Source organism: Lithobates pipiens, unplaced genomic scaffold, assembly GCF_037356315.1.
Source record: "Lithobates pipiens isolate NorthernLeopardFrog02 unplaced genomic scaffold, aLitPip1_a1.2 Scaffold_16, whole genome shotgun sequence".
Classification (NCBI taxonomy): Eukaryota; Metazoa; Chordata; class Amphibia; order Anura; family Ranidae; genus Lithobates; species Lithobates pipiens.
This window is the reverse complement of record NW_027507748.1, coordinates 96546299-96616773: the sequence shown is the minus strand read 5'-3', so window position 1 is coordinate 96616773 and position 70475 is coordinate 96546299. Positions and strand designations below refer to the sequence as shown.

At 42.7% G+C, this 70475-nt stretch overlaps 1 protein-coding gene across 1 annotated transcript; it reads right to left on the bottom strand.

Annotated features, from left to right (window-relative positions):
• Positions 1 to 10704: 10704 nt before the first annotated feature.
• On the bottom strand, positions 10705 to 63163 carry LOC143981909 (uncharacterized protein C3orf38-like). Its single transcript, XM_077480123.1, has 8 exons — positions 62962 to 63163; positions 58414 to 58586; positions 55738 to 55929; positions 34908 to 34950; positions 33705 to 33772; positions 27870 to 27912; positions 23331 to 23398; positions 10705 to 20583 (listed from the first exon to the last, which is right to left on the bottom strand). Exons 1-8 carry the CDS (start codon positions 63083 to 63085, stop codon positions 20158 to 20160), a joined length of 1137 nt encoding a protein of 378 aa, XP_077336249.1. The 5' UTR covers positions 63086 to 63163; the 3' UTR covers positions 10705 to 20157.
• Between the last annotated feature and the right edge of the window lie 7312 nt (positions 63164 to 70475).

Genomic DNA, 70475 nt, shown 5'->3' with positions numbered 1-70475 from the left:
ATAAAGCATTTCCCAGTAAACTATTTGTTATAACTCTTACTCAGACACTTGCAGCTCACAACTTTAAATATGGCAGACTCCTGCTCTCTTAGTGCTGCTTCCCTGAAAGAGAAAACAGTGGACAGTGCAGCCTCAAGCCAGTCTGTTAGCAAAGGGAGGGAGGAGTAAGAGGAAAGAACAGTGGAGTTTCTTGCCATCTTAATCATCTTAGTCTACAAATGTGTGTTTCTATTGAAGCAGACAGGGAGAGATTTAATAAATCTGGTGCATTCAGAATGTGATGCAACTGTGCATCTCCATTGCCCCAGTGACGACATCTTCTAGGACGAAACGTACATCAGGTGGAGGACATAGCGATGAAATCAGTATGCCCGCCGGAGGGCAGGACAGTGCTCATCACAAAAATGTCTCTGGGGAAGAAGCTAGTACTCGAAACACGTTAGTCTATTGGACCTTCATTTGTCCTGTCACACTTTATGATGTACTGTGGACTGGATGATGCTGTTTTTTGTGATGAGCTTTGATGCAATTGTCACTTTGGGGTTTATTTACTAAAGCTGAGGTAAGAAGTTGATTGGTTTCTCTGCAGAATTGTGACTAATTTTGCCCTCTATAGCTGTAGTAAATTAACCCCTTTGTGAGTATAATACTTACCACTTTTTATATTAACCACTTCATGACAAATCATGTACATGTACGTCATTAGGTTGAAGTGGTTTTACCAGGGTGATGCCTGCAGCTAGCGGTCGGCTCTCTCATGATAACAACTGATGCAGCTAATAAGCGACCATCCTCCACGTCCCCCGGCTGCGTGAACAACCATCCGCCAAGTCTGCCAGCTGTGTGGAGTCCTGAACTAAGCCAGAATCGGCTCCGATCAGGTCCCCAATGTAAAAACCCGGAAGCGACATCACTTCCGGTTTACTTGGCTGCCAATGGTGCAGATTTAGAAAAAATTTCAGTATTTCAAAATGCAGATTTTGGCGTTTTGAATACTTTGAAGTGCCAAGGAGGGATTTGGGGTCCTTCCCTAAAGAGTACCTGTCACTGCCTATTACCGTCACAATGGATGTTTACATTCCTTGTTGTGATAGCAATAAAAGCGATCAGATTTTTTTTTTTTTAAAGGTTCAGTGCTAAATAAAATAAATGCGAGCTTGCGCACCAAAGAAAACGCATGAGTAAATCGTGCCCGAAAAATGTAAACAGTGTTCAAATCACACATGTGAGGTATTGCCATGAGCGTTAGAGTGAGAAAAATGATTCTAGCACTAGATCTGTAACTCTAATCAGGTAACCATTAAAAAATGTTAAACGTCACATATGTAGTTTATCGCCATTCCACAAGTGCGTGCAATTTTAAAGCGTAACATGTTAGGTATTTATTTACAGCATAACATCATCTTTCATATTATGAAAAAAAATTGGGCTAACTTTTGTTTTCTTATTTTACATTTAAAAAAGTGTATTTTTTCCCAAAAATTGTGTTTCAAAGACTGGTTCGCAAATACCATGTGACATAAAATATTGCAACACCCGCCATTTTATTCTCTAGGGTCTTTTCTAAAAATATATATATATCTAGGGTGTCTACTAAAAATATATATATATAAAATGTTTGGGTGTTCTAAGTAATTTTCTAGCAAAAAATACTGATTTTAACTTGTAAGCAACCCGTGTCAAAAATAGTCTTGGCCCAGAAGTGGTTAATAAAGCTGTTCTTAGAATAATGCACTAGGTTGGTGCGCCCTCTGTTTTTTTTTTTTTTTCTTGTGGTTTCAGTGGTGGTTCCAGACCCCTCCAGTCTTAAGAGGGCAGCAAGATTGGGCTTATCCATGAAAGCCAAGATGGAAATATAGTCTACTACTGTGGTCATCAACCCTGTCCTCAGGGCCCACTAACAGGCCAGGTTTGCAAGATAACTGAAATACATCACAGCTGATATCATTTGATGCTCAGTGGTTGCAGTATTCTAGTCTGCATCTCTCCAAGGTAATACATAAAACCTGGCCTGTTAGTGGGCCCTGAGGACAGGGTTCATGACCACTGGTCTACTAGATTTCTCTGGGCCCACTCTCAATCGCAGGAGATTTTGTATTTGTTTTCACTTGGCAGCTTTGAACCCTGTTCTCCAAAGCCGAGCTAAGGCAGAACCGGTTTTGCGTGTTCCACAGAATGGCTAAGCAATTTGCAGAAAATATTTCTCGTCACACTGAGTTTTTAAGAGCTTTCATAAGAAATTACGTTTAGGCATAGGGTTTTTTATATGATAAAAAAAGCATACAGGACAGTTCAGAGATCTGAGAACATTAAATAGCAGCAGAGAGTGAACGTTACAATGGAATTTGGTGTTACAAGACTGAAAAATGGTGTAAAAACATTTTTCAACTTCCCACTCACCACTGTGCTTGTCCTGATCTTCTGACACTCAGTGCTCATGGAGGCATCAAAAGTGAAGAACCAGTGTTAACACATATGGACCGACCATCTACCAGCTTCATAACATCAAGCTTTGGTTTTAGGATCTACAATATTCAGAATTTTCCCTAAAGTGTATCTAAACTTTTTATCCCCTGATGCCCAAATGGTGTGTGTGTGTGTATGTATATATGTATATATAAGTCCTAAAACATAACTTTTATTCATACACAGCTAAAAATAACATATGTTGGCAAATTATTTTTATTTTTTTAAATCGTGAACCTGGAGCAGGGGGTTAAAAATATATTAAGAGTATTCAAAATTTGTTTTCCGTGAAGAGAAGCATTCTTTCCTTAAGTCCAAAAACTGATCATACTACTGAGTTCTTCCCACACCAGACCATTTTTCAGTTTTACCCTGTGTCTCTTGATAGTATAAAGCATATCATAACGTGAGCAATCCAACCCCAAAACTCAACATGTTTCACCCATAGAAAGGGCTTTATCAGGAGTGACAAAAGTGTAATTTTAAATTTAAGAATGTGCTCAAACACAATTTTATATATTTTAATCACCAATAAAGGGCAAGCAGCAATCCAGTTTCCATCATGCTAAGAGAGTCCCCCCCCCCCCCCCCCCCCCAGTGGTCAGTTGGCAAGCTTCTATTGATTGTATCAATTGTACCATACATAACTTTAGCACACTTATGTAAACATCGTTGCAAATGTCAAAGCAGGAGCAATAATTCTAGCACCAGACCTACTGTGTAACTCTAAACTGGTAACCTGTAAAGACTTTTATGGTGCTGTTCTACAGGCATATGTGGTTTTAAAGTGTGACATGTTAGGTACAGTATCTATTTACTTGGCGTAAAATCATCTTTAATATTTTATCAAGAAATTAGGTATAATATTGTAATTGTGTTCACTAAAATTCAATAAAGTGTATTTTCTCCAAAAAACTTGCGTTTGAAAAACCACAGCACAAACACCATGTGACATAAAAATTTGCAACACTCACCATTTTATGCTCCAGAACCTCTGCTTAAAAATATACATAATGTTTGGGGGTTCTAAGTAATTTTCTTGCAAATAAATGGTGATTTTTACATGTATGTGAGAAGTGTCAGAGTTGGCCTGATATTGAAGTACCTAACAGGGTACAATCTGATTTCACTGCAGCAAGGATGTTAAGGATGCACTTCAGACACATGAAGCAGCCACAAGCTCAGCCCAACTCATTTTTATTGTAACAGTTCTTAGCACAAGTTCCAGGAATCAAAAAACTTCTCAGTTTGTCAATCAACAGTTCCATTTTGAGTGGCAATGTGCCTTTGTGTGCCCAGTAGCAGGGATGCTCTTGTAATTCCCAGAGGTGGTAAGCGGTTGGTGCACTGGCTTGTGGTGCCCTCCTAGCACCCAAGCAAACACATGATAAAGGCTACAAGCCAAAAGGCATAAGCCCTGTATTATGATGTACTACATCTGCATTAATAAACAAATTCATTTGTGGAAGATAGAGCTGCTGGCTTTCTTTCCCCTATACTTTTCTCTCCTGTCTCCTATATTCTCATCAGCCAGAATGAACTACCTCAGCTAGGAAGATTTTAAAGCAGAATCCTATTTAAGTGGTAACAAAGTGACCCCACCCTACAGCAAGGTGACAGGAGAAGCTGAAAAGCTGAGCCAAATAACTAATTTAAAACATTGAAGAACAGAGTAACAAATCCTTTGGTATTACAATGTAGCAGCCTCCTAGATAGGTGCTAGGTTAGATAAATTTAGTTCTGGGCTCACTATATGATTATTTAGGTCTGTTCTATGTTTCACAGGCTGCAGATTTGACTGCTTCTCCTCCAAACCAGAACTTTCTAGGTGGTTCTGGAAATAGGCGTGGAGCACGGCAAATGGGCAGCATTAATATTTATACTGTCTCAGCCAATCCCTGTAGGAGGAGACAGCACAAATGATTGCTGGGAATGTGTATAAATAGTCTGAGACCTGAAATAGAAGTGTCTTGTCCATGAGGAGATCATAGACTGGGGGGGGGGGGGGGGGCTGATTGTTCCCTGGGCGAGCCTGCCATTTGTCTAATGTAGGGTTGCCACCCGTACGGGATTGACCCGGACAGTACGGATCTGGCAACTTGTGCCCGGGTTTCTGTTCCCTGGAAACCCGGGTGCCTCTGTATCCAACTTTCTTCTCTCCCGCCCTGTGCCTGCTGCCCCCCTTCTTCCTGCATTATCTACTTTGAAGTCATTGGCAGCTATCATAGTTTCCAACTGTTCCGAATTTCCCGGGACATTCCCGGGATTAGGACATTTGTCCCGAATTAATTTTGTCCCAGGAAATGTCCCGGGGAAATTGAATTTCCCGTTTTTTTGCCGCCGGTCGCTAGAGGTCGGCGGCCGGCGGAGACAATGTCTCCGCCGGCCGCCATTTTTAAGAAGACCAGAAGTTGGTCTACAATATAGAGTACCTGTGGCACCGCCCGCCCCCGCTGCCAGTGTGTGTATATGTGTAATGTGCAGTGGGGGCGGCGCCACAGTTAAATGACTCTCCGCGCGGCAACTGCGGCATGTCGGGGGCCAGTGTCTGTCACTGTGGATGTCGGGGCAGGGGCCAGTCTGTGGATGTCGGGGGCCAGTCTGTGGATGTCGGGGGCCAGGTGGATGTCGGGGGCCAGTCTGTGGATGTGGGGGCCAGTCTGTGGATGTCGGGGGCCAGTCTGTGGATGTGGGGGCCAGTCTGTGGATGTGGGGGCCAGTCTGTGGATGTCAGGGGCCAGTCTGTGGATGTCGGGGCCAGTCTGTGGATGTCGGGGGGGCCAGTCTGTTGATGTCGGGGGGCCAGTCTGTGGATGTCAGGGGCCAGTCTGTGGCTGTCGGGGGGCCAGTCTGTGGCTGTCGGGGGCCAGTGGTATGTCAGGGGCCAGTCTGTGGATGTCGGGGGCCAGTCTGTGGAGTATGTGGGGGCAGGTCTGTGGAGTATGTGGGGGGGGCCGGTCTGTGGATGTCAGAGGGGCACCAGATTTAAGGAGGGGCTCCGCTGATGGACACAGATGTGAGAAAGGTACCTCTGATGGGGCACCTGATGTAAGGACAGACTCCGCTTGGGACACCTGATGGCATCTGGTGGCAGGCAACGTGGCTAGTGATGCGCTCATGGCTCCCACTGATTCTGCATTATGGTGAGTTGAATGATTTCATTTCATATTACAATGTAATAATAGAAATAATGTGCTTCAATCATCCTGACACCATAACAATCATGGCGCCGGGATGATTGAAGCTCCAACATCAGGTATTTGGAGTATCTTTATCTGCTGATTGTCAAACTCTGGAAAACTCATATTGCTATTGTGGTGTAGGATCGGGGGGCTGCTGTCCCTCCTTTCCCTCTCTCCATCCCCCTATTTTACCTCTCTCCATCCCGCATTCATCTCAGACTCTAACCACACCCCTTTGAGACACGCCCCATGTAAGCCACGCCCACTATTTTACGTAAACCACACCCATATCTTGCCACATTTTACCTTTTCTTATGCCACACCTATAAATGCATGCCCCGCCCCCTAATAATACCATGACTCCGCCTACTGCCAAAAAAGTGTCCCGATTTTTTTTTTTTACAATGTTGGCAACTATGAGCTATGACCAGTGTCCTAGCAACCAATGACGCTTGCCGATGCTCGGTCCACCTCCGCTCAGCCCCCTAATTCCGGCTCCCTCAGTCCCTCTCTGCATGCAGAGCACAGCAGCGGCCACCCTGACCCCCTTGCCCCCGTCAATGCAGCACTCTTGGAGGAGCCCAGCAGAAGGAGTAGCCAGTGCACAGGGAACAAACGCAATCCACAGCTTACAGAACGGGACAGCAGGAGAGAGGTACATACAGTCCATCACTGAGCACCACTGTCCCCCATCCCACTGTCCCTCTATCCATCCCATTGTCCCTCTTTCCATCCCACTGTCCCCCTATCCATCCCACTATCCCTCTATCCATCCCACTGTCCCCCTTGCCATCCCACTGTCCCCCTATCCATCCCACTGTCCCCCTATCCATCCCACTGTCCCTCTATCCATCCCACTGTCCCCATATCCATCCCACTGTCCCCCTGTCATCCCCCTGTCCACCCCACTGTCCCCCTGTCCACCCCACAATCCCCCTGTCCATCCCACTAGCCCCCTTTCCATCCCACTGGGGTGCACTTTTGGGTGCCTTAGATATGATGGACTGATTAGTAGTAGTGTTAAGACAGAATGGGCCACTTTGGTGTGGTTTTGACAATGTGGGTTATAGGTTGGATGGGCTACTTTGAAATGTCAGTGGAAGGGTGCAGTGGATCGTAAGGGTGGTTGTAGGTAGGTTGGGTTTAATTTAGGCCCCTTCCATGGTTAATGCAATGTGGCTACACCCTCTGTTCACCATGGCATACACAGCACACTATGTTACTACTCTTTAAGCCACCTAAAGGTATCCAAGGTCTTTTACAATCAGTCTATATAGTGATAACTAGAAAGAAAAATGCAGCGTGCCAGAAAAGTGTTCGGGTTTGGCTTGAAGAAAAGGTGGCAACCCTAGTCTAATGTTTGTTAAGGTCCTGGACTAGCTGGGGGGGACTCACTTTGCTGAAATTTGAAAAGCACAGAAAAGTAGGGTTTGGGACTTTACATATAACTCTATTAACCCCCCTAGCGGTAATCCCGAGTCTGGCTCGCGTTAGGATTTTACTGATAGGAGCGGTAACCCCGAGCCAGACTCAGATTGCTTTGCTGGATGTAGGGGAGGACACAGGGAGAGTTACTTACCTTATCCCCTGGATCCAGCGATGTCCTCCGCGCTGTGTGATCGAGTTGTCCTCCGCTCGATTCACAGTGCCGAATGCCGCTGAGCTCCGTTCCCTGCGGCGTTACGTCACGCGGGAGCGGAGAACGGCGGCAAATTAAAAAAAGTAAAAGTACACAAAACACACACAGCACTGTAATCTTACAGATTACAGTACTGTATTAAAAAATTACACACCCCTTTGTCCCTAGTGGTCTGTGCAATGCCCTGCATGCACTTTTATATTATAAATACATTTTTTTCTGCCTGGAATTTGGAGATTGTCCATAGCAACCAAAAAGTGTCCCTTTTTCAGTGTTTTAGGATTTGATTACATTATTGAATAATTTTTATTATTCTTTATTATATTATAAACTTTATCATACCCGGGATGTCTGCTAGACTCTGGTTTGAACATATTTAAGAGAGTTATTCCTAAGAATTACAGGACTACAATATAAAATGCCAAATTTCCATGCAAAATAATTGTACCGCTTTCAGCACCTAAATCCAGACTGAATCATACCGCCAGGGAGGTTAAATGCACCTGTTACTGTAATGTATTTTGTTGTTAACAATATGTGCTTTCTTTTAGATTGTAATAAATAAAAGACAAATCTTTTTAGATAAACCTTTGTATCCATTTTTCCATAGTGACTATATAGGTATATGTAAAGTCCCAAGCCCTACTTTTCTGTGCTTTTCAAATAAGTTACTGGGATGATACCCCCTGTCACCCTCATTAGTTGAATGAAATTCAATTCCACAATCCCATACTCTCTCAATATCTTACTTTGCAGAAAGTTGCTGAAGCTGACTAAGCTTCAGCCCCCACCCCAAAGCACCTTTTCCCCATGTTGATGAGGACAAGGGTCTATTACCAACAACCCTGACCATTGGTTGTCGGGGTCTGCGGGCGGGGGGCTCATCAGAAACCCTTTAATAAGGGGGCCCCCAGATCCCGGCCCCCCCACCCTATGTGAATGAGTATGGGGTACATTGTACCCCTACCCATTCACCTTGAAAAAAGTGTAAAAAAAATACATTTACACAGATTTTTAAAGTAATTTATTGGGCAGCTCCGGGGGTCTCTTCCTTCTTTTCTGCACTCTCCGGCCTCTTCTCTGCGCTCACCGGTATCTTCTGCCAGGCTCCTCCGCTATCTTCTGCTCTTTTGCCTGCTCTTTTGCTAGCCTGGTTTTCTCCGTTGCCTTCTTCTCTCTTCTCTTCTTCCGATGTTGACATAACGCTCTCTACCGCTGTAATACCAGGTACGCGGTGCACAATGACTTATATTGGCATGGGGCATGGCATGATGGGACGGTGACGTCATAAGGGGACAGGGTCACCGGATGACATCACCCGGTGACCACACCCCATGCCAATATAATGTCATTTCGCATTGCGTACCCAGCATTACAGTGGGAGAGAGCATAGTGTCAACTACGGAAGAAGAGAAGAGGGAAGAAGGCGAAAGAGAAGACCAGGCCACCGCTAGCAAAAGAGCAGAATATACCGGAGAGCGCAGAGAAAAGGCCGGAGAGTGTGGAGAAGAGACCCCTGAAGTCGCAAGAGACCCCCAGAGCTGCCCAATAAATAAAAATCTGTGTAGTGTGTTTTTTTTTACACTTTTTCAAGGTGAATGGGTAGGGGTACAATGTACCCCATACTCATTCACATAGGGTGACCTCTTCAATGTAAATATTTGTGTATTTAGAATTTAATTAGGATAAGCTGAAAATATGAGTGTAATATTTACTGGATAGAGAAATGTATATGATTGTTTGATATTAATTAATATGTCACCTTACCCCTTCTTATTTTTGGCAGGGGTTGCAACCTGCTAATATTGTGTATGCTGATAAGCATATTCATTAGCGGTAGGGCCCTACCAGATAGCCTGTAAATTGTTTATTGCCAATATCTCTCTCCAAACACACTTCTCCCCTCTCACATTTTCAACTCAGCTGGCAATAAGCAGGTCTGAAGGGGAAGTACTTGCCCTCTTCAATTAACCCCTTCTAATTATACCTTTGGGTCTTTTTCAAAAGACATTCCAGGCTGGCATGGAAGATCTGATCAATTGGAGGCCTGCACAGAATCCTTGCCAAGTGCAGCAAGGAGCAAAGGACAGTGTGAGTACCTCAGCACACCCAGGGGCATACAAGGGAAGAGACTGCCAGACGGAAAATACTTTCCAGGGACAGTGTTGTGCTACATCCCAATCCCCCGTCCTGGGGTGTTCTTCAGAGGCAGCCAGGTGGGCTAGTAGTATCTACAAGCATCAGAACTGTGTGATATTCTACTGAGGAGACACTATACTCCTGCATACAGTTTAGGAATTTGTGCTATTTCATTAAAGGGGAATGAGAGCTCCTAGTTCATAAGAACTTTGCCACTGATTCATAGAGACTGTGTTTATTACAGAAGGAGTACAGTAAATGATATTCTGGATTTTTTTTGTACATAGAGAAGGAGGTTTGTCCTCATCTGTTGTTCTTTAAGTCCAGTTGGACATCCCATAATCCCTATACCCTATCCAAGATGTTTTCCTCAATGTCTGGATGCAAGTTGGAAATGTGTGTTGCCTGGCTGTGCAGGAATAGGAGGGACCAATAACTCCAATGGGGGTAGCGCTACAGAAGCAAAGAATGAAATTGTGAGGTACATGGTGTCTTTTTAATATTATGTTTCCAATAATCTGGAATACAATGCAGTGTTTGGCTCTTTTGTTTTCATTTTGTGAAACTGAGCTGCACCTAAATGCATTGGAGCAGGTTGCAATGATGCCTCCCTTGGAGACTGTTCACACAAACCACAAATGTATATATGTGGTGTATGCTGGCCTGGTAATAGTCTATGCCAGGGATCCTCAAACTACGGCCCTCCAGCTGTTGCGAAACTACACATCCCATGAGGCATTGTAAAACTCTGACATTCACAGACATGGCTAGGTATGATGGGAATTGTAGTTCCCGAACAACTGGAGGGCCGTAGTTTGAAGACCCATGGTCTATGCCATCATGGGCCAAGGCCTACTATAGTCATCAAACAAAAAATTAAAAAAAACAAAACAAAATTGGTATAAATGACAACTGAACTTCAGGAATGAAAAAGAAAACTTGAGACAATTTACTAAAATATTCGAAAATGTTTGCACAATAAATTATGTGACTATTCAGTCAATTGTCCAATCCTATGCAGATGAAATACATAAAAATAGATTTTTATTTTCACGTGAAGTGAATTTTCATACAATTTATTGGATGAACATTCTCAACTCCTTGCCAAGTAAATCAGCCTCAGTATGACAGATTTCTGAGATAATAACAAGAATTCTGATATATGAAGGGTAATTTACTGATCTGAGACTGTTCACATATTAAAATGTGTTAAGATTCAAGAACACATATATAAAATAAGACTTTAAATATAGCATTAAGAAAATGCAGACACCAATATTAATTATATAAAAATTTTAATAATGGGCCAAATAATATTTACAGAGACATTATAAAAACAGGTTTTCAAGTATGTACAAAGAATTATGGTTCATACCAGACCACGGTAACATCTGGAGTATGCCATTAACAAAAAGTCATGTCTACAAACCCATGTCAACATATTTCATGGTGGAGTTCTGTTCCTCAGGACTGGGTTCCAATGCAATTATCAAAATATAGGCTACTCAATTGTCAAACCATCCATGTGGAGTGGACATATAAAACAGAAAATACTTGTGAATGCATAAGCTAAAGAAGAAACAACATGATACTCTCATTTCCATGGGATAGCAAGTCAATTTTTGATTTCTTCAGCAGATACAGGTCTCCTGCTCTCTGACACTTATATGTTTGTCAGGTAACATGTCTCTCACCCTGTGCTGTGGTTCCTCCCACTGGCTGCTACATCAGTACTATCAGTACACCAGTACTATGTCCTGTTCAGCTGGAGGAACCAAATTCAATGCGGGGGACACAGCATACAATACACTCCAAAGAGTTGGATAGAAGCTGTAATAGTATCTCTTGAAGAAAACAAAGATGGGGACTTGCCATCCCCCAGATATCTGTATGTTGATCTTCTTCAGGCTACCCAAATTTTATGTGACAGGGTCACATTAACATATTCCGACTCTGGCTCCAAAATCACATTGAACCTGCTGGCTGAACAAAAATACTGAACTGATCCCCATTCACACATTTGAGATGGATGAGGTAATCCTCCTGTGTCATCGTATTCTGACAGCTAGGAGTCCGCTGGACTCCTCCACTGTCAGAATTCATTGATCCATGTGTGGGTAGGTGAGGGTGACAGTGTGGTCATCACATCCTTCACGTTTCCCATTAAATAGTTGGGCATCAAGTACTGGGTCATATAAGAGGCAAACCTGGGGGTGGGTTCTTCTGGACACCTTGTACGGGGTCACTAGACATGGGGTACCTTTGCTATGTGCCGTTTTCATCAATGCCCTGTGACAAGGCCGAGGCTGCCATGGGGGAATACTAAACGTTAAGGCGGACCTTTACACTTAGAGATGAAAGTTACAATATACACTGGCAGTGTAACTGTTCTCCTCTTAACTTTCCTGTGACAATGTACACCTTCACCATCACTTGCATTTTGGATGTCCACATCCACCTGTCTGTCCAGCGTTTTTCACTACAATTCCCAAGTAGCAGAATGGGCGCTGCTGTGCTCTCTGTGAGGGCTTCACACTATTTCACTCCATACTGATGTCTTCCTACCCCAATGTGTTAAGACCAACTGGCTAACTGTGTGTGCCACTTACTTGCAATACACCTCTCTAATAACTTCAGAGCAGGCGAGGACAACATTTCAGTGCTTTTACTATGCAATGCAAAATATAAAATGCAAATATAAAATGCAAAAATGCAAAAATAGACATTTCACAATCCAACAGATAAAGGCATTATTCATTCCTAATTCCTTAAGTACAACTACAGGCTGAGCAAGTGCAAGTACTTCAGAGATAAATTCCAGTGCTGGTGTCTTCAAGGTGAACACAGCATCCTTCTGCTATTCCTTACAGGTCTAACAACCCACAGCTGCGCTGGAACTCTCAGGACTTACATGCGTCTCTCCTCACTCTCTCTTCATCCCGCCCTCACCCCCCATCCCCACACCCCCACGAGCTGAACCACTGATCCGATTTATATCACATAGGACAAGTGGGCTGGACTCAGGCAGGAATCTGCCACGAAGACCAGGAAACCACACATGGCATTAACTCTTACCCTCCCAGCCAGGACAGCCCCCAACTATCTGTTATCAGCCTGCCCACAAGAACTATTGGAAACAGACTTTTCCAGCAAGCGTGTTTGTGAACAGTCAATCAGTAGATAAACTGCTATCAAACAGGATCGGCCATAGATAGATCAAAATTCATCGGGTACCTGCTGAAGCAGAATTTTGACCCATTTATGGCTAGCTTAATTGAAATGACATCCAGTTTTTGAAAACAGTAAGACAATGAAACAGTTATATGTTAATTCTTGTCTTTATGTAAATATATCATGATGAGTAATTTTCTTATACTGTCAGAAAACCGTTTTTTTTTACTCTTTCTCTTCAATATTACAGATTTAATTCTCTTGACTTGCCTTCTTATTTGTTAAAATGAACAGTTGCATAGTCTCACTTTATTTTTTATATTCTAGATGGCCGCGCTGAGGACGTCAATGACGAAACACATACGATGGAGCCACGCACACTACGTCACTTCCGGGTTGCAGATCGTGTGGAACGCAGCTGGAGCGCACGCCGCTCCTCCATAGATCTAGCGACTACTCCGGACTATTTAACTAACTCCCTTTTTCTTTTTTTTCGCCTGCTGTGTGATATGTTGTTCCACACTGCATGAATTACAAGTGGTGAATAACTATACCAATGGAATTCAATGGAATCTGATAGGAGCTTCATATATTTGATTTTATAACTGCTTTGTACCAATTTTTTTCATTCTTTCCATTTTTTTACTTTTTATTTTTTATTCATTTTTGTAATTTTTGACCATGCTGTATGGAATTTTTTGATAATTGAATTTTGGTGGTTTAAACTACTACACTATGGGAGCTGCTTTTTGTTTCCTCTGAAGATCCATTATATCGCTACAAGCCATAAGTATAAAGGGAATTATCCCAGGTACAAGACACATGGACCAGATAAAGGAAGAGGACGAGGTGAACGGAGCCAAGTGGATATAGAGGGATTACACGTTTTTAACCCCTTTGGGGTACAGGGATCTGGTGAGTGGGGACCCGAGAGGGGGAGTACACAAGTCACCGGATTTCTTTGATCAAGCACTAAAGTCACCTTAATCTACTTTACTACCTCAGGCTTACTCTACAGTTTTCTGAGCTGATATACAAATTTTTTTGCATATTTATTTATATATGTACCTTTCATATGTATCTTTATATATATTTTTTCTTTAACGTATTTTTATATATTTTTTGTATTTTTTGCACTCTCGTGAGTTTTTATGCACATTTTTTTGCACAATTTTGCACTATTGCACTTTATATACATAAGAAATTGGTTTTGCACTATCTTTGAACTTTATTGGCATATGGACAATTTGCTGAAGGTGTCTGCTCTGTGTATATACATACATATTGTGGACTAAGCTGAGGATATAGGAGCATCTTTATTGTAAATGTGTGGTAACATCTGTCTTCCTTTTATTTCTTGATTTACTCTCTATGTTATATTCATTTATTATAATTATCTTGATATTTGTAACAGTTCATACCTAATTTATTGTGGCAGTATGCTTATATAGGATAGTGTGTGCAATCCTAGCCGTATCACTGTGTATAGACTATCTGGCACAAAACAGTTTAGGCCTGGTGCATACTGTACATTATTTGCTATCTACATTAGGCATATTGGCACAACATACCCATCTCCTGGTAACTCAATCAAAATAGGGGGGTACATGATGTATGCCTTTTGTCTTCTGTACCTTTGCTAACTCTATGAGGTATTAGATATTTTTTTTGGGTGCTGTTTGTTCCCCTCCTACCTAGTGGGTCTCTCCCCCCTGATGGTTGAGAGGGTCCTGGAGAACAGCTGTTTTTAGAGATCCTTCTATTATCGATATAATTTATAGAACTTGAGGTAGCACCTTGGACCCTATCCTTCTTTTTATATAAATAGTCTCACTTCATACCTCCACTTGGATATATTATTACTTTAACACAATCAGTATATGGTGGATAATCAGAAAGCATTCTTGTCTTGCAATGTTGTGGTCATGTGTTTGATTACTACTTGGTAATCCATCTGCATGGAGTTTTATGCTCTTAAACAATGGCCCTAGTGCACGTGTTTATGTGTCTATTGGAATGTTATAGATACATGATGTGACTGTATTTGGAGAAGAGGAGACAGAAGCACCGGCAGAGGACCCCAATAAAAAAGGATCGTTGCTAATCTGTGAAAAACCATTGCAAAGAGAAGGTAAGTATAACACATTTATTATTTTATATAAAAAAGGAACTTTTAGGGGTTGATTTATTAAAGGCAAAGAGACTGTGCACTTCACAAAGTGCAGTTGCTATGATTGGATAATGGAAGTCAGCAGAGCTTCTGCTCATTTACTAACCTCTGTAGCAACTACTCTTGCAGAGTGCAATTGCACTTTGCAAAGTGCACAGTGTATAGGCCTTTAGTAAATCTACCCCTTAGTATTACTTAATGGTGGAATGTTCGCTTATTCACAATATTTCAAATTCAGATCTCAGATTTTCTTCAGATGTTCATGGCGTATCAGTAAGATTCAACCTGAGCAAAATTATTTCTGGATTTTTGCATGAATGATCTATAAAATGTGTTTTGACTTTCAATAATAAAAAACATTTTATTATTCTAACCACATTCAACATGTTGCAGTAATACCCATTCCAGAGGACTTTATGTAAGCCTCCTTGATGTTTTGTAAAACACTGTATTGCCCTACCCTCTCCTATTAATACTGCTGATAGAGACTCTGTTGATAGAGAGCAGAAGTCCCAGCCCGACTATCAGAAGCCAATCATGAGGGCCCCTAGCTAAATATTTCATGTTAGACAATTTGTGGTCTGGATATGCAACAAACAAGAGAAAAAGCTTTAATTGAATGAATATGATTTTGTATTAACTTTGAATAGTTGCAACATAACAAAAGGGAAACAGAAATGGCGTTCGTTGTAGATTTCCACAGTGGAAGCCAAACATAAACAGAATTGCCTGTCTCTACCCAGGTTAAGACCAGCTGAATGTTCAAAACCAATGCTAGAACAATGTTCTTGAGACAGGTAAGACAAAGTTGTACTTTTTGGTCAACATATAGAATTATGGCTAGTGATAATGTATGCATGCAAATATCAAAACTTCATCTCATCTCACCAAATGAAAAATCATTGGGCGTCTAAAGTCTTTATTGTTCAAGCAGGGCAAAAGATACCCAACGTGTTTTCATCAAGGCTGGTTAAAATGTTAGAATAATAAAAGGATTCAAATGTAAAGCCCCGTACACACGGGCTGAATATTGGGCAGTATAAGCCAGTTCAAAAGAAATGGGACAACATTCGGCCCCCTGTTTACGGCTCCCCGGTTCGACAAAAGCCGGCCAAGCGTCTCTAAAAGAGGCATGACCGAAAAAGGTCTGCTGATTGGCATCCATTATACCAAGGTAGTAGGGGGGTCCCCCTGTCAAAACACAATAGCAGCTCAGCGGGAGACCACTGTACTAACATCGAATTAGCTCTTTAGTTTTTTTTTTGTTCAGCCCACTGGGTCAAATAGAAAAAAAAATATGTGTGTACTAGGCTAAGGCCTGATTCACACCTATGCATTTTTTGTGCTTTTTGCATTTTGCAGATTTGCACTTCAGTCCATTTACCATGGTTTCCTATGGAACACATTCTGTAGAGAAAATCTGCAAAATGCAAAAAGCACTAAAAATGCATAGGTGTGAATCCAGCCTTAAAGGGGGTTGTAAACCCTCACGGTTTTTCACCCTAATGCATTCTATGCAAAAAGGTGAAAAACCTTTTGTAATGCAGCTGCCCCCAAAGCCCCCCTTTTACTTACTTGAACACGATCTTTCCAGTGACGGGGGCAAGCACAGCAGCTCCAGCCGCTGTCTCGGGTCTTCATTGGATAGATTGATAGCAGCGGGAGCCAATGGCTCCCGCTGCTGTCAATCAAATACAGTGACACGGGGTCCGGGGGTGAGACCAAGTCCTTCTGCCTGTGTCAATGGACGCAGCAGCAGGACCCGGAAGTGCACTCGAGAAGAGGAGGAGCCAGGAGAGCTGCAGGGGGGCCCCAGAAGAGGAGGATCAGGGCCACACTGTGCAAAATCACTGCACACAGGAGGTAAGTATAGGCATGTTTGATATTTATTTATTTATTTTTTAAACAAAGCTTTACAATCACTTTAAGAGTTCTTAACAGACTGAGCTGGAAGTAGAAGATGTTATAAACAACAGTCAGTACTGCTGTTCACAACAGAAGTGGCAATATAAACTGTCAGATCTTGCAGAACAGCACATGTTGGACCTCCAGCTTCTAACTCCAGTAATCCTTTGAAAATGAAAGCTAAAAAAATTGAACAAATTGTTTATACAGGGCAAAGTGTCAGGCTCTTATTGGGGTACCCTCACTCACTGATAATTACCTTACCACACTTCTGCCAGGGCCCTAAGTATAATCCCTATGTAAGGTTGATTTCAGAGCTTAACTATGTTCCATGTTCCCCCATATGATCATGTACAGGCCTGACTGACCACTACGTACTGGGAAGAAGAGGGGATGGTAACAATATTCCACCCTAGAAGTACCAAGTTATCCGAAGGGCTAAGACAGATGAATGGAATGGCTGGGGAGCATGGCAAGGGTGAGTATCAGACGATGGCATAAAATGTCCTAAATAAGAGCCTGTTTCTCTTTAAACTATATAATGAAGCATATACTAATTTTTCGTATGTATACCCACACAATCATGATTTATCTTGCTTTTCTTTAACCACTTCAGCCCCGGAAAGGTTTACCACCCTTCATGACCAGGCCATTTTTTAGCGATACGGCACTGTATTACTTTAACTGACAATTGCGCGGTTGTGCGACGCTGTACACAAATGAAATTGATGGGGTTTTTTTTCCTACAAACAGAGCTTTCTTTTGGTGGTATTCACTTCTGCATTTTTTTTTGGCAATTTAAACAAAAAAAGACAGATCGTTTTGAAAACAAAACAATATTTTTTTCTTTATGCTAAAAAAGATATCCAATAAAAAAAATTAAAAAAAAAAAAATGAATTTAATTTCTTTATCATTTTAGGTCAATATGTATTCTGCTACATATTTTTGGTAAAAAAAAATCCTAATAAGCGTATATTGATTGGTTTGTGAAAAAGTTAGAGCATCTACAAACTAGGGGATATTTTTATGGAATTTTTATTTATTTATTTTTACTAGTAATAGCAGCGATCAGCAATTTATAGCGGGACTGCAACATTGTGGCTATATACAGCTGCTTCCAGTCTAGTCATTAAGGCCCGTTGATTCACCGGGGTGTACACGTCTATTGCGGTCTCTGTATGTGCTAACTACACATTGAAGGTAAAAACTATATCAAATGCTGACGGTCATCATCTAATCTATATATAGCTATGTTGGTAATGCACAGTCTCTGCCTCTGTTCTTACCACATCCTATTTCTATTATTCACTAGGCAGCAACCACTTTGGATCCTCTCCTAATTTTTGGACAGAGTGTGGCCAATGCTGCAGTTTCAATCGCTAGTATTGATCGTGGTGGCAGATTACCCTCTGCTTCAACCCCCGTTGTTTGTACCAACCATCATTGTTTATAGGTCTTCTGAATTACTGGTAAGCACCTTACTACAACTCTATTATGTGGTTTGTTTACTGCTTTATAAACTGTTTAAGATGTAACAAACAGATTATATATATAGATATCCGTTTATATCTATTGGATAAAACTAAACATTTTGCAAACTTGCAAAGGTCCTATTACTACCATTTTTGCATATCTTTCTTTTTTAGAATTATATCAATACCCCATCAGTGAGGACTATTTGCTTGAAGTATTCTAATCCTTATCCTCACAATCTATTATATAAATCTACATACTGTTTGAGTACAAAAGATATATTTTTTATATGCTACGCTGATTCATCATTCTTTTGTATTTTCGGTTTCAAATCTACCGCTGTGTTTAGCTGTGTCCCCCGTGGTAGGTTTATGCCCCTTTATCCCCGGTGGTCACCGGCAATGGGTCTTTGTTCCGGATGGATGTCATTTAAATGATTGTGTCTTTTTATTTACACCATGTTTTATATGTTGGATTATACAGTTTCTATGTATCTATATGTATATTTATTCTATTTTATGTTTTCTTTGTATTTACTAGATTTGTAGCGCCTGAAGAAGCTCTGTTAGGCGTGCAACATATCGAGCGAATAGTTCTCTTGTGACCCTCGTTTGGACTCAATCACTCCATGCACCTTACTTATGCTGAATAGTGTTACTGGTTACATTCTACTACAATCACTTGTTGTTTTTCTTTAACTATAATTGAAGTGTTTTTTGAGTCCCTAGGGCCAATCATTTTATGTCATCTTTTATGACGTGTGTTGCCTTTTCTTTTTATGTGTTGGACATAAGATTTTAACTTTATCCAATTAAATACATTTTCATATTTTTACTCTAATATATGTGCCTAAGTCCATTCTTATGATTTCATAGTTTTTTCCATTGTGGCGGATAAATCTGACATCTAACTGGCACTTTTTGGGGATCAGTGACACAAGACCCAGTGATCGGTGCTAAATAATATGCACTGTAACTGTGCTAATGAAACTGTCAGGGAAGGGGGTAAAATCAGGGGCAATCAAAGGGTTAAGAGTGCTTCCTAACTGTAGGGTGGATGCTGGGACTGGAGGAAGACAGAGATCTGTGTTTCTGCTTAGCTCCATCTCCATCTTCCTCCCTCACAAAACGGCAATCTGCCTTTTTTACATAGGCAGACCAGCATTCTGCCTCTTCTGTGAACGATCAGCGGGTCCCGGCAGCCATTTCAACCATTTGACTTGGTGATTGGCTCTCGCTGTGTCACAGCGGGAGTGGGTCGCTGGTGAGATGCGCACATGTGCCTCAGACCGCCTGTACAAAATCACGTATCTGTACGTGAATTCGCGCAGAAGGGCTACCCTGCAGCAGTATATCTCCCGCGGGGTGGTCCTTAAGTGGTTAATTAATTTAAAATATATATGACAATGTTCAATTTTGTGTATGCTGGTATGGCCTAGATCAGTGTTTCTCAACCTTTGTTCAGTCAAGGCACCCTTTAAATTGTAAAAACGATTCTAATAGTTTTACATAACACGGCAACATCTATACATGTAGGACACCCAATGTTAAAGGTGATCTATTCTTCCAAAGCAAATACACTTTTGCAAACTGGTACTGACTGGTATTCCAGTATTTTCTCTCTCCTTCAGTTTTTCTCCTTCAATTAGCTAAAGAGACCCCAAAGCGGATGGTGAGAGGCAAGGGATTGTCTCACAAGGATGCTCTGTAGGAAACTGACATCCTCCTTATCAACTGATGATATCATTGGTAGTTAGGAGGTTGGCATGGTTTACAATGAAAACCTGTGGCTTTGTGCAACCAAAAGGCAGGTTTCATCCACCCACTGGCTTGTATACAATTTTAGGGCAATTTGTAGGCATATTGCAAAGGCACCTCTGAAGAAACCTCAAGGCACCCTGGTTGAAAACGGCTGACCTAGATGAATAACAGTTAACATTTTATGAGCCATTACTGCAGAAATCCAGAATATTCCTCAGGGTTAGCGAACTTGTTTATATTGCAGCACAATGTTATTTACCGATTGTGAGATCAGCATTAGTAATTTTGAATTTTCCATTGTCTGGGTGTTTAGTTAATTTATATATGTGTTCAAACAGCCCTAGAAATGATTTCTCCCTGTGAACGGTTCCAGATACTTCCACAGTTAGTATGCCATGGTTGTTAAGATGGCTCCTTATTCCTCCAAGAGCATTATAGTTAAATGTTAGTCTTGCATGTCTTATGAAATCTGAAAAGATCCAGCTAGCCATATCAGCTCCTTCACCTTGTATGTTTTTACGTTCACCTATATTACAGATACAGTGGATAGTTACATTCTCATAGAAAACTGTAGCTGCCCAATCAGTTATATTTGTCATATGTTTAAGTTGAGGAAGCATTTTGTTATAAAACCAACGACAGAAGCGTTCTCCAATATCTTGCTGCTCCTGATTGACCTGCAAACAATGATAGCATTTAGTCCAATAAAACCTATGATCTCTGGGCACATCACACATTTGTGGTCTCTCTTTGTGTCTTGCAGCAGCCTTAAATCCACTTCAGCATTATATACTTTCATAAGTATAGAGCCTCCATGGTTTACACTTTACACCATTTAAATATTTACCATTATTTTTACCTAATAATTCAGAAAGAAGATTTAAGCCCAACTGAACCTTCAGTTTAAATCAGCTACTATAAATACATCCCAGGTAATGTTTTATAGTTTGTTCCTCTTAACCACTTTCAGACCGGACCATTTTGCTGGCTTAAGACCAGACCACTTTTTGCGATTCGGCACTGTGTCGCTTTAACTGACAATTGCGTGGTCGTGCGACGTGGCTCCCAAACAAAATTGACGTCCTTTTTTTCCCACAAATAGAGCTTTCTTTTGGTGGTATTTGATCACCTCTGTGTTTTTTTATTTTTTGCACGATAAACAAAAATAGAGCGACAATTTTGAAGAAAATGCATTCTTTTTTAATTTGTTATAATAAATATCCCCCAAAAATATATAAAAAAAAATTTTTTCCCTCAGTTTAGGCCAATACGTATTCTTCTACATATTTTTGGTAAAAAAAAAATCGCAATAAGTGATTATTGATTGGTTTGCGCAAAAGTTATAGCGTTTACAAAATAGGGGATAGTTTTATGGCATTTTTATTAATAATTTTTTTTTTTTTTACTAGTAATGGCGGTGATCAGCAATTTTTATTGTGACTGCGACATTTTGGCGGACACATCTGACATTTTTGACACATTTTTGGGACCATTGTCATTTATACAGCAATCACTGCTATACAAATGCTGTGTAAATGACACTGGCAGTGAAGGGGTTAACCAGTAGATGGCAGTGTAGGGGTTAAGTGTTCCTAGGGGTGTGTTACTAACTGTGGGGGGCTGGGCTTTGTTTTAGTGAACAATGATCTCTGCTCCAATCACATGGAGCAGAGATCAGTGTCACTTGTTGTTAGGCAGAATGGGGAGATGCTGTTTACAACGGCATCTCCTCGTTCAGCCGCCCCATGAGACGATCGCGGGTATGCCCGCAGTGATCGAGTCCGTGGGACCCGCGACCGGACTCACTGGGGGTCCCGACCGGCACGCAAGCGCGCCGCCAGTGGCTTGCTCGCGATGGCAGGGCGGCATTTAAAACTGGACGTACCTGTACGCCAATATGCCTGCCCGAGCCATTCTGCCGACGTACATCGGCGTGCGCCCGGCGGGAAGTGATTAAAGCAATACTAAAGGCAAAGGGCTTGATTTAATAAAGGCAAATTCACTGTGCACTACAAGTGCACTTGGAAGTGCAGTCGCTGTAGATCTGAAAAAAAGGGGAAGCTCTGTTGAGTTCTATCGTCCAATCATATGCAAGCAAAAATGCTGTGTTTTATTGTCCTTGCATGTCTCCCTCAGATCTACTTATAGTGCACAGTGGATTTGCCTTTAGTAAATAACCCTCAATGTCTGTTCTGCAATAAAGTACACTTACCTGCCTGTTCGCAACCCTTTGCGGAATGTACAGTGAGCTGCACATGAGTGATGTCATCCTGCACTAGCCAATCAAAACAGTAGAAGATTGGCATTTGAAAGAACTGGGGAAGAAGAATCCGGCACCAGACAGTTGGAAACAATTGTAAATAATTGTGTCTTTAGTCCTGGTTTAGGATCATTCAGAGTTCATTGACAGGTGCATCTGACCTGCAATCTACTGTGCAGTTGCAAACCAAAGAAAATATCCCACATGGGGTGGAGGTGAGAAGGCAAAATAGGGAAACAAAAGTGTAGGGACCCTGTCTGAAGGTAGTGTCCCTAATTATTTTTGTGTTGTCCTTAACCACCTGCGAGTTGCTCACAGTAATCATACTGCGAGTGGGCGGCAGGTACAGTCTTGTATAGATATGTTGGCTGTGCACAGGTGTTCCTGTGACTGATGTGTCCACCGGACACAGCAGAATAATTTTACCAGTACCCAACCACTATGAGAGGCTGGGGTATCATGTGATCGCTATGATTGCTCATAGCGATCACATGCTTACTAAGTAAACACAACAGTTATGAATGGTTCCCATTACTTAGTGTTGTGAAGCTGTAATTGGCTCACAGCTATCATATGGTACCCGGCTACCTGTAGCAATGTTAACAGTAACTAAACTGTCATGAATGTTAATCAATTCAGGACAGCTAAAACTATTGCTTATAACAGTGAACTTCAACTCCCTTCAACCAAAAACAGCTTCAAGCTGTTTTTTTTTTGTTTTTTTAATTTTTAAACCAGACTTTTTTTTGTTTTAAATTCTGCTGAAAGCAGGGAATCTGGCAGCATGGTTGTTAAGGACGTGGCAGCCGAATGGCCAACCACTTCTTATTAACATGTGCTATTCCAAATGAAGTGACACGAATGCCAAAGATACAAAATTAATTTGGAAAACAAATCAGTCCATTACCGAATGCATCCAAAAAATGATTCTTCACTTAACAAATGGATCCGAAAATGAAACAAAATTTAACCATGTGCACGTTTGGTCAAAATTGCCCAAGACAGCAATTGGTTAATGTAATTAAAAGTTAGTAACTTCAGGAATGTGTTATTTGAAATACAGCATTTCCAAAATTCCTTGAAAACTGTTGGAAAGAGAAAGTGTTTGTGCAGCATCCAATCAAATACAATGCCAGCAAAACTCTCTGAGCAGCTTTAACTCACTTGAATTTGCCTGCCTTCATTGATTCTTTGCAATGTACTTATTTCAACACTACTTTCCAAAGCACCACCTAGGAGCAAAATAAAGAAATTACCATATATAATTCTTCCTGACAGTAATGCAGATTACAAGGATGGCACAATCTTGTTTCACAAATAACCCCTACATCTTCAAAGACATTATAAAATCACTTAAAACAACAGAAAAAAAAATCCTAATGGCCCATTTACCCCTTTCATATGTCTTGGTATGCTGACACACCACAATGGAACAGAAATGTTACATGCGCCTTTTTGTTTCAATGCAATTCACCACAATGCATGGCACAGCATAACTGTGTGCTGCAAAGGTGCTTTGGGGTGCCAATGAAAATCAGCAGAACTGCAACACACACTTGTGTCCACAATTAGTTGCTGTGTAGGCTTTAACAGGCAATTATCATATTTACAGATATCTGAGGGTCATGTAAGCTGCTCTTTGATATGCAATGGGCATAGGTTGCTCTCTTTACTCTCTACTATTTTGTCTCCATGAGAAAGGTGATATGACATTGTGGGAAGTGTATTGTAAATGGACTGAATGTCCTTTATAAGATTGTACAATAATTTGTTACAGTGGTTAATAGTTTCTATTTTTCTGATAGCACAGACATTCTTCTGTGAAATGCGCTAAACTAAAAAGAGCAAACAAGGTATCATCTGCAACCTAAACTGGTGAATTATGCCTTTCCTACGATTGTTCTCAGGACAACTCTCACTACTTTAGCAATCGTATCTGATTTTACGAGGATTTACCAAATAAAAAAGGTCAGTTTTATTTAATTTAGTGGTATCAAGAAAATCCCAATTTTGTTATTTGTCATATACAATGGGGATGTGTATACCAACAGAAGAATTGGTTAACCAGTCCCCAAATAACGTAAGGGACGTAGATAAGTAGTAGTTAATAAAGCTAAAAATCTAGCTGTAGTTAGTCAAATTTAGAGTCCCTCTATAATTCTGAAGACATTTTGTCATTCATCCAAGCAGATTTTCAGTTCTAATGAATGCCAGGACCATACCCAGCATTTATGGCTACACAGGTAACTCAGTCACCTTAATCCAATCACCATGGGATGCCTCAAAGCAGGACTGGTTAGTTTAGTGATACAACCATCCTCAAAGCAGGGATGCAGTGCAAGTGTAAGAAGTACTGTAGTGTGAGCACATTATTCCAAAAATTGTGGATAGCAAGATATTGCTCATCTGTCACCATACACTGGGCCCTGTGCCTTTCTTGTCCTCCTGGTTCTTGTGGCATCACTGCAGAGCTTTATTTCTATTGTCAGGCCTTACTATCCTGTTCCCAATTAGAATAGTTTTTAACTCAGACATCTGTTTTACAGTGTCCTCAAATAAAAGGTGATAATCCCATTTTTCCCAGTCCCAAATTCCTAACTTTGGCTTGCTGGGGCAGTAGAAGCTTTGCTCTTCCTGGTGCCATCATCGGCTTCAAAGCTGACACCCTTTCCATTGCTTCTGCCTCTAACATTCTCTATTTGTGACATTTTTATTATTTGAGGGTGAGGACACAGGGTTCTCCTTAATTGCATTTAAAGATAAAAAAAAAGTGTGATGGTAGGATTATTATGACAGACTCGGTTGGTCTCTTCTGTCATAATTGCTTCCCTGCCTGTTAGCTTTTGTGCACACTGAGCTGTGTGTAGTTGCTCAGCATACTTTCATGGTTTTGCTGGGTGCCCAGATGACTTAATCATTTATTTATTTTTTTGTGGAAACTTCTGTGGCTTTAATACTTTATGCTGTGGAGTCAGGACTGTATAATAATCAGGACAGTACAAAAGCAAAAAATGGCAATACATGTATGTATATCCACTTAAGCCCTGGACCAATTTGCAGCCAAAGGACCAGGCCCCTCTTTGCGATTCGGCACTGTGTCTCTTTAACTGACAATTGCGTGGTTGTGCGACGTGGCTCTCAAACAAAATTGGCATCCTTTTTTCCCACAAATAGAGATTTCTTTTGGTGGTATTTGATCACCTCTGCGATTTTTATTTTTTGCGCTATAAACAAAAATAGAGCGACAATTTTGAAAAAAATGCAATATTTTTTACTTTTTGATATAATAAATATCCCCAAAAAATATATAAAAACATTTTTTTTTCCTCAGTTTAGGCCGATACGTATTATTCTACATATTTTTGGTAAAAGAAAAATGTCAATTAGAGATTATTAATTGGTTTGCGCAAAAGTTATAGCGTTTACAAAATAGGGAATAGTTTTATAGCATTTTTATTAATATTTTTTTTTTACTAGTAATGGCGGCGATCAGCGATTTTTATTGTGGCTGCGACCATTATGGCGGACACATCGGACATTTTTGACACATTTTTGGGACCATTGTCATTTATACAGCAATTAGTGCTATTTAAATGCACTGATTCCTGTGTAAATGACACAGGTAGTGAAGGAGTTAGGGGGCAGTGTAGGTGTTATGTATGATGTTATGTGTTTTTTTAATTGTAGGGGGGGCGTGGCCTGGCATGTGACATCACTGATCGTCTTTCCCTATTAAAGGGAAGAGATGATCAGTGACAGTCTCAGTAGGAAGCACGGGGAGAGGTTTGTTTACACAAACCTCTCCTCGTTCTTCAGCTCTGTGACCTGATCGCAGGACACCAACGGCGATCGGGTCCGCTGGTCCCACGGTCACGGAGCTCAGGACCGGGTTGGGAGTGCGCCGCCGGCGGCGCGCTCCTGACCCACGGCTGTGCACTTAAAGAGCAACGTACAGGTACATGCTTGTGCCCAGCCGTGCCATTCGTATATGTGCAGGAGGCGGTCCTTAAGTGGATATACAGTATAAACTGACAACTCACCAAAATGAGTGTGTTCCTCGAGCTAAACTAAAAAAGTAGCAAAATCAGGACTGCAAGGAGACTCCGTCCCAAGAAAAGATGCTTTAATTAATGAGAAAACAACTATCTTGGTATCAAAAGATTTACAAAAATATTAAATAGACAATACCCCGCAACCCAAAAGCATTAACATGGGACAACGTTGTCTCATAGCTATAAACTGGGTTAAGACCTAATTTTAAAAACCTGGGATTACAGTCCCACTGGGAAAACATGAAGGTGAGCCCAAAACCACTTCCCCATATACCTCTCCAGTGGGACTGTAATCCCACTTTTTTGAAATGATGTCTTGACCTTGTTTGTAGCCATGAGACAACATTGTCCTATTGTAATGCTTTTGTGTTAAGGGTTATAGCCTAATTTATATTTTTGTGAATTTTGTTTTATACCAATAAAGTTGTTTTTTTAATTAAATAATGCCACATGTTATATCATAGGCAGCATATTTTCTTGGGTCAGAGTTTTTTTTTTCTTTTTTCTGCACTGTATATTTTAAAATGACACCACAGTGGAAAATAAACTATAAAACCCCCATAAATAGATGGGGGTTTTATAGTTTGTATGTTGCCATCCTAATCTGTGCAATTTGATTCAAGTTTAACACAGTACAACAATTGTGATCAACTCTATGCCCCTTCTTTCTTATAATGAGTGTTTGAGGGTTAACCTCTGTCAAAGTTATATTCCTTTCTGCGTTCAATTTTTGGGAATTATTTCTCATTGCCTGTTTGACAGGTTTCAAACAGAATAGATAGTGAGGGGAAATCTACCTGTTTATTGAGTGTTTGATGAACACCAGACAAAATGGAAGGTGGGGGAAAATCTCCACATTTTCTACCTATTTCACAGTTTTAGATGTAACTGGAAGTGAGAGAATACCTACCCATGAAGAAAAAAAAAACTCAGACACATTTTCTAATAGAATAATGAAGGCTTAGTGCAGGGGTCTCCAAACTTTCTAAACAAAGGACCAGTTTACTGTACTTAAGACCTTGGGGGGGCTGGATTGTGGCCAGCAGGAATATCCATTTTTTCCTGGCATCAGTGGGAGTAAACAGTGCCCTATCTTTGGTATTAGGGTAAGGAACAGTGCCCCACTGTTATTGTCAGTGGGAGAAATAGCACCCCACTTTTGATGTCAATGGCAGGAAATATGCCCCATTGTTGGTGTCAGTGAGCAGAATAGTGTCTCACATCAGTGGGATGCATAGTGCTCTAAGGACCGGATAAAGGCAAGCAAAGTGCCCCCGGACCCCTGGTTTAGATTTATCATCATTTTCTGTTACTGTCTGTGTTGCTTTGAGGAATATTTCACTTCACCTCCCTTCTGGGTGATGAGCATCAGGCAGAACAGGAAGTAAGGTAAAATGTGTTTAAAAAGGAAACAGCGTTTAAAACTGGCTACAGTTCTTCTCAATAGGGGCTCAGATAGCATTTACAACCCTTACCTGTTCTAACAAAAAAAAAAAATGTTTTGCTGAAAGTTGGGTAATATAAGCACTTTGTATCAACCAAGCTGAAAAGAAGAGGACACAGAAGCAACAAGTATCAAGAAACCAGTGATCATAACCAAAAACCCAATAGCAGATATCCCTCCTAGAGGGCAAAATATTCTAATACTCACTCATCTTGTCACCTTCATATCTTGTCCCCAAGGCAGCTACAGACTAGAAAAAATGCATCCGATCAAAGTTGGAACAAGGCTAAGCATTTACAGGTCCTTCTCAAAAAATTAGCATATTGTGATAAAGTTCATTATTTTCTGTAATGTACTGATAAACATTAGACTTTCATATATTTTAGATTCATTACACACAACTGAAGTAGTTCAAGCCTTTTCTTGTTTTAATATTGACGATTTTGGCATACAACTCCTGAAAACCCAAAAATCCTATCTCAAAAAATTGGCATATTTCATCCGATCAAAAAAAGAAAAGTGTTTTTAATACAAAAAAAGTCAACCTTCAAATAATTATGTTCAGTTATGCACTCAATACTTGGTCGGGAATCCTTTTGCAGAAATGACTGCTTCAATGCGGCGTGGCATGGAGGCAACCAGCCTGTGGCACTGCTGAGGTGTTATGGAGGCCCAGGATGCTTCGATAGCGGCCTTAAGCTCATCCAGAGTGTTGGGTCTTGCGTCTCTCAACTTTCTCTTACCAATATCCCACAGATTCTCTATGGGGTTCAGGTCAGGAGAGTTGGCAGGCCAATTGAGCACAGTAATACCATGGTCAGTAAACCATTTACCAGTGGTTTTGGCACTGTGAGCAGGTGCCAGGTCGTGCTGAAAAATGAAATCTTCATCTCCATAAAGCTTTTCAGCAGATGGAAGCATGAAGTGCTCCAAAATCTCCTGATAGCTAGCTGCATTGACCCTGCCCTTGATAAAACACAGAGGACCAACACCAGCAGCTGACATGGCACCCCAGACCATCACTGACTGTGGGTACTTGACACTGGACCTCAGGCATTTTGGCATTTCCCTCTCCCCAGTCTTCCACCAGACTCTGGCACCTTGATTTCCGAATGACATGCAAAATTTGCTTTCATCCGAAAAAAGTACTTTGGACCACTGAGCAACAGTCCAGTGCTGCTTCTCTGTAGCCCAGGTCAGGCGCTTCTGCCGCTGTTTCTGGTTCAAAAGTGGCTTGACCTGGGGAATGCGGCACCTGTAGCCCATTTCCTGCACACGCCTGTTCACGGTGGCTCTGGATGTTTCTACTCCAGACTCAGTCCACTGCTTCCGCAGGTCCTCCAAGGTCTGGAATCGGTCCTTCTCCACAATCTTCAGGGTCCGGTCACCTCTTCTCGTTGTGCAGCGTTTTCTGCCACACTTTTTCCTTCCCACAGACTTCCCACTGAGGTGCCTTGATACAGCACTCTGGGAACAGCCTATTAGTTCAGAAATTTCTTTCTGTGTCTTACCCTCTTGAGGGTGTCAATGATGGCCTTCTGGACAGCAGTCAGGTCGGCAGTCTTACCCATGATTGCGGTTTTGAGTAATGAACCAGGCTGGGAGTTTTTAAAAGCCTCAGGAATCTTTTGCAGGTGTTTAGAGTTAATTAGTTGATTCAGATGATTAGGTTAATAGCTGGTTTAGAGAACCTTTTCATGATATGCTAATTTTTTGAGATAGGAATTTTGGGTTTTCATGAGCTGTATGCCAAAATCATCAATATTAAAACAAGAAAAGGCTTGAACTACTTCAGTTGTGTGTAATGAATCTAAAATATATGAAAGTCTAATGTTTATCAGTACATTACAGAAAATAATGAACTTTATCACAATATGCTAATTTTTTGAGAAGGACCTGTATATTGATGTATAACGAGGCACAGGGTGAAGCCACTGTTTAAAACATGAACATGTGCAAATTCCCAAATTATAGAATATTAGAGCATTCCCTAAAAAACACAAAAACAAACACAATTCTGCACTCATCAATCGGCTTAATATATTTGTATATGTTAATCAAGCCAGATTACAGAAAACCTCTGTTTATGTTAATAAAATGTTGTAGACTGCAATATTCAGGTGGAAAAAAAAACACACCATTTTTTTAAAAAGTGTGTTATGTCCTACAGCTGAATTTGTATTCAGTCATACCATACCAACCCGAAAAGTTTGGTCTGAATCTGGGTTCTTTCCAAACCCTGGGCTCAACTCTAGTCCCGACCCAGCTGCAGGAAGAAGGAGAATTCATCCTTTTGATAACTTTCTAGGGTGAAAGCCCAGAGACACACACAAAATCAGCCACGCCATTAAAATTTGTACACTACCCTTTTGTGTAATGCAATATAACACAACATACTAACACATGAATGATGTAGTAACAAAACTTTACTATGATGTGGAAGTGTAAATAGGCTCTTATGTAGCCACCAGGGAGAGTGCTGGCGCGAGAGGGAAAAACATGTGGTGGACCTACTGCAGGGGTCACGGCATTGAGGTAAAAGGCTACAAGGGTGGAAGATTCACATTTTGCATAGCATGTCACAGTGGTGATTGGAGTGGATTCAAATTGGATATTGTTCTCTTTTCCCTTTGATATTTTTGGATGTACATTGGACTATTTTTTTTGTATACACATATATTTTTTGCACAATTGTTTGCACTTTTATCATTTCTTTCTTTGATATTTTTAATACACATTGGATTATATATTTTTTTGTACACAATTGTTTGCACTTTTATTATATGCATTAAGATAAAAAAAAATTCTACCTTTACAAAGTCTTTAAAGAGGAAGTAAACCCTGATGGGTTTACTTCCTCTTTGATTCCCTGCAAAGGCAACGCATAATGGACTACTATGCATCGCATAGTAGTCCATTATGTGTCACTTACCTGACCCAGGAGCCAGCGAAGTCACCGCTGTCCCCTGTAGTTCCGAGCATCCATCTTCTTGGTTGGTCTTGCTGCTCCAGCGCTGTGATTCGCCGGAGCCGCAATGACGTCACTCCCGCGCATGCGTGCGGGAGCCAACACTCGCAGCATATCGCTGCAATCTGCGGCCTGCCCAGTGCGGCTGCACGGTGGCTGTCTTTGGATAAATATCTCCTAAACCGTATAGGTTTAGGAGATATTTCTTGGACCTACAGGTAAGCCTTAATCTAGGCTTACCTGTAGGTCAAAGTGGTTTGTAAGTGTTTACAACCACTTTAAGGACCTTAACTTCATTTTTTCAAAGTAAACATTCCTATAGTTTTTAGATTTGTTGTGGGTGCTACTTTTTCTGTTCAAACTTAGTACTGCTGAATAGAAAACCAGGTGTCACAGCCAAGGTTACTTAAAAAAGATTGAGAAAAATCAGATTGCTGCTGTTAAACTTAAAACATCAAGTTTTACAGTGTCCCTGATGCTGTCTGGGAAAAGTGTACTGTTCTGTTAAATCTCCAAAGCATGTAATTATTAGGATTAGAGTATTTCCCATGGTGACCCATGTTAAAAGGACACTTTCTCTGTTGTATGGTACAAAATATTCGGCTTTGTTAAATGCCCCCCATGGCATTGCCAAACTCCCCATGCTCTTTTTTTGTCAATAGCTTAAATAGTAGCTTTGCTAATGGCTAGAATTTAGTATCAAGATTCACTCCTGTAGATTTTAGTGGGGTTTGCTGCTAAATTGGGTTTTGACAAATTATTTGACAAACCCTTATGCCAGGGCTCAAAATATCCTGAGCTACTAGCCAGGCCTCAAGTGTTACTTGCCACCAGTTGCCCCACCCAACCCCTACCCTGCCCCCCTAATTCTGTCTCTAAACACGCTCTCATAAATTATTATTAAATTTTATGCAGAATTAAGTCACAAAAATAAATATTAACAACAACTTTATCAGTCAGTGCCCATCAATGCAGCCTCATCAGTACCCACCAATGCAGCGTGACCTATGCCCACCATTGCAGCCTCACTGTGCCCATCATTGCAGCCTCACTGTGCCCACCATTGCAGCCTCACCTGGGCCCACTATTGCAGCCTCGCCTGGGCAGAGGAAGAGAGAGGGTGGCCGGATCATGACTGGAGGAAGAGGAAAGCCGCGGGATCACAGCGTAGGATAGCATGCAAAAACAGCTTACAATAAAATTGCCTCTGCTCTGCTCACTGTCACACATAACCCCTTCTCCTCCTGCCCCCGTGCCTGGGATAGACAGAATGCATCTCAGAATTAGACCGGTGTTCTGTCTATCACAGGCGCGGGGTCAGGAGGAGGCGGGGCTGTGTGTGACGGTGAGCAGAGCAGAGGCAATTGTAATGTAAGCTGTTAGAGTGGGCTATCCACGCTCTGTGATCCTGCGGCTTTCCTTTTCCTCCATGCTCTCTTACCCCAGGTCGATTGCTGGGAGAACGGCTCCCGACCAATCCAGTCCGATGGCGGTGCTTGCCCCCCTGCTCCCAGGCAGCCTAGCTCCTCGCCAGTCCTCATTTTCCACTCGCAAAATGTGAGTAGGCGAGTGGAAAATTTGACGGCCGCCCTATGAATCAAACCTGGAAGAATTCTAATTTCTTCCTTCTTCTAGAACGTCTCTATAGTTGAATCTTTGGAGTACAACATACTTCATGGAGTGTCAGATTCTATATCCCCCGATGCATGCTAGGGTTCCACATGCCAGACCTTTTTCACAAATGTCCTGTGTAACCATAGTGCACAGTGCGGGTAATACGCCTGGAAGTGAATTATGATTCTTCAGTCAGGTTAACTCTTTAAGAGAGTGAAGATCACTGGGACAAGTATATAATACCTCTTCTTTTACAGGGACAGAGTTGCAATAGTTTTTTAATTCAATTAACAGTTAATAGCTCCAGGCATTTGATATTTGAAATACAGCATTCCCACATTATTTGAAAACTGTTGGAAAGGGAAAGTGTTTTTGCAACATCCACTCAAATGAATTGTAGTACCCTCTAGTGGTAGTACAGGTAAATTCTAGTCTGGCTTAGGGCTGAACCTGATCCATGGAATCTGGATCAGGGTTATTAGAGTTTAGGTCTGGATGACTCATCCTGGCAGCTCTCTGGTGCCTCCCCCTGGTTTTAAAATGTTGGAGAATATTCTAGAAATTAGTGGGCAGAAGCTAGGAGAGCTGTCATGCATATTTAGGAGCCCTTAGCCAATCCCCAGAAAGTGGGCCTGGCAGGGTACTAAGTGAGTCCTAAAGAGATATGAGTCATGCCACCAGGGGAGTCGAGTGTAAGATGGAGAAGCAATGCTCAGGGAGTCTGTCGGTGGCCCTTGACGGACCCCTGCTGGGAGGGATTTTTCCTCTGGCCGGAGCTTGGGTGGCTGGCCTGGAAAGATCCTACAACAGGAGGCAGTTGGAGGGAACATTTCCAGAGAGACAGAGGGACCAAAGAGAGACAAACTGAGCAGATCAGCACAGTGCAGAGACAGACAAGGGGGGAGACTGCCAGCTGTAGTAGGTTTCTCTTGAAAACAAGTGTGCTTAAGTCTTCATCCAACCTTGCCCTAGGAGATCTCCAGTGTGTTCGTCCGGTGGACTGGGAAGAAGAAGCAGCCAGGTGGGCTAATAGTAGAGCTGGGACCAGAAGGAGTTGCAGGATGCAGTTCACTTCACATGTGCTACGTTTCTAAGGGACAGAGTTCCTACCCCGTAGGGGGCTTTTGCTAAGCTAACAAAAGTTTGGCTCTTAAAAGCATAAACCAAGCGGAGCTGAACAGAGGATCAAGAATTCTGCATGAGGAAGAAGGGAAGAACTTGTCCCTAGTTCTGTTGTTTTCTGTCAGGTTGGGCATCCCATAATCCCCATCCAAGTTATTATCCCCTAATAAAAACAACAAAAAACAAGCTCAAATACCGTTTTCTGTGTCTGGATGCAAGTTGAAGATGCTATGTGCCTGGCTGTGCAGCAGTGGGGAACCCTGACATTTTCAACTCCCATGGGGATAGTGCTACATAATATAAATATCAACAAAAATCTTTGGGTAGCTTCAACTCACCTCGATTTGCCTGGCTAAATTGTCCATTTTCAGTAAGTTTATTTTGGAACTACTTCCCCAAGCACCACCTAGAAATCAAATTTGGAAATTATATAAGGATAGTCTATTTAATACTGATTGCAAAAGAAGGTCAGCACAAAACCAAAAAATCTGATTCACAGCCTGTGTCAAGCTTATTTAGCTGAATATTCAAAAAACATTATTAAATCACTTAAACAACAGAAAAAACTCTAATGCCGCGTACACACGATTGGAATTCTTGTCGGAAAAAGCTCTGATGGTTTTATTGCGCAAACTGTTTTGCCTAAACACCAAATTTCGACGGTCAATAACACCGCGACATACAACACGTTCGATGACACTATAAAAGGGAAGTTTAGAGGTTTTCCGTCGGAAAAATTAAGAACAGGCTCTCAATCTAAAGACCGTCGGAAATGCCGACAGAAAAAGACAGATGGGCATACACAAGGTTGGAAAATCCGTTGAAAAGCTCACATTGGACTGTTTCCATTGGAAATTCTGGCCGTGTGTACGCAGTATAAGGGCCCGTTCATGCCTTTTTGACGCCTTTTTGATCTGTTGCTATGCTGACACAGCACAACAGGCCAAAATATAGGAACATGCAGGTTTTTTTTACAATGCAACACACCACAATGTATGGCAGAGCAGAGCACAATGTATGGCAGATTACTGTGTGCTGCAAGGACCATTTGGTACCACTGAAAGTTAACAGAACCACAACAGACTGCTGAATAGGCATTAATTGGCACCTGTAGTATGAATACATATGTGGGCGCCCTGTAGGCTGCTCTTTTGATACTCAATGAGCATAGGGTGTTTGGTGGGTTTCTTTTCCAGCTACTGTTTTGTTCTCTATGAGAAAGGCGATATGAAACTGTGAGAAGCATAAACTGAATGTTTTTGATAAGTTTGTACGATACTTTTGGATAATTAAAAAGAATAACCACTGCGCTTAGGCTCTACAAAGCAGATAGCATATATTGCTGGTGACAATAAACAAGATATAAAAAGAAAGAATGCAGCGCTTAAAAATCATAAGTGTTTACAGACACCATAACACAAAATAGCAAAATCATATAAGTGAAAGTCCATAAATCCTAGGATACAGCCAGAGTGCATAGCCAAATGATCTGCAAGTGAACTCCACCGATACACAAGCACACCGGAAATTGTAATACTCACTCATCTTGTCACCTTCAACTCTTGTCTTCAAGGCAGCTGCAGACTAGAAAAATGCATCTGATCAAAAGTGGGACAAGGCTAAACAAAGATATCCAACATAGCATAGGGCAAAGCTACCCAATCAAAACACGAACATGTGCAAATGCCAAGAATCACAGAGCATTCCCTATTAAAAACATAGTTCTGCACTGTCACACTGGGGCAGCTGGGACTGGCCACAGCCTAGCAGTACGGTTGCCACCTTTTCTTTAAGTCAAACCCGAACCCTTTAGCGGCAGACAGCTATTTTTTTTTCTTTTTTGTAGTATAACCTATACATGTATTTTGCTATTAAATAACATTTCTAAACATATGAAGTTAATAACAAGTCCCCCTTTACATCAGTGTCCACAGAGTTCCCCTTTTACATCTGAACTCACAGAGTTCCCTTTCACTGTAAGGGGGGACTCTGCAGACTCTAATGTAAGGGGTGTAGCAGAGCGTCCCAGAGAGAGCCAGGAAAAGTCCTGTTTGGGGTTTATACCTCTCCCAGGCTCCTCTCGTACACATTCAGAAATCTGTGATCCATGATCCAGTTCGGGTCTTGGTCCTCTTCCCCGGGCTAATTTAAGCTCCCCTGAGCAGACAGCCTTTGCTCTCTGCCTGGGACATATACACAAAGTTGGTCTGTGAAGAGAGTAAGGTTGGTAAAAGCTGTTAAGCAGTTTTTGTAGAGACTGACAAGCGTTAGGCTTGTTCAGCCTGGTAGTCAGGGCCTGCAGATTGTATAGTTAGAGCCGTGACACGGTTAGGATTTGTATTTTGCTACTTTGCCCTTTATTTTTGTTTTCTGGAACACTGTACAGCACCTGTATATGGACTTGTATATAACACAAATAAACACAGCACTGTTTGTCACTTCATCTCTGGATTTGGTATCTGTGCCTGAGAAACTGCTCATCCCAGGGAGCTTTGTACCTGCTACCTGTCCCCCAGGTTACATATGGTGGAGGCTGCGACCAGCTGTAGTAAGTTACTACATAAAAGGCCAGGACTGAAGTTTGGCATCCCAAACAAGGGAAGCCATTGCCTGTCAGCAAACCAAATGGTTGGGAAAACGTCAGGTGTTTTCGTTGCCAAGAACTGGGACATGTTGCAGCGAATTGTCCATTGACAGATGAACTGATGCAGTGCGATTTTTCCATTAGGAGACAGTCTATGTTTGCAGCTGTTTCATGCGCTGCAGTGCCAAATATGGGAAAACCAATGTGCCAAATGACTGTTAATGATAAGCCTATTACAGCCTTGCTGGACTCTGGAAGTCTAGTAACTTTGGTTACAGCTGAAATGATTGAACCTGTGAATTGTCATGCTAAAAAAATTGCTGTGACCTGTATTCATGGGGATACCAGGGAGTACCCTATAACCACTGTTCGGTTTAAAACTGGCTTAGGTACGGTGACCCATCAGGTTGGACTTGTCCCCAACTTGGTGCACAGGGCCATCATTGGTAGGGACTTCTCTAAGTTTTGGGAACTGTGGGATCGTCCCAACCCGGTCGCAGTACCTAACTCAGTGGCCGAGCCAGAACTCCTGGCCACTACTGACAAGGTGGATACAGGGGATTCCTCTCAGGGCACCCCGGATTTTCCTGTATCGGTTATGGCAGGAGAACTGGAGGAGTCTGAGGAAGTCCCCACCACCAGTAGAGCTGGACAGCCGTCTGCTGAATCTGAGCCTACGTTGGAGTTTGCTGACCTTAATGTGCACAAAGAAAATTTTGGTACTGAGCAAAGAAAAGACCAGACCCTTGCCCGGGCCTGGGAAAATGTAACAGTGATTAATGAGGTACCTGTCGAACCAGGGGACAGGCCCTGTTTTCCTTATTTCAGCAGTAGTGAGGATTTACTGTATCGTGTATGTAAAATTAATGATGAAGTGGTTGAACAATTGGTGGTCCCTAAGCCATACAGACGGGTGGTGTTGGAACTTGCCCATGGGCACTTGTTAGGAGGCCATTTAGGGGTTTAAAAAACTACTGAAAGGGTGTTGCGTAGGTTTTACTGGTCCGGGGTACAGAAAGATATTGAGAATTATTGTCAATCCTGTCCTGTGTGTCAGATGTCAGCCCCACTACCCCACTTCTGAAGTTCTTTAGTACCATTACCTATTATTGAAGTGCCCTTTGAGAGGATTGCCATGGACCTTGTGGGTCCACTCCCCAAGTCTGCCCGGGGTCATCAGCATATCCTAGTAATCATGGATTATGCTACCCGTTACCCTGAAGCGGTTCCCTTACGCACCGCTTCTGCTAAAAACATCGCCAAGGAGCTGTTTATGGTATTCAGTCGGGTGGGCATCCCTAAAGAAGTCCTTACAGACCAGGGCACCCCATTTATGTCGCGAATAACTAGGGAGCTGTGCAAGTTGTTTAAGGTGACACAGTTGCGAACCTCAGTGTACCATCCTCAAAGGGATGGCTTGGTGGAACGCTTCAATAAGACGTTAAAGAGCATGTTAAAAAAGGTTGTTGACAAGGATGGGAAAAACTGGGACTTCCTGATACCATACTTGATGTTTGCCATCAGGGAGGTTCCCCAGTCCTCTACGGTGTACTCTCCATTTGAGTTGCTTTATGGGAGACACCCTCGGGGACTTTTAGACATAGCCAAAGAAACTTGGGAGGGGGAGCAGACACCCCATAAAAGTGTCATTGAGCACATCACTCAAATGCAGGAGAGGATTGCAGCAATCATGCAGATGGTAAAAGAACACTTACTGCAGGCCCAGACAGCCCAACGGAGAATATACAACTCTGGGTTTTCTCACCTGGTGACAGGGTCCTGGTATTGGTTTCTACTGTTGAGAGCAAGTTCCTGGCTAAGTGGCAGGGTCCCTTTGAAGTAATTGAAAGAGTTGGGGAAGTCAACTACAAGGTGTATCAACCAGGAAAAAGGAAGCCTGAGCATGTTTACCATGTAAACCTGTTAAAGCCCTGGAAGGATAGACTGGCATTAACTGCGAGATCCCTCCCGGTAACGCCTAAGAGTACTGAGTCCCCTCTGATCCCTGAGGTCACAATTCCTGATACCTTGTCATGTTCCCAAAAACAGGAAGCTAGAGAGTTCCTGATAAGGAATAGAGAGAAATTTTCAGAGTTACCTGGCATGACTTCAGCAGTTCAGCATGATATTGTTACTGAACCTGGGGTACGTGTCAAGCTCAAACCATACAAAATTCCTGAAGCGAGGAGAAAAGACATCAGCAATGAAGTTAAAAGAATGTTGGAGCTGGATGTTATTGAGGAATCCAATAGTGACTGGTCTAGCCCCATCGTGTTAGTCCCAAAACCGGATGGCACTTGGAAGTTCTGTAATGACTTCAGGAAGCTTAATGCAGTGACAAAGTTTGACACATACCCAATGCCCAGAGTAGACAGACTTATAGACCAACTTGGCAAAACTCGCTATATTACCACTTTGGACTTGACAAAAGGGTATTGGCAAATACCCCTGACTGATAGCGCCAAGGAGAAGACTGTATTTGTGACCCCAGAGGGTTCATTTCAATATAAAAAAATGCCTTTTGGGTTGCAAAATGCTCCCGTGACATTTCAGAGGGCCATGGACAGGACCCTAAGACCCCACCGACGATATGCAGTAGCCTATTTAGATGACATAGTAGTATATAGCGCTGACTGGGAGTCTCACTTGCCTCATGTCCAGGCTGTCCTTGATTCCCTCTTCAAAGACGGTTTTAGGGCAAATCCAAAAAATGTGCCATTGGTCTAGAGGAAGCCAAGTATTTGGGCTACACTATTGGCCGTGGTGTCTTAAAACCTCAAGTGAGTAAAATAGAAGCCATCCAGGAGTGGCCACGTCCTGCAAACAAGAAGCAGGTCAGAGCCTTTCTTGGCATTGCAGGGTATTATAGAAGATTTATTCCAAATTTTGCAACTATAGCTGCCCCTCTGACAGACCTGACGAAAGGTAAAGACTCTGTAATGGTGAAGTGGTCCTCAGTAGCAGAGGAGTCTTTCCAAGTCCTGAAGAAGGCTCTTTGTGCACAGCCAGTGCTGTACTCCCCCGATTTCTCCAAAGATTTTTTGGTTCAGACGGATGCGTCTGATGTTGGCATCGGGGCAGTACTATCGCGGGTACACAATGGGGAAGAACACCCTATGGTGTACCTAAGCAGAAAGCTCAATGACCATGAGAGAAAGTATGCAGTCATTGAAAAGGAGTGTTTAGCCATAAAGTGGGCTGTGGATGTGCTCAGGTACTATTTGTTAGGGTGCCAGTTTGAGTTAGTAACTGACCATGCTCCCCTGAAATGGATGGTCCAAAAGAAGGAGACTAATAGACGGGTGAACCGGTGGTTTTTGGCTCTACAGGATTACTCCTTCTCCAGATGTTGAGATGGGGAATGTAGATGTCCTGTCCCGTGTTCACTCTGGTTGGGCCACAGGTGTTCCAACCCTGGGGTTGAAACAAGGGGGGGGGGGATATGTAGCAGAGCGTCCCAGAGAGAGCCAGGAAAAGTCCTGTTCGGGGTTTATACCTCTCCCAGGCTCCTCTCGTACACATTCAGAAATCTGTGATCCATGATCCAGTTTGTGTCTTGGTCCTCTTCTCTTGGGCCATATTAAAAGGAAAAAAACAAAAAAAAAACATACAGAATATATAACCCCTAGGAACAGAGACTCCCATACAACCTCATCCACAACATAACCTTAATCTCATATACAGCACCCAGTAATCGTAACCTTCCAGGCCAGGCATGTACTGGCCATCGGGTCTACAGGGAGTTTCCCGGTGGGCCGATGGCTCAGTGGGCCACTCTGATGTAAGGGGGCTGCTGATGGGACACTCTGATGTAAGGGGGCTGCTAATGGGACACTCTGATGTAAGGGGGCTGCTAATGGGACACTCTGATGTAAGGGGGCTGCTAATGGGACACTCTGATGTAAGGGGGCTGCTAATGGGACACTCTGATGTAAGGGGGCTGCTAATGGGACACTCTGATGTAAGGGGGCTGCTAATGGGACACTCTGATGTAAGGGGGCTGCTAATGGGACACTCTGATGTAAGGGGGTGCTAATGGGACACTCTGATGTAAGGGGGTGCTAATGGGACACTCTGATGTAAGGGGGCTGCTAATGGGACACTCTGATGTAAGGGGGTGCTGATGGGACACTCTGATGTAAGGGGGTGCTGATGGGACACTCTGATGTAAGGGGGTGCTGATGGGACACTCTGATGTAAGGGGGTGCTGATGGGACACTCTGATGTAAGGGGGTGCTGATGGGACACTCTGATGTAAGGGAGTGCTGATGGGACACTCTGATGTAAGGGAGTGCTGATGGGACACTCAAAATGTAAGTGGGCCGGTCTGGATGAAGTCCAGGGCCAAATTTCTGTCCCAGTCCAGCCCTGTTCCAGGCGGTTATGGCAGCACTTTCCTCATGCAGTAACTTTGGTCATTGTTGCCCACTAGTGGAGAGAAGTGTGATAGCCTAAAGGTGCTTGAAGGGAACGGTAGCTGGAGTGTGAAAAGGGAGACCAATATACCTCTTTAAATGCTGTATGCTGCTGATGTTGGCATCTCACTGTCTGGGGAATGCATATTACTGGAGGTGTGGTTACATTTGTATTCAGTTGGGTACATCTGTTTGGCACATCTGATTAATTCAGTGGAAAAATATGAAATACACGCTTTAATGAACTATTTGAATTGTTTTTTTTATGTATTCATGTATCTACATATAGTGATGCAAAAATGAATTGGTGGAACTTTTTATTAAATTTAGACTTACTTGTACATATACAGTATAGTGCATTCATAAGGTATTCAGACCCCCTTCATTTTTATCAATTTTGTTATGTTGGAGTCTGACACTACAGTTGTTTAACTAATTATTTTTCTCATTAAGGTATACTAAGTACTCATAATGAAAAAATGAAAACAGAATTTTAGATCCTTTGTAAATGTATGAAAAAGAAAAAAATATGAAATATCACATTGGCATAAGTATTCCGGCCCCTTTGCAACAACACTTCTCTTGGTCGTTGCTGAGATGTTTCTACATCCTGATAGGAGTCCACTTGTGGTAAATTACTTAAAATAATTGGGTATGATTTGGAAAGACACACACCCCTCTATAAAAGACCTCACAGCTGACAATGCATACTGTTTCAGAGAAAAAGCCATGAAGTCAAAAGAAGACCTTGCAGAGCGCTGAGACAGGATTATTGCAAGCCACAGATCTGGAGAAAGCTACAAAAAATGTATGCTGCACTGAACGTTTCCAAGAGCACAGTGTCCTCCATAATTCTCAAATGTAAGAAGTTTGGAACCAATCACATTCCACGACTCTTCCAAAAGCTAGTCGCCTGGGCAAACTGAGCAATAGGGGGAAAAGGGCCTTAGTAAGAGAGACAACCAAGAACACGATGGTCCCTCTGACTGAGCTCTAGAGATCCTGTGTAGAGATTGCACAAAGTTCCAGAAGGACAACCATTACTGTAGCCCTCGACTGATCTGGGCTTTATGGCTAGACAGGACCCTATCCTCAGTGCAAAACACATGAAATTACAATTGGAGTTTGCAAAAAAAGCACCCAAAAGATTCTCAGTCTGTGAGTAACAAGGTTCAAGATCAAACTGTTTGGCCTCAATTCTAAATGTTATATCTGGAGGTAACCTGGCATTGTTCATCACCTGCCCAATACCATCCCAGCAGTGAAGCATGGTGGTGGTAGCATCATGTTGTGGGATGTTTTTCAGCAGCAGGGACTGTGAGACTGGTCAGAGTTTAGAGAAAGGTGAATGGAGCAAAGCACCGAGATATCCATAATGAAAGCCTGTTCCACGCTGCTCAGGACCACAGACTGGGTAAAAGGTTCACCTTGCAAAATGATAATGATCCTTAGTACACTGCCAAGACAATTCAGGAGTGGCTTAGGGACAACTCTGTGAATGTCCTAGAGTGGCTTAGCCAGGGACCTGATTTGAACCCTATTGAACATCTCTTGAGAGACCTGAATATGGCTGTCCACCGATGATTCCCATCCAACCTGACGGAGCTTGAGAGGATAATGGCAGAAAATCCCCAATCCAGGTGAGCAAAGTTTGTCATGTCATACCCAAAAAGACTCAAGGCTGTATTTGCTGCCAAAGGTACTTCAACAAAGTACTGAGTAAAGGGTCTGAATACTTAAGTACATGTGATATTTGAGTTTTTTCTTTTTAACACATTCACAGACATTTCTAAAATTCTGTTTTCACTTTGTCTTTATGGGGTACTAAGTGTAGATGAGAAATGACTGTAAGGAGCTGGGAATAGACTTGTCGCAGGGACACTACATGTCCTGGCCCTGCAGCGCTAGTGGAGTGCTTCCTTAACGTCAGCTGAACTAGCAGGGTTCACATAATGAATGTAGAATATTCAAGTAGCATTGGATTGGATTATCAATAATAACTATTGTTTGTATTGCTATTACAATGCTGATGTTTTAATAAAAGTGTACACTGGGATTACAGATGTAGCAATGTGCCGGGCCTCTTTAGGCCTAATGGCGACCTCCAGAGTTAGGGAGAGCTGACATCCTTCAATGAAGAGTGGGTTACAAGGCATGGTAGGTGTAATGCAAGATGAACAGGTGGGCACCAGACACTTTTTGAATGCAAAGAGATTTATTGTCTCTTAAATAGAACTGTGGGACAGAGGATTAGGGCCAGGACACCCTTAGGTAGATGCATTTCAATTATGTTTCAATTATTTATAATAGGAACAAATACACAGAAAGCTATACAGGTCAAGGTCTTCAGCCGGACACCACTTCTGTATAGGTAGGACCGCTGTCTCCTATGGCAACAATCTTGTAGCTGTTACTAACAGCAATTGAATTCAACTTTTTGCAACATGAACAGTCCTCACTATGGGCCTTCACTCAACAAGCTCCCAGTTTCTCACTAGACTTCAGATCCACTAGCCACTGGATCCCCTGAGCTCTTCCAATTTAACACTCAGTATCTTCTTCAGGCATCACTCCCGCTGTCCAGCTGGGTCCCTGGCTTGGCACTCACAGATACTCCTCAAGCTTCACCCCTGCTGACATGTTAGGTCCCTGGCTTGGCACTTACTGATGCTCCAAAAGCGTCACCTCTGCTGTCCCGGTGGGTCCCTGGCTTGGCACTTGCTGAAGTTTTCCAACTTCTGCACCGTCCCCGGCTGGGGAGAAGTCTGCTCTGGTACTGGCCTCAGCTTACTCACTGTAGTCTCCGGTATGGACCCTTAGTGGCGACAGCTTCCCCTCTACCTCCGACCAAAACTGGTTCCCCGATCAGTGGAACCGTTACTTCTAGCAGGACTACAAGCCTGCAATCCCAACCCTATGCTGCTTTTCCTGCTTCTGGATAGGCCCTCAGGCAGCCTAGCAGCTGGATGTCCCAGGGATAGATCTTAGGTTTCTGGCCTAGCAGCCCAGGGCACTACAACACACGACCACCCAGACAGCCATCCAGGTGGCAAAGAACAGCGATCACCTGACTCCACCCAAATAAATAGGTTCTCCCTGCAGGCCAAGGGACCCAAGAAAATCCCTGCCCATTAGCTGAGACACCCCATTCATTCCTAATCTGTCCTTGCAATGCCCTTGTCGTATCTAATGCCACCAGCTACAATACCACCTAGTGACAGAAGAGAGAAGGGCAACAATTCCAGAATTAGGGGGAAATCAATTGACTGCCTAACAACTGGCCAAGGCAACTATTGCCCGGCAACTAAATTTGATAGAAACCCTGCCTAAACATCAGAGTGCTACATATCTGACGACCAGAGCATCTTGTATATTATATTGCATGTTTTCTTTTTTGTACTGCATACACCTCAAAAAAAATGCCAAAACAAAAAAAAGGATTAGCTTTGGCTATAGTAGGGGGTTGGTCTGTATACTGTTGAAGAAACCAAACAGGAAGTGCATAGCTACTAACAGTTCCCCATTTAGAAGGATTCTTCCTCTTTTGCGACAATTTTTTGTCTGATGTTGCGTATATAAAATCATACTAACGTCAAGGTACTATGTACCTACGACACGTTATACTACAGTAAATACAGTAAAGGCCCCTTTTTCCCTATACCTTTTAGTGTTTGTACTCTACCCCAATGTACTATACATAATTTTCTTCTGGACAGTTATTGCTTTATTTTGTAGCAAATTTGAATACAAATTTGAAAAAAAAATAGGTAAATATTTAAAAAAAATAAATGTTCCCGTTTTCCAATGCAGCATTTACATAATTAGTGCATCCCCACATACTGACCCTCCAAAAAACAAAGTCTGCTGATTAAAATAGTGCAAATTTTATGTAACATAGAATAGTGAAGCTCAAACTGAAAATATGCCTTAAAGCGGAGTTCCACCCACTTTTTTAGGTTTTTCTTATTCAATCTATTAATGCCAATAATTTACTCATTGATCTTTTTATTTTATTTTTTTGTCAGCTTACCTTGTTTCTAAGCTGATCAATTTCACTTCCTCCTTCTCCCATCCGCGGCTAATAACGTAATTTCCCGGCGGCGCACTGTCTCCTGGGAGCTAGGTGTCATAATTCCCAGGAGTCAGTGTGTATCGCCGCCGCTCAGCGACACGATGATGAAAATTACGCCATACAAGGCGTTACAAAACACCATTTTAAATGTGGGCAACCAGTGCATAGCATCTTCATTGCCATCACAATCGTTGCCAAAACAACACATGTTTTGCTCTACACATGTTTATTTCCTTTGTGTGTATTGGAACAAAACAAAAAAAGGGAGGAAAAAAAGCAAGTTGGACATAATGTCACACAAAACTCCAAAAATGGGCTGGTCAAAATTCTTGGCACCCTTAACTTAATATTTGGTTGTACACCCTTTGGAAAAAATAACTGAAATCAGTCGCTTCTTATAACCATCAATAAGCTTCTTACGCCTCTCACCCGGTATTTTGGACCACTCTTCCTTTGCAAACTGCTCCAGGTCTCTCTTTCTGGAAGGGCGCCTTTTCTCAACAGCAATTTTAAGATCTCTCCACAGGTGTTCAATGAGATTTAGATCCGGACTCATTGCTGTCCACTTTAGAACTCTCCGGTGCTTTGTTGCCATCCATTTCTGGGTTCTATTTGATGTATGTTTGGGGTCATTGTCTTGCTGGAAGACCCAAGATCTCGGACGCAAACCCAGCTTTCTGACACTGGACTCTACAGTGTGACCCAAAATCCTTTGGTAAACCTCATATTTCATGATGCTTTGCACACATTCAAGGTACCCAGTGCCAGAGGCAGCAAAACAATCCCAAAACATTGAACCTCCACCATATTTCACTGTAGGAACTGTGTTCTTTTCTTTGTAGGCATCATTCGATTTTCGGTAAACAGTAGAATGATATGCTTTACCAAAAAGCTCTATCTTGGTCTCATCTGTCCACAAGACGTTTTCCTAGAAGGATTTTGGCTTACTCAAGTACATTTTGGCAAACTGTAGTCTTGCTTTTTTATTTCTCTGTGTCAGCAGTGGGGTCCTCCTGGGTCTCCTGCCATAGCGTTTCATTTCATTTAAATGCGACGAATAGTTTGCACTGACACTGATGCTCCCTGAGCCTGCAGGACAGCTTGAATTTCTTTGGAACTTGTTTGGGGCTGCTCATCCACCATCCGGACTATCCTTTGTTGCAACCTTTCATCAATTCTTCTCTTCTGTCCATGCCCAGAGAGATTAGCTACAGTGCCATTTGTTGCAAACTTCTTGATATTGTTGCGCACTGTGGACAAATGCAAATCTAGATCTCTGGAGATGGACTTGTAACCTTGAGATTGTTGATATTTTTCCACAATTTTGGTTTTCAAGTCCTCAGACAGTTCTCTTTTCCTCTTTCTGTTGACCATGCTTAGTGTGGCACCCACAGACACACAATGCAAAGACTGAGAGTGAACTTCTCTCCTGTTTATCTGCTTTCATGTGTGATTTTTATATTGCCCAAACCTGTTACTTGCCCCTGGTGAGTTTAACCACTTTCAGACCGGACCAATTTGCTGGTCAAAGACCAGACCACTTTTTGCGATTCGGCACTGCGCCGCTTTAACTGACAGTTGCGCGGCCGTGTGACGTGGCTCCCAAACAAAATTGACGTCCTTTTTTTCCCACAAATAGAGCTTTCTTTTGGTGGTATTTGATCACCCCTGCGGTTTTTATTTTTTGCGCTATAAACAAAAATAGAGCGACAATTTTGAAAAAAACGCATTATTTTTTACTTTTTGTTACAATAAATATCCCCCAAAAATATATAAAAAAAACTTTTTTTTCCCTCAGTTTAGGCCGATACGTATTCTTCTACATATTTTTGGTAAAAAAAATCGCAATAAGCGATTATTGATTGGTTTGCGCAAAAGTTATAGCGTTTACAAAATAGGGATAGTTTTATAGCATTTTTATTAATAATTTTTTATTTTTATTTTTTTACTAGTAATGGCGGCGATCAGCGATTTTTATTGTGACTGCGACATTGTGGGGGACCCATCGGACATTTTTGACACATTTTTGGGACCATTGTCATTTATACAGTAATCATTGCTATATAAATGCAGTGATTGTAAATGACACTGGCAGTGAAGGGGTTAACCAGTGGGTGGCAGTATAGGGGTTAAGTGTTCCTAGGGGTGTGTTACTAACTGTGGGGGGGTTGGGCTTTCATTTAGTGAACACTGATCTCTGCTCCAATCACATGGAGCAGAGATCAGTGTCACTAGTTGTTAGGCAGAATGGAGAAATGCTGTTTACTCGGCATTTCCTCCATTCGGCCGCTCCGTGAGACGATCGCGGGGATGCCCGCGGCGATCGAGTCCGCGGGTCCCACGACCGGACTCACGGGGGTCCCGACCAGCGCGGGAGCGCACCGCCGGCGGCGCGCTCCCGATGGCAGGGCGGCATTGAATAATGTACGTACCTGTACGCCAATATGCCTGCCAAGGCCATTCTGTCGACGTACATCGTCGTGCGCTGGTCGGGAAGTGGTTAAAGAAGCATCACATGCTTGAAACAATCTTATTTATCCACAAGTTTGAAAGGGTGCCAATAATTTTGACCAGCCCATTTTTGGAGTTTTGTGTGACATTATGTACAATTTTATTTTTTTCCGCCCTTTTTTTGTTTTGTTCCAATACACATAAAGGGAATAAACATGTGCACAGAAATACTTGATTTTCGGGAACAAATTTCTGGGGTGCCAACAATTTCGGCCATGACTTTAATATATATATATATATATATATATATATATATATATATATATATATATAGTTGGAACTCTGCTTTAAACTTTAGGAGACTAGTAGATACTTCCTCTTTAGATATTAAATTGTGAAGCACGCGGGTGCTTAAAGCGGGGTTCCACCCTAAAGTGGAACCTCCGCTAATCGGAACCCTCCCCCCCTCCGGTGTCAAAATTGGCACCTTACAGGGGGGAGGGGGGTGGAGATACCTGTCAAAGACAGGTATTTACACCCACTTCTGGGCATAGACTCCCGTGGGAGTCTATGTCATTTCCTGTCCTGCCGCGCTGTCTGCTGGGACACACACGGGTCCCAGTGACAGCGCGGAGAATTCCTATTGCGCTGCGCGACTCGCGCATGCGCAGTAGGGAACCGGGAAGTGAAGCCGATTTGCTTCACTTCCTGATTCCCTCACCTAGAATGGTGACGGCAGCAGCCGAGAGCCGAGCGATCGATCGGACTCGGCTGCCGGCATCGCTGGAACCCGGGACAGGTGAGTGTCCATTTATTAAAAGTCAGCAGCTGTAGTATTTATAGCTGCTGGCTTTTAATATTTATTTTTTTAGGTGGAATCCCTCTTTAAAAAAAAGTTTGGCATAAATGGTAGTTTATCATTAAGATAAGATCAATGTGGATTGGGGAGGGAAAAAATTAGCATAGCAATGACAATGAATATTCTTTCATAAGCATTTGAGGCTTGCGCAGTAAATGCACACGTTATCTAGATCATCCAGCAGCATTGCTGGGACTTGAGGATTAGAATTGAAAACGGGTCAGGATGCCTTTTTTGCTTCAGTAAAAAATTATTTTTTGCTGAAGCTATAAGTTATGCTCTAACAAGGGTTAATACCCTTGTAATATGTATATATATAAATATATATATACAGTATATTTATTTTTTTCATTTTCTTTATGGGGGGCCTGAGCAGTGGTGTACAGAACACCATATGCAGCTCTGTAGTAACAGATCCGTTCTAATAGTTATCTACTGCTGGATCCAATTAGCTAGCAGTAGATCACTGTACCCATGATCATGGGCGTCCGCAGGTATGGGCAAGGGGGGTCAAGTGCCCACCCTTGGAATCAGGTATTGGATCTTAAATTTAGCACAGTTGCGTCGCTATTGGGGTGTGGGCAGCCCGCACGTGGGTGCCACCCGCCAGTGGGGTGAAACCATCAAGGTGCTGTCAAACCCCTCCATCAGTGTAGTGTGACTTCGGGCTCTTTTCCCTGCTCAGTCCAGCAGAGAACTCGGCAGAGCTGTGACAGGAGAAAAGCGAGCTGCAGGCCATCAGAGGTTTCCCCAGCTCGCCCCCCCCCCCCCTTTCTCCTGTCAGGAAGAAGAGACGGTGGCTCTCACCAAGTTCCCCACACAGATTCCTGCCCGCTCTGTTACCCCCCATTGGCCATAACTGAGGGCCACTCAAAGGAGACTAGGAGAGGAGAGCATAATGGGACATGTAGTCAGCAGCCCCATATTCCACAGGGAGGAGGCTACAGCTCGATCAAGAGAGATTGAGAGACTGCAGCCTGGAAAAAAGCTGAGTGAGAGAGTGCTACAGGGCAAAGAATGAGGAGTGTACTGGGCGGAAGCCAGAGAGAGGGAGAGCCATACTGCCCAGCGCCACCAGAGAGAGCCACGCTGCCCAGACCCACCAGAGAGAGAGAGAGCCACGCTGCCCTGCCCCACCTGAGAGAAAAAGAGCAAGCCACTACCAGGGTACAGACATGATACACTACTGACCAGAGTCACCCCTGGGGAACCCAGAGTGAGCAATCATCCAGTCGGAGGGATCACTGCTGTGATCTGGTAAGAGGGCCTGTTGGCCATTATCTATTACTTATCCTACGGACTGTACTATATCTGCAGTCTCTGACCTTGATAATGTGATAATGACATTGTCGAAAAGGGGCAGTGCACAGATGACACTAAAATGATGCCCCCCCCCTGAAAAAAGTTCTGTGGACACCCATGCCCGTGATCAATTGCTGCAAAGAGAAGCAGGAAAGAGCTGCAACATTCTATTTCAGCCTCCATACTCAAAGGAAGTGCCATGACCTCACATGTGGGCTATGTACATACAGTGAGGGGGTATTGTGATTACAGTGATCTACTACAAATGCTGTGTAGAACTATAAGAAAAGTCTAGGAAATTACCCTTCAGCTCCTGGATTTAATGCTGGAAGTCACTGACAGCTGGCAGTTCCAGCTTAATCCCTCACCTCAGGAACCACTGATTCCTGGTGCCGTTTAAAACAGTGATGGGAAGAATAGCCACTGTCCTATTACCGTTTTAAAATGGCAATGGGGCGGGTCAAAAAAATATATAAATCTCAAGAGATAGCCAATTGCTTTGGTATCTACTATGAAAAACTTTACAATTTGGCCCCCATGGGTGCAGAGTCTATCTCGCCAGCCCACATCTCACTAATAGACGATTATCTACTCTCCTCCGGTGTGCCCACATTGACACCGCAGGAGGGGGAAGAAATGGAAGGCCATATTACAGAACAGGAAGTTCTCACTGCCATCCAAGGTATGGAAACGCAAAAAACACTGGGACCCGATGGTTTTCCTCTACTTTATTATAAGACGTTCGCTCCGCACCTGGTGCCTCGATTTTTGCAGGCTTACAATGCGCTTCTGGACAGGACTCCACTCCCTAGGGACTCCTTATTTGCTCATATAGTTCTGATTCCTAAAGAGGGTAGAGATGCGACAGACTGTGCGAACTATCGCCCAATATCTTTATTGAATACAGATCTCAAGATATTTACCAAGATACTAGCCAACGGCCTTATTTCCTTTATCCCCAAATTAGTCCATTATGACCAGGTAGGTTTTGTACTGACTAGGGAGGTTAGGGCCCTGAATCTTATTCACTTGGCCCAGTCCAGGAAAACTCCAACGTTGCTGATTTCAGCTGACGCAGAGAGACCGGGTCAACTGGCTTTTTATGAAATGCACATCGAGACACCTTGGTCTAGGTCCCCATATGTGTCAATAGATAGAGGCAATCTATTCCCATCCCTCAGCAGCGGTGCGGGCCAATGAAGCAATTTCTACCCCATTTTCCTTGAGCAATGGGATGAGACAGGGGTGCCCGTTGTCACCCTTAATATTTATATTGGTACTAGAACCCCTGCTAGCTCACATTAGAGGCGATCAAAATATAAAGGGCATCACGCACCATAAAGTTGCGGCTTACTCTGATGATTTATTGTTTTTTGTAACAAACCCCATGACTTCCATCCATGGGCATCTGCAGAACTTTTTTCAGGAGGGGGCATCATTTTAGGGTCACTTATGCACCACCCCTTTTCGACAATGTCATGATCACATTATCATGGTCAGAGACTGCAGACGTAGTACAGTCCCTTGCCAGACCCAGTGAAACTACAGCAGTGACCCCTCCGGCTAGACAATCGTTCACTCTGGGTTCCCCTGGGGCGACTCTGGTCAGTAGTGTAGCATGTCTGTACCCTGGTAGTGGCTCAGTTTTTCTCTCTCTGGTGGCGCTGGGCAGCGTTTCTCTCTCTGATGGTGCTGGGCAGTGTTTCTCTCTCTCTGGTGGCGCTGGGCAGCTTGTCTCTCTCTCTGTGGTGGCGCTGGGCAGCGGGTCTCTCTGGTGGTGCTAGGCAGCATTTCTGTCTCTCTGGTAGTGCTGGGCAGCGTGGCTCTCTCTCTGGCTTCCACCCAGCACACTCCTCATTCTTTGTCCTGTAGCGCTTTCTCCCTCAGCTTTTTTCCAGGCTGCAGGCTCTCAATCTCTCTTTTGATCAAGCTGTAGCCTCCTCCCTGTGAAAAATGGGGCCACCAATCTTTGGGACTACATGTCCCATGATGCTCTCCTAGTCTCCTTTGATTGGCCCACAGTTATGGCCAATAGGGAAGGAATGGAGCAGGCAGGAAGCTGGGCGGGGAACCTGGTAAAAGCCGCCATCTCTTGTCCCTGACAGAGGCGCCGAGTTCTGTGCTGGACTGAGCAGGGAAAAGAGCCCGAAGTCACACTACACTGATGGGGGGACTGGACAGCACCTTGTTGGTGTTACCCCACTGGTGGATGGCACCTGGGTGAGGGCTGCCTGCACCCTGATAGCGATGCAACGCTGTTGAATTTAAGATCTGATCCCCGATTCCAGGGCAGGGCACTTGACCCCCCTTGCCCCTACCTGCGGACGCCCATGCTTCCATCCCTAATTTATTGTAGGCTCTTAGGACTTACTCTGCCTTGTCCAATTATAAAATTTATGTACACAAATCCGAAGCTTTAAACATTAATTTACCTAAGGAGACTATCAACAACATTCAACTGAATTTCCCCTTCTCTTGGGCTCACCACGAAATCAAATATCTGGGAGTTTTCCTTACCTCCTCGTTGTCAGCAGTCTTTCAGGAGAATTTTAACCCCTGGATAATTTCTAGATCTAGATCTAACTTCTAGACTAACGTCTAGATCTTCAGCACTGACACAAGAATGCATTCTCCTGGTTCGGTAGTAACAGCATTTTAAAAAGATGGTGGTTTTGCCAAAATTATTATACCTTCTCCAAACTTTGACAATAACGGTCCCAACCCACTTCCTGCGCTCAGTACAGGGGAATTTTTGAACTTTCTCTGGGGTTACAAAGCAAAAAGATTGTCTCATCGTATCCTGACTGTCAGGTCACCTGAGACTAGGTGACAGATGCACTCTGTAAGAGTTGGAAGTGCACCGCTAGGTAGTGGACCTTAGGACTGACTGCTGCGGATTGTACCCAGGGAGATACAGGACACAGGTCTACTGGATCACTAACACAGATCCCAGTAGGAGCTAGAGCATAGATTCTCCAGGGCGCGGAGTCTAAGAGCCAGCGGGTATTCGCCAGAGCCTCCAGTGGTGAGGATGGACTTCGCTGCAGTCTGGCGCCAGGTCGCGACCCCTAGGGTCTCACAGCTCACGCTCACATTAGACTACAGGAGAAGGAAGCAGCAGGCTGGAACGACAAGGATAGTAAGGGGATATGGCAGAGGTCAGGGCAACTAGCAGACAGGAACAACAGAGTACACACCAAAGGTTCAGGGTCACGGGCAGACAGGGATGGTTGGAGACATGTAAAAGGTCAAGGTCGCAAGCAGACAGGAATCATAGAGAACACGCCAAGGTTGGTAACAGAGTGAAACGTAGAGCACACGACAAGCAGGAAACAGGAAGCCAAACACACAATGATACACAATGGTTGAACAGCACCACTGGCTTGCAGTGCACAGGTTAATATAGGGTTCCCTGATAGGACCTGGTGTGGAGCCATGCTTAGAGGAGAGGTTATAAAAACCACCAGGTGGAAGTGGCTTAGTCTGAACACATGAGGAGAGGTAAGCAGAGGAAGATTACTGCATAACCATGAGATTGACCTTACCAAAAGACCAGGGTGGTATGGGGTTCCCAGACCCGTTTAAATTTTTTTTTTTGTGCCCTCCAATAGTCACTCCACATCTGCATTTGAAGGCCTCTACCTGGATCCCGCTCCCCTCCGTTATTCATTGTCCTTAACCTCTCTGGCGGTATGATTATTTCAGATTTGTGTTGCTGAAAGCGGTACCATTATTTTGCATGGAAATTTGGCGTTTTATACTGTAGGCCTGAAATTCTTAGGAATAACGCACTTAAATCTGTCCAAACCAGAGTCTAGTAGACATCCCGGGTATGATTAAATTTGAAAAGCAAAATCATAAATTAAAATATAATAAATAACTATAAATAATTATACCAAATTATAATATAATAATAATAAAAATTACTTTTCAGTATTTGATGACGGATCTCCCCACAAATCGCTATCGCTTAATTCTGCAAGTGATTCTAATTTATTATCGCTGTTTTCTAGCTGGTTTAAAACCACTTTTGATGTAAAGTGACAGTTTTGGTTGCTATGGACAATCTCCAGTTTCCAGGCAGAAAGAATAGTTTTTTTTTTTGTTAAATCTTTTTATTGAAAGAAAAAAAAAGGGAAGTTTACAGATCATAACGAGCATCATATCATGAGTATTGTAAATTAACAATATAGTTATAATCAGTTATTGATCACATAGATTAGGTATGTTATAAGTGAAAGTATAAGTAACATAGAGAATGTATACTATAATATTATAAGTACTGAACTAAATTAGGAACGAACTATATGAGAGAATTAATGAAATATGCCTCCAGAGCACCTGTCCACCCCAAATGGGTTCAAGCTGTGAACAGGTGGGGGCAGATATAATTAAAAAGTAAAATTCTTTTCCTGGTTAACTTTAGCTCAGCACAACCAGTATTTAAAGAAAGTTTTGAAGAATAGACCCTCCAAAAGAGAGATCGATTCTCTAGGTTGATGAGAAATAAACCAACTTTTGAAAGATAAAACATAAATAAAAGAAAAAAAGAAGAAGAGGGATAGAAAAGGAGGAAAAGAGAGAAGAAAAGGGATGAGATGAAAACTCTCGAGGTAGTGACCTGGTACATGACATGAATCAATAGCACAACAGCAATACACAAGGATTTTATTGTGGGGACAGCAATGACTGGCCAAAATCAGAAGGAAAGAAATGTTTAACCCATGGTTAGAAAGAACAGTTTTTAATCATATAAAACTACATGCAGGACACTGGACAGACCACTAGGGACAAAAGGGATGTGAAATTTCATACAGCAACATAATCTGTAAGATTACATTATACTGTATGTAATGTGTGTGTTTCACTTTTTGAATTTGGCGCTGTTGTCCGTCCCTATGTGCCGCAACGCTTGCAAGGAACGGAGCTGGGCTCCGTGATAGATTGAGTGGAGGACAAGCCGCTCACACAGCGGGGGGAACGTCGCTGGATCCAGGGGATAAGGTAAGCACACTCTTCCTGGATCCTGCAATGCAATCACGAGGCTCGGGGTTACCGCTTTTGGTTCTGAAATTCCACCCCGAGCCAGACTCGGGAATACCGCCAGGGGGGTTAATGTACAGGTTACTAGTTGAATCCCAGGATAGCTTTATACCGCCTTATCTACGGAAATGGGAAAATGACCTGAGTCAAGCCTTCTCAAAAGATCAGAGAGAAGGTATTTTGTACTTTGCACACTGCTCCTCAATCGCAAGTAGGTGTCAAGAGGCTGGGTTTAAGATCCTGACTCTTGGTATAGGGTAGACACGCTTCATCATAAGACTTACCCGTCAGTTCCCTCCACCTGTTGGCGTTGTCAACAATCTGATGGTTCGTTACTGCATGTATTCTGGACATTCCCACGTGTTCGCCCCTTTGGGGGCGCTATCCGATGCTTGGTCTTTAGACTAACAGACATTTCACTTGAAGATGATCCAGCGCAGTGCCTGCTTCATCTCACCCTGATGTTGAGACGTCGATATAAGAAATCCCTCTTGATCCACCTTTTTAATGCCAATAAAATCTGTATTCCGCAAAAATGGAAATGCTTGGATCCCCCTTCAATTGGTCAGTGGATAGCCGTGGTGAATGAAATCAACCTGATGGAACAATTGACGGCCGCATTTAACCGAAAAGAGGAAAAATTCAATAAAATCTGGTTTTACTGGCACAAATTCCGATCCTCTCAAAATTATAAAACCTTTGTGACCCCCTCGGTAGAGCTACTTTAACGGTGCATGTTTCCCTAACCATTTGCTTTCACATCCAACTACCCCCCCCCCCCCTTTTTTTTTTTCTTCCCCATCTCCCTCTCCTCCTAAGTCCTCTTCTTCCCTCTCCCTCAATTCCTATCGATCCTGCTTTGGTTCTCTTCATTTTCCTGCTGCCTTCTCTGTCTTCTGATTTCTACCTTATTGGAAAAAAGCTACTTGTGTGCACCTGACTAGGAGCAATAATAAAGTCTTACATTGTAATATCATAAGTTTATTTAGGTGGACTGATGCTGTGTCGTCACTAACTGAGTTGCTATTACCATATTGAGTCTTGATACTCTTTTTCTTTTTGGTTTGTTTTTGGCTTTTGTATAAGCCTGTTCTCAGTGTTCAAACTGTTGTTGTCGATTCTGCTCTGCCCTGTCTGGTGTACTCAATAAAACTTTTAAATGATAAAATGACAATGGGGTCTCCGATTATTAATTATTGTGTTTGGAAATTAAAAAGTAAATCAGTAATTAAAAAAAAAATGCCGGGGTTCATTTTATGGTTTTACCTAACTGGCGTGGCGTGTTTTCTTTGCCTACGTATTTTTTGATGCCTGCCTTTCTCATCACATAAAGTTGAATGTTTGCAAGTGAAAGGAAATCTCTTCAAAGTGAGCAGAAATCCCCATCCAGGCAGTTTTCAACAGGGCAGCTACCCCCATTGGAAGATTTCCCCTCATCTCTTGTTCCACTGACAACTGTAAAGTTATACATTTCTCATCATTTTCTGTCAATGATGATAGTCACCATGGTGAGTAAAGAGGGGTTTGGCGGATTTTGGATTTAAACACTCAAGGTGATTTAAAGACAGATTTGTGAAAAGCAAGAAAATACAGGTGGCATAAAAATAATAATTTGAGATAAAATGTTGCAGTACTGTAGACCTACCTGAGCATCCAACATTGTAAGCAATTTAGCTTTCTCTACTTTGTTGCGATCTTCCTGGTTGCTGTTTATGGATAAATGGTTGATTTGGAAGGACAGCTGTCCAAGATCAATATCAGAGGTTGTGTTTTCTAGTTGCCTGGAATTAGTTGGGGGCTTTTTTTCAGCTATAGATTTCACGGTTATTGAAATGTCCTGTAAAGGGAAGTACAATATATTTTTTCCTGCTTTTCTCATTTTTATCTATTTGTTATAAAGACAGAATATAATGGGACAGTGTTTCAGTAGGATGGGGCAGCCTCTTGCTAGTCATTCTGTACTCTAAATAAAAAGTGAAGATAGATCACAGATGTGAATATATTTTTTCTGAATGATTAAGGGTTCACATTAGTATAAACAGTCATTCCTAAAATGCACATAATTACAATAGATGTAGAAACACTTTATTTTATACACATCAAGAGCGTACACATTAAATTCTCAATTATGGCTAATATATACAGTATTTATATAAGGATGTTTTCTGATGGTATCACCATTATATCCTGCTTGCAAAATGTGTTTTGAAACAGCCAGCTGTAGTCTTCATTGGAAGCCTGTCTGAAAACACAGAAGTGCAACTGGGAGACAGGGACAGAAGTGTAGTCACCCTATAACAGGAAGTGTCTATACAAAGATCTTCATGGTAGGGTAAGGTAGGATAACATGGAAGGCATGGCATTATAGGATAACCTGATATTATTTTAATAAAAGCTGCAGTAATGACAATGACTTGAAATTGAATGTACCTGTTAATCACTTCCCGACCAGCGCACGCCGATGTACGTCGGCAGAATGGCATGGGCAGGCATATTGGCGAACAGGTACGCCCATTTTAAAATGTCGCCCTGCCATCGCCTGTGCGCCGGTGGCGGCATGCTCGTGTGCCGGTGGGGACCCCCGTGGCTGCGATCGTCTCACGGGACGGCTGAACGAGGAGATGCCGTTGTAAACAGCATCTCTCCGTTCTGCCTAGCAACAAGTGACGCTAATCTCTGCTCCATATGATTGGAGCAGAGATCAGTGTTCACTAACACAAAGCCCAGCCCCCCACAGTTAGTAACACACCCCTAGGAACACTTAACCCCTACACTGCCACCCCCTGGTTAACCCCTTCACTGCCTGTGTCATTTACACAGGAATCAATGCATTTGTATAGCAGTGATTGCTGTATAAATGACAATGGTCCCAAAAATGTGTCAAAAATGTCCGATGTGTCCGCCATAATGTCGCAGTCACAATAAAAATTGCTGATCGCTGCCATTACTAGTAAAAAAAAAAAAATATTAATAAAAATGCCATAAAACTATCCCCTATTTTGTAAACGCTATAACTTTTGCGCAAACCAATCAATAATCGCTTATTGCGATTTTTTTCTTACCAAAAATATGTAGAAGAATACGTATTGGCCTAAACTGAGGGAAAAAAATATTTTTTATATATTTTTGGGGGATATTTATTATAACAAAAAGTTAAAAATAATGCTTTTATTTCAAAATTGTCGCTCTATTTTTGTTTATAGCGCAAAAAATAAAAAACGCAGGGGTGATCAAATACCACCAAAAGAAAGCTCTATTTGTTGGGGAAAAAAAGGACGTCAATTTTGTTTGGGAGCCACGTCGCACAACCGTGCAATTGTCAGTTAAAGCGACGCAGTGCCGAAACGCAAAAAGTGGTCTGGTCTTAAGCCAGCAAAATGGTCCGGTCTGAAAGTGGTTAAATAAAACGTATTTAAAGGCAAAATAAATAATAATAAAAAAATAACATGCAGTACATATCTGCAACACATGCACATTTCCCCATGTTTTAACCCTTAATAGATTCTGCAAGTACAGGAAAATACTATTTGATCGGCCAGAAATCCTGCTGTGGGCTGACAATGCACCTGTCCACTGAGTGTAGTCAGCCCTACCTGCGCGTTTTGTCCAACGGGACATCAATTGATGTTTAAGATTGAATTCAGACCTGACCTCAGATCTGATCTCGGAATTATATGGACTAATCAATGTTCACGTGTTTCATTTATGTTTATATTTATATTTGAATCTTCACTTATATATGCCAATTGATTACTTAAATGCACTATAGAAGATTGCAATTATTTTTACAATGTAAGTAAGAATATTTGTATCATTCTTTATTGCTATCAACATACTTTTCCTTAAATAACATGGTCATTTTCTTTAAGATGTAAGTATAATGACATGACAAGAGAGCAGAGCAGAAAACACTTGTTGTGTGTCCACTTCTGTTCCCCCGCTACTAACGCATGCGCACAGCACCCCGCCCTCCTCCATCTGTCACACAATGCTTACAGACAGTCCAGAGATTCATGATGATGCACCTCCATCCTTCTCTCCAAGCAGCTCTGGGTGAAACCACAGAGAATTTCCCTGGACCAAGGTAGCTCCAAGGCAGGAGACCCTATTTAATGAATGGGGAGTGGGACACAATGGGGACACTTTTTCTGGGGGAAGCCTCCTGATACCAAGGACCGTCCTCAGCAATCATGGATATCTGGTCAGACTAGCTTACTGTATATTCAGGTTTAGCTGCAAGTCGTTTTACATAACAGAATAACTGAAAACCCATTCATAATCTAAAAACGTTTGAAATAATCTTCAGATCGGTATTACTTACTGATTTCCTCCAGTGTTCTATGGATTTTTGTATGGCCTCTTCTTTTGTGATTTTAGTTGGTATAAAAATATGCTCACTATTCAGATACTGCAATATTTTATCTTTTAAAACCTTTTTCCGGTTCAAGAGCTCTGAGGCCGTTTTACTCGCTTCTATGATTTTCTCAATAAGGTCTGAAAAGAAGAAAAAAAAGATATTGCTAAAGGGTAAGTCTACTCAGAACTGATATTTATTGTTTGGGTAGAATACAGTGAGTTGAATCGCCTTATGTCTTTATTCTAAGTCAGTCTCTAGACCAGTGATGGCCAACCTTGGCACCCCAGATGTTTTGGAACTACATTTCCCATGATGCTCAACTACACTGCTGAGTGCCAGAGCATCATGGGAAATGTAGTTCCAAAACATCTGGGGTGCCAAGGTTCGCCATCACTGCTCTAGACCCAGACCCAAGCTTTCAACTTCACTGGACTCTACATTCACACCTTTATTGAGGATGGCTTCACACCTGTGCATTAGTGTGTTGCAGTTTCATTCATGCTAAATGGCACCCCAGTGCATTAGAAGAAGGCACCTCCAATTTATATGCATTGAAGCAAACCTCAAAGCACAGTAACATACTACTGTGCATCGGAAATATAGTGCAGGTGTGTTTTCTGGTGGTATGTTGGCTGGCCATTTAAATGAATAGGCTCTCTTAACAAAATGCTCATTAACGTATAATCTAACGCACGCATGTTAATGCACCAGACTGCACAGAAGTGAATGGGGCTGTAAGTTCATGTGATTTCAGCAGCCGATTTGAGACTTTTATATTTGAGTATTTGGATGGAAATATTTTGCAAGATGATAAACAGGGAGCATTGTTTGATTAAGCCCATTATTCACCAAAAACTGAAATATTTATTAATAATTGTTCCCATCGTGTGCAGTGAGCTGTTGACCAGTGTAGCACTACCCCTAAAGAAGCTCCGGAATTGTTTTGTGATTTCTTTGCACACCTGAAGATGACACATTGCGCTCACCCAGCTCTTATGGAGACACCTTGAAGTATTTTAGAAATTTATTAGGCTAAACATAGCCTAAATTAAGAATGGTTTAGCTAGTGTGCTTGTACAATCAATAAGACAATAATGTTACTCTAAAGCCCCATATACACGATCGGACTTTGTACAAACTGTCCCTTGGATTTTTGTACAAAGGGCATTGGCCGTAAGTTTGTATTGCATACACACGATCTGACTTTTTAGGCAACAAACACGAACGTAGTGACGTTTCAACATACTGACGGCACTTCAAAAGAGGACGTTCAATTACTCCAGCGCCACCTTTGGTCAACTTCTGTATTGTTGTCTGATCTTTTGCATTGGTTCTGAGCATGCATGTTTGTACTTTGTACAAACGTCTGATGGTTTTGTGTACACACGATCGGACTTTGCTCCATTGGACTTATGTTGTCAAAAAGTTTGTCCGTTTGCACAGCCAACAAAAGTCAGATGAAAACCGAAAAAGTTTGTCCAATGGAGCGTACACGCGGTCGGATGTTGCCTCAAAACAGCTAATTTGCATGTTTGTTGTCAAAAAGTCAGAATGTGTGTACGGGCCTTTAGAGATATGGTTAAACACATGCAGTATTCTGAAAAACAGTAATTAAGAGAACTAAACTGCATTTACCTAGCAACACAATATAAAGACAGTCCTAACTTGCTGATGAAAAACAAAAAAACATTGGCAGGCAAAGTTGGAGCCCTTGAAGGGAGCACAACAGTTCCCAGCAGACAACAGAGTAAGTTGTATGATGTTAGTGTCTTAACCAGGGGTCTCAAACTGGTGGCCCTCCAGCTGTTGCAGAACTACAAGTCCCATGAGGCATTGGAAGGCTGAAAGTTACAAGCATGACTCCCACAGGCAGAGGCATGATGGGACTTGTAGTTCCGCAACAGCTGGAGGGCTGCCAGTTTGAGACCCCTGGTCTTACCAGTCCCAGGGCACACTCTTCCGGGTCTCTGGACATATACTCTGATTAAGTAAATGTCAAGTTAAAGTCAGACCAGGACAGAAGTTGCTGTGATCTCTTTCTTTCAATCCCGCTGATACAGTCCCTCTTTTCCTTCCTTACAAGTGGTAGGAATGCTTTCTAGTACAGCCTTTTTAATCCAAAGGGGAACTGGATTATTCCCAAATAAAGAGGAGTTAAAGCAGGGGTCTCAAACTGGCAGCCCTCCAGCTGTTGCAAACAGCAAAACTACAAGTCCCATCGTGCCTCTGCCTGTGGGAGTCATGCTTGTAACTCTCAGCCTTGCAATGCCTCATGGGACTTGTAGTTTCGCAACAGCTGGAGGGCCACCAGTTTGAGACCCCTGAGTTAAAGCAAGCTCACTGGGGCAGAACTATTTCATAGAACAAGGAAACAAGAAAAGTCAGTGGCCAAGAGGCCTCTCATCAGGCATTTCTAGGTAGGTTTGAAAAAGGGTCCTCTCTTGCGAGCTAGAACCCAGCAGTAGTAGCCGGTGGTCCTCTAGTGATGGTCAGAGGTCTGCTGATGGTCACAGTCACATGCTGCATCCAGCAAGTGAAACACTGATCCCCTGTGTGGGCTCTCAAGATCCAGGTCCCTTCACATGTAGTATTGCACAGATAATATCATATAATGGTGGCAACAGTCTCTGATCAGCACTCTTTTCCTGGGCAGCACAGCATCAGATAGCTCCGGCAAACTTTGGCCACAAACCACTGTTCCCCCTTCACTGCAAACTTGTAGTGCGCTATCTCAGTGACTCAGCACAGCAAAATGGTAAAGCTAGTCTGAGATTTTAGTGATTAGATTTAAACCCTGCCAGCATCTCTGGGAACTTAAAGGGTAACTCCAAAAAAATATATAGCAAATAAAAAAATATATATGGCATGTACAATTGTGAAACAAGCCATATTGTTATATAACATTAATAATATTTACCTTTCCTTTTCAATCTCCAATGTGGCAACCTGGAGGTGTGCTGTACACAGATGGTGTACAGAACGCCCCCCAGAAATGTTATTTCCTGCTTGTGTGATTGGCTTACTGATTTCCCCAGAAGTCTGCACTGAGACCCCATATGCATTAGATTTTCTGCAGATTTTTGTCTTCAGATTTACCAAAAACATATAATATGAGGTCAAACCCCAGAGTTTCAATTTGTATGCAATCAGGGAGGCCCTTGCACTATATGGTTTTGGTAAATCTGAAGACAAAAACCTGCAGAAAATCTAATAGTGTGTATGGGATCTAAGATACAAATCAGATTGTAGGCAAACTTGCATCCTCTGCAACCATTATTTATTTATTTTTTTGGTAAGATACTCCCAAAAGGTTAATATATAAAGTAAGGAAATTAATAATTGGTGCTACCGGTGTCACTATCTCCTTCACTCAGCGCAATGGTATTTAAATATAATAATAAACAAATAGAAATACACAAATTAAAAATATCCCTTTAACTTTGTGCAAAAGCAGCTACTTAATACATAAAAATACAATATCTTATTATATGATAAACACAGCTTATTGACCACAAAAAAGTCATCAGATGTCATTCCTCATTAGCAGCACTCCTGCCATTCCTATAATGACCATGAAAGTTCCATTTGAAACCGCTTTCTAGTGCCAATTGTTCAGTTTCAATATAATTATTATCCTCTGTGTTATATTGGACATTGCTTTACCCTGGTCATTATAGGAATGACAGGAGTGCTGCTAATGATGAATGACATCTGATGACTTTACTCGCAAAAGGTTATTCGTGTCTAAAGGGATGCAGGCCTTGCCACTTTCCTCGTTAGAGCCCTGCAGGTGAAGAAGCTGGTCAATAATTAAAAAGTCACATTCACAAACAAACAGATTTTTCTTCATAATAACAAAATGTAGGAATGTGCAACAAAGTTTGTTAAAATCCTTGTAATGTACATAGATCCCCCAGAGGGGACTGCTTTTTCTAAATAAAAGTGAAGTTACTGTTTAAATTTAGCAATATAACATACAGTTAAAGAGACATTTAGTAGTACAGGATATTTCCTGGAATAAAAAATACCATTGACAAATCCCAGGAATTCCTGATCAGGCATGATCTGTGATATATTTTTTTAAATGAAGAAACTTAGTTTTGTTATGAGCCAAGCCACTAAGTCCCCCCACTGTTCATTGTACAAATTCTAACACTTCCATACCTAACTTCTGTGTATATAGGAATGAACGGTGTGTGTTGACTACAAAACATGTGTCCTGATTATTAATCTGTGTTCAGGCATACCCCACTTTTAAGTACACAATGGGGTTTATTTACTAAAGCTGGAAAATCCAAAATCAGGCTCACTTCTTTATAGAAACCAATGAGCTTCTAACCCCAGCTTGTTCAATTACGCTTTAGTAATAAAACCTGGAAGCTGATTGGTTTCTATGCAGAAGTGAGCCTGATTTCGCACTTTCCAGCTTTAGTAAATAAACCCCATTGTGTACTTAAAAATGGGGTATGCCTGTATTGTTTAATGTCTCACTTGGCTTTAGGAACATCTCACCTGCTTTGCCATAGTATGCTGTTTTGGTTTTGCTGACGGTCTTGTACAGAGAGTCTAAATCAATCACATCCAGCTGCTGCAGTATTGTCCGACAACCAATTCTCTCAGAAGTACTGAGATCCATGATGAACGAAGAAACTCGGGAGAGAAGCAGACCGATGTTCTAAACTTCCCTCAACTAAATGACGAAGTAAAAGATAAATGAAAGTGAAACTAGTCACTGCAGTCAAATGCCAGATCAGGGCGGATTATTATTTCCTTCTAGATGTGTTTATTGTGACACAAAGATTCTGATTCTGCTGGCATGCACTTACTTACTGATCCACCTAAAGTTTTGGCGATTCTGCTGGTGTACACCTACTGATCCACTTACAGTTGTTTGTAGTGCTTACCTCCAAAGGAGCTGCTAATGTATGGGTTCCCTGATTTGACCCGATTCCGGCAATGCCGTGAAATCTATTTGGGCTGCACACCTAACAAGCCAACAAAAATGGGGGAAAGTATTAAACAGTCAGAAAGTAAAGCAAATTTGTACAGCACAATAAAAACAATGCAAGAACCAAGTATGTGTGGGTAGGTGCAGCGTGATGCAGTGGGCAGAAATCACACTGAGTCCAAGTGCAGTAAAACAAGTATATATAGTAACAAAAGTCCAGCAATACACAACAGGCCCAGTGGGAAGGCAAAAATCAACAGAAAACTTCAGAGCTAAAATGGACAGTCATATCAAACCATTATCCTGTCATAATCAAAGATAAAATTTGTCAGGTGTCCAGTGCAGCTGATAACTTCTGGAGAAAAGTTTGCACAAATTGGATACTGAAAACAGCACTCAATGGGACCATTGAGCGCTGGTCCCATTGGTGCTGTTTTCAGTATTCAGTGGGAAGGCAACCCCACCAGGAACACTCACAAGATGTAGCAGTGGTGGAACAGTTGACTGCAGACTCAGAGATGCCAACAGCAGAGCAGAATGCGGTCTGGCCTGTTCATACTAAAAGGGGAAGCTTTTCAGAGGTTTGGAGTGGTCTATACACTTTCCCTACTCCTCAAAAACCTTTTCCTGACTCTATATATTGTTCCTGTCAGACAGGTTCCCTGTCCCTACAATAGTCACACGCAAAATGTGTGCCGAACCCATGAACCAGGGTCTTAAATAGACTCTGCCTGACCCAAGATGCTGGCAAAATCACATGGGGTGCCAGCATCCATTCAGATAGCTGTCTTCCTGTGACTGAGGAAACCATAGAGGAACTAGGTTCCCCGTGACTTTCTCCCCCATCTGCATTGCTGTTGCGGACAGGTGCCACCTCCAGTGGAGAAAATAGACTGTACCTGCCTGCATACGTCTGGACCCAAAACCCACAAATACCTGAATCCTAACTGGGGGGGGGGGGGGGGGAAATAACCTCTCTACAATTTCTCCCACAGACCAGTGTGGTATTAGATGTTGGCTAGTGTTGGGGCCCAGAGTCCTACATTGGAGCGCTCCAATCAATTTTGTTATTCAATGGTAAAGGGGTGAACATTTCCAAACTAAACCCCAAATCAGGGTAACAAGATTGAGACCAGTGCCCTCTCACTACAGTAGGGGGCTCTCCAAACTCCAGGTGATCCCTGGTAGACTGGTGAAAGAGTCCTCCCCCTGAACCGAGTGTCCAGCAGCAGTCTCTGAACAGGTCTCACCAGCAGGGGTGCCAATCATCTGTACCACAGGATCAGAGTTCAGTACAGCAGACTAGATAGAATATGTATGCTGGGTTCTGTAGTTCACAACAGCACAGCATGAGATTCATTGACAGATGCAGTCTCTTATCCCAGCAGCCAGCACTGTCTCTCGCTGTCAAAAGCATTGTGAATTTTTTTTTAAAACAAATGAAATTGTAAAAAAATCAATTATTACAAAAATAAAAAAACTACTGACACCATCCACTGCCACCCACCCCCCATCCCCTTCCCCAGAAGCACTGCAAAAAAATCTTAAGAAAGTGATTTAAAAAATATTTTGCCGTGGGGGGTGGGGGGCACTTGCGGGCGCAAAGTACCACCTCCCTGAAATCAGTTTGCCACCTCCCTAAAATCAGTTTGCCACCTCCCTGAAATGAGTTTTTGCAGGTTGGGATGTCTGGACTATGTGTGCCTGACACCGCTTAGCACAAGGCAGAGGTCCTCCCACACAAAACTACCTTGAGCCCAGGTTTCTCCTTCCTTTTCCTCCTTTCATACAGGTGTTGATTTACTAAAACTGGAGAGTGCAAAATCTGGTGCGGCTGTGCATGGTAGCCAATCAGCTTCTAAGTTCAGCTTGATTGATCAAGCTTTGACAAAAAAAAAAACTGCAAGCTGATTGATTTCTATGACCAATGGCAGAGTAAAATATATATGTGTGGTATTTACTATGGGAGGCTGACATCTAGTGGCTGCTTTGAGAATAGAAAATTCTAATTAACAATGTGTTGCACATGAATAGTAGAAATAGATGCTGGCCACTGACCACTCCCATCCTTGATAAAACCCATGTAATTGGGTGAAACATGTCGGACCTTATACCACGACGGTGATTTTTTTCGTCATAGATGATGCATCATGTCACACCAGCACATGTGCGCAGTGTACTACTGGTGTGAAGTCAGCAGCAGCCATCTTTGGCTAGCCAAACAGGACAGAGCCTGGGATAACTGACAGCACTACATAGCGTCTAGCAGAACCCCCAGCCAAGCCATCTGGATCGAAAGTCAGCAGTAGGGATGAGCTCAGGCGGGTTCGCATGGAACACGTGCAGAGCTCGCCAGGAAGTGAGCGCAGCGCTGCGCTAATTACAGGCAGTGAGACATTGCCCCGATGCGTGGCTGCAGAGATCGGGCAATGTCTCACTGCCTGTGATTAGCGCAGCGCTGCGCTCACTTCCTGGCGGGCTCTGCACGTGTTCCATGCGAACACGCCTGAGCTCATCCCTAGTCAGCAGTATACTACTTCAGCCGCAAAAGCCTTAAGCAGTCCATGACCCTCAGCCATCTGTGGACATCTGTGGAGACATCGGGACACTTGTCTGTGCACCAACGTTCTTTGTGTACCTTGGCTGGGTGAAAGGACCAGTGGTCCGTGTGATTCTGCTCTATACCTGTCATTATCATGCGTGTTCTGATTTGAGGCAACTGTCCTCAGCTGCTTATATCCTGGGACTGTACTGTGCTTTAGCTTTGAACTATTTGGTCTTACTAGTTACCGACTATCTGGACTAGGGCTGCAACTAACGATTATTTTCATAATCGATTAGTTGGCCGATTATTGATTAAAAAGTGGGTCAAATTGACGTTAATTTTCAACCACAGTGACAGGAAAATTTGGAAATCATAGAAAACTTCTCGGTCAAAGGAATTTTCAGACAGTGTACGTGTTTTTTGTTCAGAAATGAAGTGAAAATTTCCCAAAAATTCTTTCATTCAGCGAATGTACAAAGATTTTTCATCTGAATATTCTCACTTGAAAATTGATCCGTGAGGCCAGCATAAGGCTCGGTACACACCCATGCAGTTTTTGCTTTTTATCTGTTTCTGCAGTGCTTTTTGCGGTGCTGTTTGATTTATGCGCACGTGATTTTACTGCAATTTGCGTTTTTTTGCATTTTTTTGGGCAGATTTAAAAACACAAATTGCTGCAAAAATTCATTAAGTCTTTTCTGCAGCTTCTCCATTGAAGTATATTAAACCAAAAAAGCACCGTTTTGCATTAAAAGTCCCTGACCCTTTCCAAATATGCAGCGGCTGAAAAAAGCACAGATATGAACGTGTCCCATAGGAAACCATGTAAATGAACTGTAGTGTGTTTCTGCAAAAAGCATCAATAAGCATATAGATGTGAACCAGGCCAAGACGTTTAGTAACATAATGGGATTAAAAAGACTAAAATTAGCCCTTTATAAAAAAAAACAGTACAAAAAAAAGTAGATAATTACTGGAAGGGGTTAATTTTTTTACTGTAGAAGAGTGAAAGTAATATTTACAGTAGTGATTATATTTTTGTACTATAAAGGGCTTGTTTTAGTTTTTTTTAACCCCATTATGTTACTGGCCGATTAACTGATTATGAAAATAGTAATCGATTAATTTCATAATCGATTAGTTGTCGATTAATCGATTAGTTGTTTCAGCCCTAATCTAGACCCACCAGGTTTCACGATGAAAGTATCAAAGTGAATAGATCAAGGATAAACTATGAAACAAGGGATAGCTCTAAGTCCCAAACAGAGGCAAATATCATGTGATCACAGCAGGCTAAGATGAAATCATAAAACATATTCTGATGAAGGAATGGATACTCTTATGCCGCGTACACACGATCAGACTATCCGGCGGACTCAGTCTGGCGGACAAACCGCCAGACTTTCCGAACGAGCGGACCTGCCCACACACACCCGCACTATGGCGGGAGTCCGCCGTACTTTCGAAATGAACGGACTTGCCCACACACGGAGGAAAGTCCGTTCATTTTGAACGCGGCTCCAGGTAGCCGGGACTAGTGAAGGAAGTCAATGAAAAAAGGGCGTGGGCGTCCCCCCCCCCCCAAGGTCCATATAAGACCTTTATCCGAGCGCGCAACCCGGCCAGTCAGAAAAGGGGGTGGGGAGGAGCGAGCGCCCCCCCTCCTGAGCCGTACCAGGCCACGTGCCCTCAACATAGGGGGGTGCTTTGGGGAAGGGAGGGCCCTGCGGCCCCCCCATCCCAAAGCACCTTGTCCCCATGTTGATGAGGACAAGGGTCTGCTGGCGGGGGGCTTATTGGAATCTGGGAGCCCCCAGATACTGGCCCCCCACCCTATGTGAATGAGTATGGGGTACAATGTACCCCTCCCCATTCACCTGGTGAACACAATTTAAATAAAACACAACACAAAGTTTTAAAATAATTTATTGCACAGCTCCAGGTGTCTTCTTCCATTTTGGGGGGTCTTCTCGCCGGACTCCTCTGCTATCTTCTGCCCTTTTGCTAGCTCTTTTACTAGTGGAGGAGCCCGGCTTTCTTCTTCGTCGCCGTCCGGGGGTCTTCTTCCGACTTCGGGGGTCTTGTCCCCCTCTTCGGTTCGGGTCTCTGCTTTCTTCCTATAGCTCTTTTACTAGCGGTGGCTCGGTCTTCTGTCGTCGTCGTCGACACACGGGCGGATTGTCCAGCGGACTCTGGTCCGCCGGATAGTCTGATCGTGTGTACGCAGCATTACCAGAATAGATGGACGCACAGGATGATGCCAGGCTGGAAAAAGGCACGAAGACTGTAACGCCAATCTGGATGGAATTGGATGGTAGTTCCAGAGCGATGGTTCCAGAGCGGAGGTTCCCAAAGAATCCAAACCAGTCCCAGACAAGGTGCTCAGGGGGCAATAATCAATACTCAAACATGGTGAAAGAAAAAGGACAAAAGCCCCACATGGCGTAGATCAACCACAGTAGGTTTATTAAAATAAAAAAAATTGCCATACAATAGAATGCAGGCAAGAATTAAAAAGTGATCACGAAAAATGGTATAAAAAGCAATGTGGGAAGCAGGAGGTGCTGGCCCTCGTGCTTCCCACATTGCTTTTTATACCATTGTTCGTGATCACTTTTTAATTCTTACCTGCATTGTCATCTTAGCCTGCTGTGATCACATATTTACCTCTGTTTGGGACTTAGAGATATCCCTCTACCCAGTGGACTTTTTATATGCGGACATTGGCCATTTGATTTATGTTTGGCATTTGTACATCACTGTGAAATTATATTATATTATTTATTTATGTTTCATAGGTTATCCTTAATCTATTCACTTTGATACTTTCATCGTGACACCTGTTGGGTTTCTTTTAGCGCTACACTTATTTTGCAACATTACTATTGGGACTTTGTGTGTTAGCAGCCTCATTTTCACTTTTAGGGTTTAGCGTGGTATTTTTCCTCATTTACACATTTTTCACTATCTGGACAGTCCAGCAACTAGTGGCGATATGCCACCTTCTATACAGGACCTAATACCAGTTCACTCAGCTAACTAGCAACACACCATCCCAGTGACTTCAAATGTACAGCGAATTCCATCATTTCCCTTGTGTATCTCCCCAGTTGGGAGGCCCTTTGAGCACCACCACTAACTGGCTGAGCACACTGATCAACGGTGATACTCACCGGGATCCGTGAGCTAATCACCTGCCATTTTTTGTTCATCTCATTAGGTAGCTTTACAGTGGGTATCTGATGCATGCATGCACCATATGTGAAGTAATTGATTTTACTAGACAACATTGTCTTATTAACGTTTAAATACGCTAAGGTTTTGGTGATGGGTATTTAGTATTTGTAATATGCACAACTAATTTTCTTTTTGTGCGATAAAATTATACCTTTTTCAAGCAGTCTGGTCCGCCCGTAGCTCTTTTTAGAGGATTCCCTTTTCCTCTCTTTCTTTTTGAGTTCAAGGTTTAGCTTACGGAAACTGCACCAACCTGGTGAGTCTGCAAACTTATGCCTCGTACACACAATCAAACAATCCGGTGGAAAAGTCTGGCGGACTCAAGTCCGCCGGACAATCCGCCCGTGTGTAGGCTTTTTTTTACCCAAAAGTCCGGTGGACTAAGAAAGTATTTTTGCAGTCCAATCTGTCCCCTGGACTAGCATTTCGGCGGACAATACAGCCGTGTGTGTGCCAGTCCGCCATACTTTTGAAATGAACGGACTTTTCCCCGCCCAGAGAAGGATGCTGGGACTGTGACATCATAATGGGTGGGGACATCATCCGATGATGTCCCTATATTAGTCGCCGCACGCCGCGTCTCTGTCATTGTGACCAGAGACAGCGACGAGGCAACATCTCCTGAAGAGAAAAACAGAAGATGGCGACAGCGGAAGCGGCGACAGAAGAGCGGGCCACCGCTTATAAAAGAGCTAGAAGAAGGCGCGGTGGCCAGGCAAGAAGAACCGAAGAGGGGGACAAGATCCCTAAAGTCGGAAGAAGAGGGTGGCGACGAAGAAGAAAGATGGGCTCCTCTGCTAGTAAAAGAGCTAGCAGAAGATAGCGGAGGAGTCCGGCGAGAAGACCCCCGAAGATGGAAGAAGACCCCCGGAGCTGTGCAATAAACTATTTTAACCCTTGTGTGTTGTGTTTTTTTTTTACTTTTTTTCACAGGTGATCGGGTAGGGGTACATTGTACCCCATACTCATTCACATAGGGTGGGGGGCTGGGATCCGGGGCCCCCTTATTAAAGGGGGCTCCCTGATTCCGATAAGCCTCCCGCCCGCAGACCCCGACAACCAACGGCCAGGGTTGTTGGGAAGAGGCCCTTGTCCTCATCAACATTGGGACAAGGTGCTTTGGGGTGGGGGGGCCGCGTGGCCCCCCTACCCCAAGGCACCCCCCCCATGTTGAGGGCATGCGGCCTGGTATGGCTCAGGAGGGGGGTGGGGCGCTCGTCCCCACCCCCTTTCCTGGCCGGCCAGGTAGCGTGCTCGGATAAGGGTCTGATATGGAGCTTGGGGGGGGACTGATTT

Excerpts from the sequence above, each read along its gene's own strand:
- LOC143981909 (XM_077480123.1), bottom strand. The coding sequence starts at position 63,085 with ATGGATCTCAGTACTTCTGAGAGAATTGGTTGTCGGACAATACTGCAG. Across the intron at positions 34,951-55,737 it reads TTACAATGTTGGATGCTCAG|TCTGCAGCTGCCTTGAAGAC; the intron begins GTAGGTCTACAG and ends GCATTTTTCTAG. Across the intron at positions 20,584-23,330 it reads ATGAAGGCAGGCAAATTCAA|GTCAATCAGGAGCAGCAAGA; the intron begins GTGAGTTAAAGC and ends CATTGTTTGCAG.